Source organism: Triticum aestivum, chromosome 7B, assembly GCF_018294505.1.
Source record: "Triticum aestivum cultivar Chinese Spring chromosome 7B, IWGSC CS RefSeq v2.1, whole genome shotgun sequence".
NCBI lineage: Eukaryota > Viridiplantae > Streptophyta > Magnoliopsida > Poales > Poaceae > Triticum > Triticum aestivum.
Window position 1 is genome coordinate 461,993,110 of NC_057813.1, and position 72,089 is coordinate 462,065,198.

The window sequence follows — 72,089 nt, forward strand, 5'->3', positions numbered from 1 at the left end:
TTGTGCCTCTTGTCATTATATTGTATTGTGCCATCTTTGTCTGTTTGCCATGTTCATCTCACTTTGTTATATGTTATATGCTTTGATATGCCTCTTGTCATTTATTGCATCATGATCATCATGTGGGTTGCATTCTTCATATTGGTGTATTGTTGTGTGTGCATCAGTCCTTGTTGTCTCTTCTCTCAAGCCATGCCCATGTATCATCACCTCCTTCTTCCTTCTTATTCCTTTCATTTTGCTAGTGCCATTTCTCCCTTCTCCTTTAATGTTCATTTATTTCCTGATGATCTTACTCCATGCCTTATACCTCTTTGTCAAATATCATCCTTTTTGGAGTTGTTTTGGTTGGGTTCAAAAATGTCTCAAGTTTGAATTTAATTCAAACTTGCATTATTTTTCTACCTCTAAAAATGTCCAAAGGAATTTTATCAAATAGAGAATAATTCCATGAGCATGAGGATACTCTTATATCTGCTAAATTCATCTCCTACCTCCCTGGCCTTTTCCTTTTCTTCAGCTGTGAATTTCAAATTTACAGAATTAAGAAGAAAAGGGAAAGCCCTCCCAGTGCAGCCACTTGGGCCTTTTCCCTCACCCGCAGCCCAACCAAACTAAACAAACTATATATGTAAAATGCTTAGAATTTTATCTAGTTTCACAATATGTTGCTTTCATCCATGTTCAACAATGTATAAAATGTTGTTTCATATCATATGCATGTTTGACATGTTAAAATGGTTTATTTCATAACTAAATAACCGTAGCTCGGTTTTGATTGTTCTTTATATGTAAATGGGCTAGAAAAATGCATAGATTAACATGGTAGCATCACTTTGCATGTTTAACAACTCTAAAATTGTGTATAGGGCAGAACAGTACCAAATTCGAATATTGCTCATGAGGATTTTCCGGAATTGTTGTTTGTTACTTCCGGCCTCATTTAAACTTGCCTAGATAGGTAGTTTCATTATGCTTCACCCCTTGCCATGTTTAACAACATTTAATATTGTTGAGTATCTTATACGAGATTAAACTAAATATGTCAATGTGGTGTTTTGTCAATATGCAACTCGTTGCATATTGAGCTCCACTTAACTTGTAGTATTGTTTGTTGCACTTTGCCATGCCATGCCTCATTAAACCGGACATGCATCATACTTGATTGTGCATCATGCCATGTTTATGTGATGGTTGTTTACCATGTTGTTTGTTTCTTTCCGGTGTTGCTTCTTAGTTCCAGTAATGTTGCGATTGTGAGGATTCGTTCGACTACTCCCGTTCGTTTTCTTCATGGACTCGTTCTTCTTCCTAGCGGGATTTCAGGCAAGATGACCGTCACCTTGGATCTCACTACTATCATTGCTATGCTAGTTGCTTCGTTCTACCGCTATGCTGCGTTACCTATCATTTGCTCTTCAAGCCTCCCAAATTGCCATGAACCTCTAACCTTTGTCACCCTTCCTAGCAAACCGTTGCTTGGCTATGTTACCGCTTTGCTCAGCCCCTCTTATAGCGTTGTTAGTTGCAGGTGAAGTTGAAGATTGCTCCACGGTGGACAGGATTATGTTGGGATATCACAATATCTCTTATTTAATTAATGCATCTATATATTTGGTAAAGGGTGGAAGGCTCGGCCTTATGCCTGGTGTTTTGTTCCACTCTTGCCGCCCTAGTTTCCGTCATACCGGTGTTATGTTCCCGGATTTTGCGTTCCTTACGCGGTCGGGTGATTTATGGGACCCCCTTGACAGTTCGCTTTGAATAAAACTCCTCCAGCAAGGCCCAACATTGGTTTTACCATTTGCCTCACCATCACCTATATTTCCCTTGGGAGTAATTAACCCAAGGGTCATCTTTATTACAGCCCCCCCGGGCCAATGCTTGTCTAAGTGTTGGTCCGAACCAAAGCCACTTGCAGCGCCACCTCGGGGAAACTCGAGGTCTGGTTTTAGTTGTACGTAGTGTTCGGTGTTGCCCTGAGAACGAGATATGTGCAGCTCCTATCGGGATTGTCGGCACATCGGGCGGTCTTGCTGGTCTTGTTTTACCATTGTCGAAATGTTTTGTAAACCGGGATTCCGAGTCTGATCGGGTCTTCTTGGGAGAAGGTATATCCTTCGTTGACCGCGAGAGCTTGTCATGGGCTAAGTTGGGACACCCCTGCAGGGTATAATCTTTCGAAAGCCGTGCCTGCGGTTATAGGCAGATGGGAATTTGTTAATGTCCGGTTGTAGATAACTTGACACCAGATCCGTATTAAAACGCATCAACCGTGTGTGTAGCCGTGATGTTCTCTTTTCGGCGGAGTCCGGGAAGTGAACACGGTTTCTGGGTTATGTTTGACGTAAGTAGGAGTTCAGGATCACTTCTTGATCATTGCTAGCTTCACGACCGTTCCGCTTGCTCTCTTCTCGCTCTTATTTGCGTATGTTAGCCACCATATATGCTTAGTTGCTGCTGCAACCTCACCACTTTACCCCTTCCTTTCCCTTTAAACTTTGCTAGTCTTGAAACCCATGGTAATGGGATTACTGAGTCCTCGTGGCTCACAGATTACTACAACAACAGTTGCAGGTACAGGTTATGCGATGATCTTGACGCGAGAGCGATTGTTTGCTTGTTTGGAGTTCTACTTCTGCTTCTTCTTCGATCAGGGATAGGTTCCAGGTTGGCAGCCTGGGCTAGCAGGGTGGATGTCGTTTGAGTTTCTATTTGTGTTTCATCCGTAGTCGGATGTTGCTCTCATGTATTGTGATGTTGTATTCGTGTGGCATTGTATGCCTCTTGTATGTATCCCCATCTATTATGTAATGTTGATGTAATGATATCCACCTTGCAAAAGCGTTTCAATATGCGGTTCTATCCTTGGTGGGACCTTCGAGTCTCTTTTGGATAGGGTCGCATATTGGGCGTGACAGGTGACCCTGTTCTTGAGCTTGCATGTTAAATTTATGAGGTCCCAAGTAATTCTAATGCAAGATTGGTAGGAGTACTTGCTACCAATCTTGTTTAGTTTTATTCACTTTTATTTTGAAGTTACTAAAATTTTACAAATTTTCAGAAAATGATAAGGAGATTTTTGAGGGGCTCTTCTAGTCAGGGCTCGCAGGAAAAACAAGCTAAAGAGAAGGAAAAGGCTAAGTATAATCTTCCTCGCGTAGCGGAAGTACGCCGTGTGAATGGCCATGCGATGATTTCTTAAGAGAAACCGGTATTTATGAAGACTTTTATTCCTTGGTTGAAAATGTTGGCCTCATCGACTTCCTCCATGACCGGATCAATCAGTATCTCTTACTCACCAATACTTTCGTGCAGAACTTTTATTATTATCCTAAGAATTCACCTCCATCAGTATCATTTCATTTATATGATGAATTCAGGAAAATGTCTTTACGTAATTTTTGCGCGGTATGTAGGATACCCTTTGAGGGAAAATTAGATGAACCACATCGTAAAGATGTGGATAGCTTTGTTAACACTATCACTGTAGGGGATCCAAAGAAGGGTTCCGATGCGAGAATCTCTAACATACACTTTCCTGTTTTACGCTACTTTGTCATATTTGCTAGTTGATGCTTAATTGGTCGTGGAAACAGTGGAAACTTCAATATTCCTGATATTATTATTCTGCTCCATGCCTTGTTTGGTGACAATAGTTTTAGTATGAGTGATGTTATTGCTAAATGTCTAAGCCTGAATCGTACAAAAGGCCCCATCTTTCGAGGTATCTATGTTGCACGTCTTGCTAAACATTTTGAGATACCTATTAGGCACCATGAGAAAGAAGAGACAATATTTCCTCCTTACATTTTAGATTACAGGAGCATGGTAGCACATGAGTTTATTGTTCATAATGATGATAAGATGCTCTTGCATAACTTGAGATTTAATAAGAAACACAGTGAGACTATTATTCTGCCTACACCTTTGTTGTTTGATTTGACTGCAGTTAATTATCTTGTCACGCCGGAAGTGGTGTACGCTCATCGAGGCCAAGCATCCACTCCAGAGCCTGAGCCTGAGCTGGAACCTTCACTGGAGCCTTATCATGCATCATCTTACCAGTGGGATCCGGAGGAGATGGCCAGCCCGTGGTATCCTGATTACACCCCTCGGTACACCAGGGAGAGTAGCCATGGTCCTTGGCAGTAGGCCAACTTAGGCCAAAAGCCTAAGCTTGGGGGAGTACGTATTTCTCACCGAATTTACATTCATGTTCACACACTATTCTAGTTGTCGGTGCTCATACTCTTTCATTGTATTATCCATGCTAGTTTAATTTTCTTTTTCTCGCTTTCTTCTTGTGTGTTTGATAAACCTTAAGAAAAAACCAAAAAGATTAGTTAGTTTAATTTCCATGCTTGTAGTAGAAATTAAAATGAAAACCCAAAAAGATTTCTCGTTCTTCTTTTACTTGTTGGGAGCTTTCCCGTGTAAATAGTTTTATTTTCTTTTTCCTTTCTTTGGGGGTCGAGAGTAGAAGACCATATTGAAAATGTTTAGCGGCTCTCATATGCATGATTGTTTATTTAACTTAGAGCCCATATTACTTTGTCTTCTCTCTTGAGTTGAATGCTTGTAGATTCCATCTTAGTCCAATGCACGTGCACTATTATTATTATACACATCGTTCGGTCATGCAAGTGAAAGGCAATAATGACGATATATGATGGATTGATTGAGATGAGAGAAGCTGATATGAACTCGACCTCTCTTGTTTTTGTAAATATGATGAGTTCATCGTTCCTGATTCAGCTTGTTATGAACTAAACATATTTGCAATGACATTTAGAGATTATAGTTGCTTGTGCCATGCTTGATTAGCTATGAGTTATAATGGATTACCTTGCGTGCCAACATGCTATTAAAATGATTATGATGTGGTATGATGGGATGGTATCCTCCTTTGAATGAATTGAGTGACTCAACTTGGCACATGTTCATGCATGTAGTTGAAACAAATCAACATAGCCTTCACAATATTTATGTTCATGGTGGATTATATCCTACTCATGCTTGTACTCGGCGTGAATTAATTTTAATGCATGTTCATGACTGTTGTCGCTCTCTCAGTTGGTCGCTTCCCAGTCTTTTGCTAGCCTTCACCTGTACTAAGCGGGAATACTGCTTGTGCATCCAAACTCCTTAAACCCCAAAGTTGTTCCATATGAGTCCACCATACCTTCCTATATGCGGTATCTACCTGCCGTTCCAAGTAAATTTGTATGTGCCAAACTCCAAACCTTCAAATGAAATTCTGTTTTGTATGCTCGAGCAGCTCATGTTTCAACTAGGGCTGCCTGTATCTTCCATGCTAGGTGGGTTATTCTCAAGAGGAGTGGACTCCGCTCCTCATCCACGAGAAAGGGCCGGTAACCGGGAAGCCCAGTGACATGATCCAAAAAGATCAAAGCAAATCAATATAATTAAACAAAACTCCCCCAGGGTTGTTGTTAGTTGGAGGCACTCGTTGTTTCGAGCAAGCCATAGATTGATGCTTGTTGGTGGTGGAGGAGTATAAACTTTTACCATTCTGTTTGGGAACTGCCTATAATGCATGTAGTATGGAAGATATAGCCATCTCATAGTTGCTGCGTTGACAGTGAAAGTATGCCGCTCAAAATGTTATTCAATCTCTATTTTAAAATCGAGCTCTAGCACGTCTACAAATCCCTACTTCCCTCTGCGAAGGGGCTATCTATTTACTTTTATGTTGAGTCATCACCTTCTTATTAAAAAGAACCCGCTGGAGAGCACACTGTCATTTGCATTCATTACTATTGGTTTATATTGGGTATGACTTGACTGGATCTCTTTTACCATGAATTACAATGTTTAGTCGGTCCTTGATCTTTAAAGGTGCTCTGCATTTATGTTTTGCGGTCTCAGAAAGGACAAGCGAGATATCATCTTGTTATATCATATTATGATTGTTTTGAGAAAGTGTTGTCATCCGAGTTTTATTATTATTGCTCGCTAGCTGATTATGCCATTGATATGAGTAATTGTGAGACCTAAGTGTTATTGTGAGTATGGTTAGTTCATAATCTTTGCTGAAAACTTGAATGCTGGCTTTACATATTTACAACAACAAGAGCAAATAGAGTTTGTAAAAGTTTTTCTTTATCACTTTCAGTTTACCAACTGGATTGCTTGAGGACAAGCAAAGGTTTAAGCTTGGGGGAGTTGATACGTATCCAATGTATCTACTTTTCCAAACACTTTTGCCCTTGTTTTGGACTCTAACTTGCATGATTTGAATGAAACTAACCTGGACTGACGCTGTTTTCAGCAGAACTGCCATGATGTTGTTTATTGTGCAGAAAACAAAACTTCTCGGAATGACCTGAAAATCCACGGAGATAAGTTTTGGAAAATATAAAAAATACTGGCAAAAGATGAAGGCCAGGGGGCCCACACCCTGTCCACGAGGGTGGGGTGCGCCCTCCCCCCTAGGCGCGCCCCCCTATCTCGTGGGGCCATGAAGCTCCACCGACCTCAACTCCAACTCTATATATTCCGTTTCATGGAGAAAAAAATCAGAGAGAAAGGTTCATCGTGTTTTATGATACGGAGCCGCCACCAAGCCCTAATATCTCTCGAGAGGGCTGATTTGGAGTCTGTTCGGGGCTTCGAAGAGGGGGGTTCGTCACCGTCGTCATCATCGACCATCCTCCATCACCAATTTCATGATGCTCACCGCCGTGCATGAGTAATTCCATCGTAGGCTTGCTGGACGGTGATGGGTTGGATGAGATTTACCATGTGATCAAGTTAGTTTTGTTAGGGTTTGATCCCTAGTATCCACTATGTTCTGAGATTGATGTTGCTATGACTTTGCTATGCTTAATGCTTGTCACTAGGGCCCGAGTGCCATGATTTCAGATCTGAACCTATTATGTTTTCATGAATATATGTGAGTTCTTGATCCTATCTTGCAAGTCTATATAGTCACCTATTATGTGTTATGATCCGACAACCCCGAAGTGACAATAATCGGGATACTTCTCGGTGACGACCGTAGTTTGAGGAGTTCATGTATTCACTATGTGTTAATGCTTTGTTCCGGTTCTCTATTAAAAGGAGGCATTAATATCCCTTAGTTTCCACTAGGACCCCGCTGCCACGGGAGGGTAGGACAAAAGATGTCATGCAAGTTTTTTTCCATAAGCACGTATGACTATATTCAGAATACATGCCTACATTACATTGATGAATTGGAGCTAGTTCTGTGTCACCATATGTTATAGCTATTACATGAGGAATCACATCCGACATAATTATCCATCACTGATCCAATGCCTACGAGCTTTTCACATATTGTGCTTCGCTTATTTACTTTTCCGTTGCTACTGTTACAATTACTACAAAACTATTATCTTTACTTTTGCCACTGTTACTATTACTATCATACCACTTTGCTACTAAATACTTTGCTACAGATACTAAGTTATCCAGGTGTGGTTTAATTGACAACTCAACTGCTAATACTTAAGAATATTCTTTGGCTCCCCTTGTGTTGAATCAATAAATTTGGGTTGAATACTCTACCCTTGAAAGCTGTTGCGATCCCCTACACTTGTGGGTTATCAAGGACACATGGGAATTATTGTCAAGCTAGTTTTCATCACGCTCATATGATTCGCGTTTGATACTTTGATAATTTGATATGTGGGTGGACCGGTGCTTGGGCACTGCCCTTACTTGGACAAGCAACCCACTTATGATTAACCCCTATTGCAAGCATCCACAACTACAAAAGAAGTATTAGGGTAAACCTAACCACATCATTAGACATATGGATCCAAATCATCCCATTACGAAGCAACGCATAAACTAGGGTTTAAGCTTCTGTCACTCTAGCAACCCATCATCTACTTATTACTTCCCAATGCTTTCCTCTAGGCCCAAATAATGGTGAAGTGTCATGTAGTCGACGTTCACATAACACCACTAGAGGAAAGACAACATACATCTGAAGGAAATATGCCCTAGAGGCAATAATAAAGTTATTATTTATTTCCTCATATCATGATAAATGTTTATTATTCATGATAGAATTGTATTAACCAGAAACATGATACATGTGTGAATACATAGACAAACATATAGTCACTAGTATGCCTCTACTTGACTAGCTCATTAATCAAAGATGGTTATGTTTCCTAACCATAGACATGTGTTGTCATTTGATTAATGGGATCACATCATTAGGAGAATGATGTGATTGACATGACCCATTCCGTTAGCCTAGCACTTGATCGTTTAGTATATTGCTATTGCTTTCTTCATGACTTATACATGTTCCTGTAACTATGAGATTATGCAACTCCCGTTTACCGGAGGAACACTTTGGGTGCTACCAAACGTCACAACGTAACTGGGTGATTATAAAGGAGTACTACAGGTGTCTCCAAAGGTAGATGTTGGGTTGGCGTATTTCGAGATTAGGTTTTGTCACTCCGATTGTCGAAGAGGTATCTCTGGGCCCTCTCGGTAATGCACATCACTATAAGCCTTGCAAGCAATGTAGCTAATGAGTTAGTTACGGAATTATGCATTATGTAATGAGTAAAGAGACTTGCCAGTAACGAGATTGAACTAGGTATTGGATACCGACGATCGAATCTCGGGCAAGTAACATACCGATGACAAAGGGAACAACGTATGTTGTTATGCGGTTTGACCGATAAATATCTTCGCAGAATATGTAGGAGCCAATATGAGCATCCAGGTTCCGCTATTGGTTATTGACTGAGAATAGTTCTAGGTCATGTCTACATAGTTCTGAAACCCGTAGGGTCCGCACGCTTAACGTTACGATGACAGTCTTATTATGAGTTTATAAGTTTTGATGTACCGAAGGTTGTTCGGAGTCCCGGATGTGATCACGGACATGACGAGGAGTCTCGAAATGGTCGAGACATAAAGATTGATATATTGGAAGCCTATATTTGGATATCGGAATGGTTCCGAGTGAAATCGGGATTTTACCGGAACACCGGGGGGTTACCGGAACCCTCCCGGGGGTTAATGGGCCTTAGTGGGCCATGAGGGAGAAGAGGAGGGCAGGCCGCGCGCCCCCTCCCCCCTAGTCCGAATAGGACAAGGAGGGGGGGCCTTTCCTCTTTCCCCTCCCCCCTTTCCTTCTCCACCAAGGCAAGAGGGGGGAGTCCTACTCCCGATGGGAGTAGGACTCCTCCAGGCGCACCCCTAGGGGGCCGGCCGCACCTCCCCCCTCCCTCATTTATATACGGGGGCAGGGGGCACCCTAGAACACACAAGTTGATCTTCAAGATCGTTCCTTAGCCGTGTGCGGTGCCCCCCTCCACCATATTCCACCTCGGTCATATCGTCGCAGAGTTTAGGCGAAGCCCTGCGCCGGTAGAATATCATCATCGTCACCACGCCGTCATGCTGATGGAACTCATCCCCGACACTTTGCTGGATCGGAGTCCGGGGATCGTCATCGAGCTGAACGTGTGCTGAACTCGGAGGTGCCGTACGTTCGGTGCTTGGATCAGTCGGATCATGAAGACGTACGACTACATAAACCGCGTTGTCATAATGCTTCCGCTTACGGTCTACGAGGGTACGTGGACAACACTCTCCCCTCTCGTTGTTATGCATGACCATTTTCTTGTGTGTGCGTAGGAAAATTTTGAAATTACTACGTTCCCCAACAGTGGCATCCGAGCCAGGTTTTATGCGTAGATGTCATATGCACGAGTAGAACACAAGTGAGTTGTGGGCGATACAAGTCATACTGCTTACCAGCATGTCATACTTTGGCTCAGCAGTATTGTGAGATGAAGCGGCCCGGACCGACATTACGCGTACGCTTACGCGAGACTGGTTTCACCATTACGAGCACTCGTGCTTAAAGGTGGCTGGCGGGTGTCTGTCTCTCTCACTTTAGCTGAATCGAGTGTGGCTACGCCCGGTCCTTGCGAAGGTTAAAATAGCATTAACTTGACGAACTATCGTTGTGGTTTTGATGCGTAGGTAAGAACGGTTCTTGCTCAGCCCGTAGCAGCCACGTAAAATTTGCAACAACAAAGTAGAGGACATCTAACTTGTTTTTGCAAGGCATGTTGTGATGTGATATGGTCAAGACGTGATGCTATATTTTATTGTATGAGATGATCATGTTTTGTAACCGAAGTTATCGGCAACTGGCAGGAGCCATATGGTTGTCGCTTTATTGTATGAAATGCAAACGCCCTGTAATTGCTTTACTTTATCACTAAGCGGTAGCGACATTCGTAGAAGCAATAGATGGCGTAACAACAACGATGCTACGATGGAGATCAAGGTGTCGCGCCAGTGACAATGGTGATCACGACGGTGCTTCGAAGATGGAGATCACAAGCACAAGATGATGATGGCCATATCATATCACTTACATTGATTGCATGTGATGTTTATCCTTTATGCATCTTATCTTGATTTGATTGACGGTAGCATTTTAAGATGATCTCTCACTAAAATTATCAAGAAGTGTTCTCCCTGAGTATGCACTGTTGCGAAAGTTCTTCGTGCTGAGACACCACGTGATGATCGGGTGTGATAGGCTCTACGTTCAAATACAACGGGTGCAAAACAGTTGCACACGCGGAATACTCAGGTTAAACTTGACGAGCCTAGCATATAACAGATATGGCCTCGGAACACGGAGACCGAAAGGTCGAGCGTGAATCATATAGTAGATATGATCAACATATTGATGTTCACCGTTGAAACTACTCCATCTCACGTGACGATCGGACATGGTGTAGTTGATATGGATCACGTAATCACTTAGAAGATTAGAGGGATGTCTATCTAAGTGGGAGTTCTTAAGTAATATGATTAATTGAACTTAAATTTATCATGAACTTAGTACCTGATAGTATTTTGCTTGTCTATGTTTGTTGTAGATAGATGGCTCGTGCTGTTGTTCCGTTGAATTTTAATGCGTTCCTTGAGAAAGCAAAGTTGAAAGATGATGGTAGCAATTACACGGACTGGGTCCGTAACCTGAGGATTATCCTCATTGCTGCACAGAAGAATTATGTCCTGGAAGCACCGCTGGGTGCCAGACCTGCTGCTGATGCAACGGACGACGTTAAGAACGTCTGGCAGAGCAAAGCTGATGACTACTCGATAGTTCAGTGTGCCATGCTTTACGGCTTAGAACCGGGTCTTCAACGATGTTTTGAACGTCATGGAGCATATGAGATGTTCCAGGAGTTGAAGTTAATATTTCAAGCAAATGCCCGGATTGAGAGATATGAAGTCTCCAATAAGTTCTATAGCTGCAAGATGGAGGAGAATAGTTCTGTCAGTGAACACATACTCAAAATGTCTGGGTATAATAATCACTTGATTCAACTGGGAGTTAATCTTCCTGATGATAGTGTCATTGACAAAATTCTACAATCACTGCCACCAAGCTACAAGAGCTTCGTGATGAACTATAATATGCAAGGGATGGACAAGACTATTCCCGAGCTCTTCGCAATGCTAAAAGCCGCGGAGGTAGAAATCAAAAAGGAGCATCAAGTGTTGATGGTCAACAAAACCACCAGTTTCAAGAAAAAGGGCAAAGGGAAGAAGAAGGGGAACTTCAAGAAGAACAGCAAACAAGTTGTTGCTCAAGAGAAGAAACCCAAGTCTGGACCTAAGCCTGAGACTGAGTGCTTCTACTGCAAGCAGACTGGACATTGGAAGCGGAACTGCCCCAAGTATTTGGCGGATAAGAAGGATGGCAAAGTGAACAAAGGTATATGTGATATACATGTTATTGATGTGTACCTTACTAATGCTCGCAGTAGTACCTGGGTATTTGATACTGGTTCTGTTGCTAATATTTGCAACTCGAAACAGGGACTACGGATTAAGCGAAGATTGGCTAAGGACAAGGTGACGATGCGCGTGGGAAATGGTTCCAAAGTCGATGTGATCGTGGTCGGCACGCTACCTCTACATCTACCATCGGGATTAGTTTTAGACCTAAATAATTGTTATTTGGTGCCAGTGTTAAGCATGGACATTATATCTGGATCTTGTTTGATGCGAGACGGTTATTCATTTAAGTCAGAGAATCATGGTTGTTCTATTTATATGAGTAATATCTTTTATGGTCATGCACCCTTGAAGAGTGGTCTATTTTTATTGAATCTCGATAGTAGTGATACACATATTCATAGTGTTGAAACCAAAAGATGCAGAGTTGATAATGATAGTGCAACTTATTTGTGGCACTGCCGTTTAGGTCATATCGGTGTAAAGCGCATGAAGAAACTCCATACTGATGGGCATTTAGAATCACTTGATTATGAATCACTTGGTACTTGCGAACCGTGCCTCATGGGCAAGATGACTAAAACGCCGTTCTCCGGAACTATGGAGCGAGCAACTGATTTGTTGGAAATCATACATACTGATGTTTGTGGTCCAATGAATGTTGAGGCTCGTGGCGGGTATCATTATTTTCTCACCTTCACAGATGATTTGAGCAGATATGGGTATATCTACTTAATGAAACACAAGTCTGAAACATTTGAAAAGTTCAAAGAATTTCAGAGTGAAGTGGAAAATCATCGTAACAAGAAAATAAAATTTCTATGATCTGATCGTGGAGGAGAATATTTGAGTTACGAGTTTGGTTTACATTTGAAACAATGCGGAATAGTTTCGCAACTCACGCCACCCGGAACACCACAACAAAATGGTGTGTCCGAACGTCGTAATCATACTTTACTAGATATGGTACGATCTATGATGTCTCTTACTGATTTACCGCTATCGTTTTGGGGTTATGCTTTAGAGACGGTCGCATTCACGTTAAATAGGGCACCATCAAAATCCGTTGAGACGACACCTCATGAACTGTGGTTTGGCAAGAAACCAAAGTTGTCATTTCTTAAAGTTTGGGGCTGCAATGCTTATGTGAAGAAACTTCAACCAGATAAGCTCGAACCCAAATCGGAGAAATGTGTCTTCATAGGATACCCAAAAGAAATTGTTGGGTACACCTTCTATCACAGATCTGAGGGCAAGATTTTCGTTGCCAAATTCGGATCCTTTCTAGAGAAGGAATTTCTCTCGAAAGAAGTGAGTGGGAGGAAAGTAGAACTTGATGAGGTAACTATACCTGCTCCCTTATTGGAAAGTAGTTCATCACAAGAACCAGTTCCTGTGACAACTACACCAATTAGTGAGGAAGCTAATGATATTGATCATGAAACTTCAGATCAAGTTTCTACTGAATCTCGTAGGTCTACCAGAGTAAGATCCGCACCAGAGTGGTACGGTAATCCTATTCTGGAAGTCATGTTACTTGACCATGATGAACTACGAACTATGAGGAAGCGATGATGAGCCCAGATTCCGCAAATGGCTAGAGGCCATGAAATCTGAGATGGGATCCACAACAAAGTATGGACTTTGGTTGACTTGCCCGATGATCGGAAAGCCATTGAGAATAAATGGATTTTTAAGAAGAAGACTGACGCTGATGGTAATGTAACTGTCTATAAAGCGCAACTTGTTTCGAAAGGTTTTCGACAAGTTCAAGGGGTTGACTACGATGAGACTTTCTCACCCGTAGCGATGCTTAAGTCTGTCCGAATCATGTTAGCAAATGCTGAATTTTATGATTATGAAATTTGGCAAATGGATGTCAAAACTGCATTCTTGAATGGATTTCTGGAAGAAGAGTTGTATATGATGCAGCCAGAAGGTTTTGTTGATCCAAAAGGTGCTAACAAAGTGTGCAAGCTCCAGCGATCCATTTATGGACTGGTGCAAGCATCTCGGAGTTGGAATAAATGCTTTGATAGTGTGATCAAAGCATATGGTTTTATACAGACTTTTGGAGAAGCCTGTATTTACAAGAAAGTGAGTGGGAGCTCTGTAGCATTTCTGATATTATATGTAGATGACATATTATTAATTGGAAATGATATAGAATTTCTGGATAGCATAAGGGGATACTTGAATAAAAGTTTTTCTATGAAAGACCTCGGTGAAGCTGCTTATATATTAGGCATCAAGATTTATAGAGATAGATCAAGACGCTTAATAGGACTTTCACAAAGCACATACCTTGATAAAGTTTTGAAAAAATTCAAAATGGATCAGGCAAAGAAAGGGTTCTTGCCTGTACTACAAGGTGTGAAGTTGAGTCAGACTCAATGCCCGACCACAGTAGAAGATAGAGAGAAAATGAAAGATGTTCCATATGCTTCAGCCATAGGCTATATCATGTATGCAATGCTGTGTACCAGACCTGACGTGTGCTTAGCAATAAGCTTGGAAGGAAGGTACCAAAGTAATCCAGGAGTGGATCACTAGACAGCGGTCAAGAACATCCTGAAATACCTGAAAAGGACTAAGGATATGTTTCTCGTATATGGAGGTGACAAAGAGCTAGTCGTAAATGGTTACGTTGATGCAAGCTTTGACACTGACCTGGACGATTCTAAATCGCAAACCGGATATGTGTTTTTATTAAACGGTGGAGCTGTTAGTTGGTGCAGTTCTAAACAAAGCATTGTGGCGGGATCTACATGTGAAGTGGAGTACATAGCTGCTTCGGAAGCAGCAAATGAAGGAGTCTGGATGAAGGAGTTCATTTCCGATCTAGGTGTCATACCTAGTGCATCGGGACCAATGAAGATCTTCTGTGACAATACTGGTGCAATTGCCTTGGCAAAGGAATCCAGATTTCACAAGAGGACCAAGCACATCAAGAGACGCTTCAATTCCATCCGGGACCAAGTCCAGGTGGGAGACATAGAGATTTGCAAGATACATACGGGTCTGAATGTTGCAGACCCATTGACTAAGCCTCTTCCACGAGCAAAACATGATCAGCACCAAGACTCCATGGGTGTTAGAATCATTACTGTGTAATCTAGATTATTGACTCTAGTGCAAGTGGGAGACTGAAGGAAATATGCCCTAGAGGCAATAATAAAGTTATTATTTATTTCATCATATCATGATAAATGTTTATTATTCATGCTAGAATTGTTTTAACCGGAAACATGATACATGTGTGAATACATAGACAAACATATAATCACTAGTATGCCTCTACTTGACTAGCTCATTAATCAAAGATGGTTATGTTTCCTAACCATAGACATGTGTTGTCATTTGATTAATGGGATCACATCATTAGGAGAATGATGTGATTGACATGACCCATTCCGTTAGCCTAGCACTTGATCGTTTAGTATATTGCTATTGCTTTCTTCATGACTTATACATGTTCCTGTAACTATGAGATTATGCAACTCCCGTTTACCGGAGGAACACTTTGGGTGCTACCAAACGTCACAACGTAACTGGGTGATTATAAAGGAGTACTACAGGTGTCTCCAAAGGTAGATGTTGGGTTGGCGTATTTCGAGATTAGGTTTTGTCACTCCGATTGTCGAAGAGGTATCTCTGGGCCCTCTCGGTAATGCACATCACTATAAGCCTTGCAAGCAATGTAGCTAATGAGTTAGTTACGGAATGATGCATTATGTAACGAGTAAAGAGACTTGCCAGTAACGAGATTGAACTAGGTATTGGATACCGACGATCGAATCTCGGGCAAGTAACATACCGATGACAAAGGGAACAACGTATGTTGTTATGCGATTTGACCGATACAGATCTTCGCAGAATATGTAGGAGCCAATATGAGCATCCAGGTTCCGCTATTGGTTATTGACCGAGAATAGTTCTAGGTCATGTCTACATAGTTCTCGAACCCGTAGGGTCCGCACGCTTAACGTTACGATGAAAGTTTTATTATGAGTTTATAAGTTTTGATGTACCGAAGGTTGTTCGGAGTCCCGGATGTGATCACGGACATGACGAGGAGTCTCGAAATGGTCGAGACATAGAGATTGATATATTGGAAGCCTATATTTGAATATCGGAATGGTTCCGGGTGAAATCGGGATTTTACCGGAACACCGGGGGGTTACCGGAACCCTCCCGGGGGTTAATGGGCCTTAGTGGGCCATGAGGGAGAAGAGGAGGGCAGGCCGCGCGCCCCCTCCCCCCTAGTCCGAATAGGACAAGGAAGGGGGGGCGGCACCCCCCTTCCTCCTTCCCCTCCCCCCTTTCCTTCTCCACCAAGGCAAGAGGGGGGAGTCCTACTCCCGATGGGAGTAGGACTCCTCCAGGCGCACCCCTAGGGGGTCGGCCGCACCTCCCCCCTCCCTCCTTTATATACGGGAGTAGGGGGGCACCCTAGAACACACAAGTTGATCTTCAAGATCGTTCCTTAGCCGTGTGCGGTGCCCCCCTCCACCATATTCCACCTCGATCATATCGTCGCAGAGTTTAGGCGAAGCCCTACGCCGGTAGAATATCATCATCGTCACCACGCCATCATGCTAACGGAACTCATCCCCGACACTTTGCTGGATCGGAGTCCGGGGATCGTCATCGAGCTGAACGTGTGCTGAACTCAGAGGTGTCGTACGTTCGGTGCTTGGATCGGTCGGATCATGAAGACGTACGACTACATCAACCGTGTTGTCATAACGCTTCCGCTTACGGTCTACGAGGGTACATGCCATAATCTTGCGTGTGCATAGGAAAATTTTGAAATTACTACGTTCCCCAACAACATCTCATCAAAATATCGAACGAATGCCAAATTCACATGACTACTAATAGCAGGACTTCACCCATGTCCTGAGGAACAAACGTAACTACTCACAAAGCATATTCATGTTCATAATCAGAGGAGTAATAATATGCATTAAGGATCTGAACATATGATCTTCCACCAAATAAACCAATTAGCATCAACTACAAGGAGTAATCAACACTACTAGCAACCCACAGGTACCAATTTGTGGTTTTGGATACAAGATTGGATACAAGAGATGAACTAGGGTTTGAGAGGAGATGGTGCTGGTGAAGATGTTGATGGAGATTGACCCCCTCCCAATGAGAGGATCATTGGTGATGACGATGGTGATAATTTCCCCCTCCCAGAGGGAAGTTTCCCCGGCAGAACAGCTCTGCCGGAGCCCTAGACTGGTTCCGCCAAGGTTTCACTTTGTGGCGGCGGAGTTTCGTCCCGTAAGCTTGCCTCTGATTTTCTCCAGGGTAAAAGCCTTCATATAGCGGAAGATGGGCACCGGAGGGCCACCAGGGGGCGCGCCCAGTAGGGGTGGGCGCGCCCCCACCCTCCTGGCCAGGGTGTGGGCCCCCTCTGGTGTTTTCTTCGCTCAATAATTCTTATTAATTCCAAAACTGACTTCCATGGAGTTTCATGATTTTTGGAGCTGTGCAGAATATGTTTCCAATATTTGCTCCTTTTCCAGCCAGAATTCCAGCTGCCGGCATTCCCCCTCTTCATGGTAAACCTTGTAAAATAAGAGAGAATAGCCATAAGTATTGAGATATAATGTGTAATAACAACCCATAATGCAATAAATATTGATATAAAAGCATGATACAAAATGGACGTATCAGAGGAGGCCATCCACTTGCCTCCCGCTCCGGACATGCTTGAATGACTTTGCGGAGAAGGCGAGAGCTTGGGAGCTAGAGCTCGAGGAAGAGAGAATGGATGAGCAGAGGAAGGAGAAGGCGTGGGTGAAAAAGGGGAATCCTTATCTCTTTATAAAGGCGATAGAAACTGTGCACCTCCCCACTTGCCCTGTAAACTCGCTTATTCCCCAAGCGTCATGTTGATGGCGCGGTTGGGTTACCCACCAGTATTGATGAGAATCCCATGATAAGGGGACACGATCTCTGCTTCAACAAGACGTGCCAATAAAACCGCCTCACGATACATGCAGTAGCAGGTTGAGAAAAACGGTTCGCATAATTACCGGGCCGTGACGTGATGTCATGCTATGAAAAATTGTCAGCAGAATCGATTTGCGAAACATTGTGCTCTCTACTGTGGTATGTGGAATTTGTTTTGCAGAGCCGGACACGATTCATGTGTTCAAAATCTACCTTGGAGTATTCGGAGAAGGAACCCGCCTTGCAATGCCGAAGACAATCTACGCGCCAGACTCATCGTCATTGAAGCCTGATTCAGGGGCTACTGAGGGAGTCCTGGATTAGGGGGTCCTCGAACAGCCGGACTATATGCTTATGCCGGACTGTTGGACTATGAAGATACAAGATTGAATACTTCGTCTCATGTCCGGGTGGGACTCTCCTTTGCGTGGAAGGCAAGCTTGGCAATTCGAATATGTAGATTTCCTTCTCTGTAACCGACTCTGTGTAACCCTAGCCCCCTCCGGTGTCTATATAAATGGAGGGTTTAGTCCGTAGGACAAGCACAATCATAATCATAGGCTAGCTTCTAGGGTTTAGCCTCTACGATCTCTTGGTAGATCAACTCTTGTAATACTCATATCATCAAGATCAATCAAGCAGGAAATAGGGTATTACCTCCATAGAGAGGGACCGAACCTGGGTAAACATTGTGTCCCCGCCTCCTGTTACCATTAGCCTTAGACGCACAGTTCGGGACCCCCTACCCGAGATCCGCCGGTTTTGACACTGACAGAGGGTCTTTGACATTGCCGGTATACTCGCACATTAAGCCGGATCGGCGGCTTAAAGGCAGAATTCTCCACGCGACCCAGCATCGCACTAGGTCGATCCCAGTTAAACCATCAGCCATTAAGGCTCTGATCTTGGAAAAAACGGGCATATATTTGGCCCGCTCACCTGTGCTGATCCGTTCTGGGAGGTGGTGCCTGTTGCTAAGCCGGCTTGTACGATAACCCGACAGAGGATTCTCCCCTTCTGGAGAAGTATCTTGACAGTAAAACCAAGTTTGGTTCCAGCCCTTGGGATGACTGGGTAGTTTGGCGGCTGGGAAGGTGGCTTCTTTCCGCCTCTGAATCGAAATGCCACCTAACTCTAGGCTGGGCCCGTTTGTGAACTCAGTCTGACGGTTTAGATAATAAAACTCTCTGAATAATTCTATAGTGGGCTCCTGTTGAAGACATACCTCGCAGAACACTTGAAAGTTGCAGATATTTGAAACAGAATTGGGCCCGATATCTTGAGGATGGAGTTCGAAAAAATGCAGCACATCACGGAATTTTTTTGAGCCGGGAGGGGTAAAACCCCCGAGCAGATGATCAGTAAAGACAATCACTTCGCCCTCCTTGGGCTCAGGAGGGGTCTCTATGCTTGGGACCCTCCAGTGGATGACATCTTCTTTTGGCTAAGACGTCTATTTGGACGTATTCATTCAATGTTTCCTTAGTGAACCGGGAAACTACCCAGTTGCAGGAAGTGACAGTCTTGGCCTTAGACATTTTTTGACTACAAAGGAAAATATTGCCGGTTTAAATTGTGTCGTTAAGCCGGCCGGTGATTATAGAGTAAAATGCTACGAAGATTGACATGACTAAGCCGGAAGACAATGCCGGATCATATGGATTGTGAAAATGTATTGGCGGCTTAATAAGGGGACTAATGTTATATGGTGGGTTATGGTTTATCATATAAACCGCCCATATGGTCGCGGTATGACATATCTGAGAGTGAGTTTTTGCTAAGTAATGGGTAAACAGATTTCATAGATTGATGCTACAATTTTGGATCTATAGCAGTTCGGAAAATAAAATAAATTCTAAACCTAAGGTGGCGGCAGCAGCAGAGCTCGTGTGCTCAGATGAGATCTGTTACAAAGGGGATATCTTCTACTATTGAAAATGAATACTAAAATGATTGCCACACAAGTTTGATGCCAAGTTCAGATTTGGTTATGCAATCTAAGAAAGGAAGTAGAGGAACAATGATGAACTTCGATGAACACTGAAACCCTAAACACAGATATGATATAAGTCAAGGCGAGTACCTGGAGGTGCTAATGAAAAGCAGAGAGACGCCTCTATGCTCTGGTCTGTTCAGGTTGATGCAGCGACCGGAGTTGAGGCAGTTGACGAAGGACGACAACGGTGGAGCTCGGGCGCACGTGGGCGTTGCAAGGAGGAAGACGAAGACGAGGAGGCAAGGAAAAAAATGAAAAGGACCCATGTCCCTATTTATAAGGAGATGGATAAAAGGCATGCACGGGAATCGAGGAGGCCGGAAAATGATTATGTGGCTGCACGGATGCCTCGATTTTCAGGAAGTCCATTGAAGATGAAGATATACTGAGATGTTTTGGGCTTCGTGCGAAGTTAATGCGAGATGACGTCAAGGTGGGTTAATACAATTCTGTGAGCTGACGTCATGGCGGGTTATAAAAATTTCATAAAGATTGACGATGGAGGATTTCGCTAAGTCAAGCACTGAAGATTGATATGAACAAGTTCAAATCAACCTGGGGCCTAATGTTGGGGATATAACTACTGGGTATGACCCGCCCAAGAGGGGTCGGGGCATGCCACTGGCGGCTTAAGATGAGGAAGCCCAAGAAGATGTGAAGATGGCGGTCCATAATGTAGGCTTATTGAAGGCCCGAGACCCGAGGACGACTTGAGGCCCATGGGTATGAACCGCCATATGTTTAACTTGTATGTTAATACAAGCTTAGTTGGTCATTGAGCCGGAAACGTTGTGTATGAGCCGGCCGGGACTCTGTAAGACCTCGGACATCAACCTATGTATATAAAGGGGTGACCCGGCGGCGGGTTAAGGCAGAAAACAATAGATCGAGAACTAGGTCAAGCGTATTCGCTCCCTGGTAATCGAAATCCAAGCAATACAACCTAAATCAGGAGTAGGCTTTTACCTCGTTGAGAGGGGCCGGCCTGCGTAAATTCTCTGTGTCCCTTATCCCGTTTTAACCCCTTCAAGCTAACCTAGCAGCGATGGCTCCACACCTAAGTCCTCTTGTTAGGGCATTTGCCGTGTTAAGTCCACGACACTGCCCGACAACGAGTGGGAGAGCCCACGTAAACCCCTACTTGGAACACGACGACTTGTGTCGTGCCAGGCGAGTCTGACCGGTGACGTGTAGGCCCCATGTCAGGCTATGAGTCAGTTAGGCGAACAGACCAGGCCACCAAGTTGGCAACTCGCGCCACCGCATGAACCCATGTGGGGCCAACAGAATCGCCTGGCCAGCTAGCCCCAAGGGTGACCTCCGCTGGGGGCTGATGCAGGAACTAGGCGGCGCGAGGAAACCAACCTGACATGGGGCCGGCGGGCCTAAAAAGATGGCCCCACGCACAAGGTGGCGCTGCAAACGCGCTAGAAGACTCGACTAGCGTGAACAACCAGCCCAACAGAGACGACCCTGCGCACGAGCATGTTGAAAACGCCACGTGACATTGGCCTCGTGCCCTGCGGTCCACCTGCCATTGACCCCCGAGGCTCCTCCCGTGGGTGTGCACCGTTCAGATAGATCGGACGGCACGAAGAGCACCCAGAAGACACCTACGACACGCCACTAAGAATCGAACGGTGCGGACGGCCTCGCCCTCGCAGGCGCGTCCGACGACGCCCCATGGTGGTGGCTCTCCGTGCGAACCCACGGTCACCCATTATGGGCCTGTTGAGGCCATCAGACAGCGCAAAGAGCCCCAACGGCACACCACTCGAAAACGGACGACAGAGGGCACTCTCGCCCTCGAAGAGCCCAGGAGCCACATACTCCAGCATCCTTTATAGGAACTAATTGACTCGTTGCGCCAAATGGCGCAGAGACCCGCTAAAGCCATGTTGTCTATGAAAATAATTTCATTTTGCAGACATTGGTAGTAGAAAACCTATTTTAAACCATGTCATACTAAAAAAATGTTTATCGTTGTGAAATTTGAGTTTGAAATAAAAGTGTATTTGTATAACATATACAAACCAACAAAGGAAGCATTTTTTTAGCCGAAAATATGGTTATCATGATGAGAATTCTAAATTTTAAAAAAAACATATTAGCCGAAAATATGGTTATCATGATGAGAATTTTAAATTTTTAAAAAACATATTTGTATAATATGTAAAGACCAATTAATGATATATTCTTTTAACACCGTCTGCACCAAATTTTTATTTTCTATTTGCACAAGAAAAAGAAACCTCTTTGTAAGCATAAGCATGTGAGAGGGCCATATGCCACCCGTTGTGCCAAATGGCGCAGAGACTCGTTGAATCCATGTACAGATTGAAAAAAATCCATGATTTAATTGGTTTAATTGTGGGTGGGCACATAAGGTAACAAATTAACCCACCTTAACAAAAAGAATAGAAGGCTTGGTGTCTACGGTAAGATGTATAATAACATTACCCATTGCAGCAAATGGCGCAAAATCTCATTTCAAACCACAAGTTATTTGAAAATAAATACTTGAAAACTTTACAATAATAAGGATCCTTTTAATAATGAAAATTGAAATAAACATAGCCACAAACTATGTAATAGAGTTTTCAAAATGCGGGCATTCTATCTACACAATTTTGCTAAGTTAGCTGGAACTTAGGAATCCAAAGTCACGCTTGTCCTTGGTACGTTGTTGGTAAACTCCATGGCATTTTGTCCTTCACAACCTCTTCATAGGTCACATGCATTGTAATTTCTTAATTTTTGAAATGAGCTGACAAACAATGCCTTGCACAATGTTTGTCATCTCTTCAGTGATGGCCACTCTCTATAGCCATCTCTTCTTTTTTGAAACGCACTCAACAAATAATGCCCAGCACCATGTTTATGACATGTTGTACAATAATAGAGGGGCAAATATGAAATGAGAATATTTTTTTTGAAGAAACAAGGACATTGCTCTACTGCAATGGAAGGGCAAACCAAGATTGGTAAGTACCACACCAGGAAAAAGTTTATAATAGATATAGAATTGACAGTAAACAAGTTTTTCAAGATTTACAATGAACAATATGATTTGGCTTCTTGCCCTAAAATAGAAACAATCTGCAACACTAACTTGGTGAAAACCCCACCAATTCAACAACAATTGAAATCTCTACCCTTCACTCCTTTGTGGCTTCTAGAATCAAAGGAGAACTACCATTATTGCAGCAAAGGAAAAGAAAATAACAACAGTTCTTGCGGTTAAAGCATCTGTCAAGTGAAGGTATGCTGCTTGAATACTTCTTCTTTCAGTAACCATCTGTACACAGTGATAGTAGTGCCAAGGAAAAAAACTTATTTGAAAAGGCAGTAAAATAAGCTTTAGGACACAGTTGGGGCTGAAGCTACTTATTTGAAAACAGTGAAACAACTCATTAAATTTAACTAATTTTAAGAGATCCAGTTTTAAGAATTAATATTGTACAACTAAGAGCAGGCTACAAAATAGTCAATCAAGAAGATTCAACTGTATAAACTTGATAATTAGAGACAATGTTTTAGCCAAAATATTTTAACCAACACTTCCAGCAACCACCCCGGTGAAGTGAAATATATAATATGGTCAATCAAGCATATTAAAATTAATATGTTAGAAGTAATAAAGGTGCACTGGGAAGGCAACCATAAAGCAAGAACAACCAATGTTAAGAGCACTGACGATCACAGTAATAAGAAAAAGTAACCAGTGTCAAGAGCACTGATGATCACAATACTGAGAAAAAGTATCACATGGAAAGAACAATGGACTGACCAGACCGTCTGAAATCCCTGGAACTACATAATATCAGATCCCTAACAACACACATAATACCTACAAAGTAGTTGATGCAAAAATAAGTCCAAAAATAGTTATTTGTTTTTCTAAACCCAAATACAGTCAGGGAGACCTCGAGACAGATAGTTTACAGGTCGGTAAAAGAGGCTGGTGACAAAATTGAGACACCACAATACCTACAGATATGACAAATACATGAGAAATGGTTGACCTGGCAATGTTGTTCAGTGTTCAAACAATCCCAAAAATGATATTGAGAAATCTACCCTGGCCTAGAGACATGAGCTTAGACGGACTTTATAGAATGCTAATTCATGCACTAAACTTCTCCTAATCATGTATTGCAGATTGAGTAATTAGAGGTGTTGCGTCAAGAACTATAGAGAATTCTTGTTTGCATTAGCACAAACAATAAAATCAAAAGGCAGGCATGACTCTGTTCACAAGAGAGAAATGCCAAGTTGTTCTTATTCACCAAATTCTTCTGCTGGATTATTCCTCTTCTTTCTCAAATCTGCACACATCTGTTCAGAGAAGCCAGATATTAGGAAAGCAAATCAGAGTGACAAAGGATGGAGCACCTAACAGAGGTTTGTGAACTACCTCTTCATGCCACGCCATAAGGTGATTACTTTCAGCCAGATTGATTCCAAGTTTCTATGAATAAAACATATTGCACATGACTGGATCTTAACGTTATAGATTAGCAAGCATCTCTAGATTCAATCACCATATATATCTTACTCCTAAAGTTACAGGGTAAACGTAATCATCTACTTGCAATTTCCAAGACATTCTTTATAAATGTTATGCAACTCAAGGATCATATTCATATGGTGCCGTAATTGCATCCCACAAAAAGAAACTTATATGCCTAAGAAACAGAGTAAATATCGATAATACATCATTACCATGAAAGAATTTCTCTCCTATAAATTCATATCAAAGAGATTGTGCACAGAAGCAACCCATATAGGTCGACTCAAGATATTTAAATGAACGTATTCAAAGATGTTCCACGACCTTATTTATGGAATTTAGACAATTTTTGCTGCCAAGGTTAGAGCATTGGCGCAGTGGTAAAGCTGCTGCCTTGTGACCATGAGGTCATGGGTTCAAGTCCTGGAAACAGCCTCTTACAGAAATGTAGGGAAAGGCTGCGTACTATAGACCCAAAGTGGTCGGACCCTTCCCTGGACCCTGCGCAAGCGGGAGCTACATGCACCAGGTTGCCCTTTAAGGTTAGAGCATTGCTTAGTCTGTTTCTGGCACAAAAACAATCTTAACCCAGCCTGCAGCTGAATAACGTGAAATAAGATTTAAGAATAAGACCAATAATTAGTACGTGTTGTACAAAGAAATCTTAGCTACAGAAGGAGTTTTGTGAACAAATTAAGATAGTTAAATGAGTGATAGGACAGTACCAGATAGAACATTCAATCCTTAAAAATATATTCAATAAACTGGAAGAGAAATGCATCATGTTACAGTTGTAGCCAAGTACAGTTGTGAACTTGATATAGCTTTGTAAAGTTGAAAGTAAACAACTTCACGCAATGTAAAGCAAGTCAAATCAGAGGGGGGAGGAGGGCAGCAACATGCACCAGGAGCAAGTGGGGGCACAATCTCGTGTTGTTGCTCTATGAAACAGAGAACACTTTTATATCGCTCAACATGGTGGCTGAAGTAGTATGTTCGACTGGTGGTGACAGGGATGACCCCGGCTCCCAGCTCACTGCACACAAAAATTTGCTAACTTATTTCCAGGATCAAACAATTTGGAAGCTTTGTATTTTACAATAAGAAACCCCAAAAAAAAGTTTCATGATTGCAATCTAATTAAAGAACATGTCCTCAGTCAGAGACTCATTTAACAAAAAAAAGAGAAAGGATCAAGAGCACATCACAGGTCTACTAAGATCAGGAGCAAACAAGAACAATGGGCATTCATGTTCCATCATCAATGCCTCCTATACGTAATCTGTAAAAAATGTGAACCTAAAAATGTGGTGAAACCAAAAGAAAACACACTGTAAATAGATGAAAAAGGGACATGCTCGTTTAACTTCGCAATCCCTTCCAAGGAACTTTTTATGGAAAGAAAATTTCAAGTAAGTACAAGATGTGTCCAGTCTTCTGAACACATGTGCTGGGAATGGACTACAAAACAAGCCAGTGTTCTCAAATTAAGTTTGATACTACACAGAGCTTCTTAAATCATGAGGAAATTGGACCCTCCACAACACTGTCCAATGCACACTGCATGGGGTCCTGGAGTTTCGCAAAAAATTGGAATCAACGCCAGAATTCAGTCAGAACCAGTATATGAACATTAGAATCAAAATAAGAGAAGGAACATGTAGTACTCAAGATGTACAACAACATGCACTTGTAAGATATTATATATCTGTATGAATGTGCGAAATACACAGGGCTCTAAACTATGAATCAATTATTAAGTAATAATGTTACCTTGGCCACTTCATTGCTTCACTGTCCTTATCTCAGGACAACATGCCATGCATATTTATAAATCATGGCATCTATATCAACTGCACTAATATGGCAAACAATCAGTTAACTGAATTATCTATTATACCATGATTTAATGTGACACAAGAGGAGAAAGTGGAGACAACTTAAATGAACAATTTATCTGTCTAATACTTCCAACATAAACAAAGAAGCCGCAACCAAAGTGTGAGAATCGGAAAGGAATACTGAAGCTAACATGGGTGCAAATAAATACTGACTGAACCAGAGGAAATGAAAGCAGACACTCCAAAACAATAAGAAACCTATAGTCGTTAATGCACAAACTAAATCTCATTGAGGTGGAGATTTAGCCTAGTCTGTTTCTAGCACAAAAACAATCTCATTGAGGTGGAGATTTAGCCATGGAAGGACTATAGTAGCCATGAATCACAAGGTGGAGATTTAGCCATGGAAGGACTATAGTAGCCATGAATCACAAACTATAGTCATAATCTGTAGATGAAAAGAAGAGCTCACCTGCAGATTGGGACCCTCGATGTAGCCATGGAAGGCTAGCCATACATGGTGGTGCTTCGATGCCAAAACCCAAGGCAACAGTGGCAAGGTCCCGCCTAACAACGCCCCATTTCCTCTTACTCCACCTATTTCCCATAACTTAGATTCATAATCAAATATTCAGGTGCAATAAAAATTTCTGTCAAGTTATAAGTTAAGCCTTTAAGAAAATGATTTTATAACCAAGATTACCTAAACTAACTTTCATTTATCACAGGGATGGCAAAACAGGCCGGTACTTGCCTCACTGAGTTGGCGTACTATTCTCATTTCTCAGACTACATTCTATGGGATTATGTTAATTCACTCCAGTTTCTACATGTCCATACATGTACCCTCTTCATGTTCAGTGGAAATGGCCAATATCATAATTCCTGAAAGCTAAGATTTGTTATGTGCTGCAAAAGCTCAGAACCAACAACTATGCTTAGATAGTACTGTGCATGTTGACTAGTGATAAAAAAATCATGGTGCTTGACGCAAAGAAAATATCCAAACAAATGTGTGAAATCAAAGACTAATCAGAATCCGAGATACATCAAACCAAGGAAATCGATCTGCAAGATGCCCTTGCAGCGCAAGACAACTCCTCCCATAGCCAATCATAGACGACAGCTCACTGGTCGCTACTTGTTGGCACATTCAGACTTCTCCTTTCCCTCCATCGCAGAAAATTAACATATGAACATCAGAATCAAAATAAGAGAAGGAACATCCAGTACTCGAGATGTACAACAAGCGTGCACTTGTAAGCTATTATATGTCAGTATGAATGTGCAAAAAACATGGGGCTCTAAACTATGAATCGATTATTAAGTAATAATGTTACTTCGGCGACTTCATTGCTTCACATGTCCTTATTTCAGGACAACATGTCATGCATATTTAGAAACCATGACATCTATATCAACCACACTAATATGGCAAACAATCAGCTAACCCTGGCATATTTACCTTTTGCTTGTGGTTGTGATTTTTTTTTGCATTAATCTCCTGTATTGAATCATCCACGACCTTAATGGATCCTCTAAAGGGGCCATTAGTGGAGTCATACTTGAACATATAGGCCTACAAAAGGGAGAGGGTGTTAACTTCAGCAATGAAGGAAATAATATATTGGCAGAATTAAATTTGTCAAATTCCGATGCAGTAGAACATCCCACTGGATGATTCTTGTCGTCGCACCTAATAATAGAAAAAAGTAGGAACCTGATTCAAAGTAGTATTGAACTAACTACTGCAAAACTGAGTTCAACGCTTTAACTTCGAATTCAGTTGCAGAAGATCTCATAGCACAAAATATGCAAATCATATAGCATTATTTCCTTACCATGTAGTTAGCATCAATAAAAGGACTATTGACAGCCACAACTTCAATACAACCTTTACTGGAGCATTGATGCCTCTTTTCGAATCCTCAATGACTGAACAATCATTAATATCCTAATCCTCATAACTGAATATCTCTTGTGTCCATATGTCAGTGGACTCACTCCCTGGCCAGCACAGCAGCAACATCAGCAGGTCAGCTGCAGCAAGCAACAAAGTCAATATACAACAAAGCATAGCTTCGTAGCTGCATGGAAGATACAAACATTATACAAATATATGCAGCAAAGCATCAACATCGGGCCATCAACAGCCCAACACCCAGACAAATTACCCAGCAGCAAGCCAACAAACACGCACACACGCAACACGGCAACAAGCACGCACACATCACACATGTAATAAGCAGGGCAACAGGACCAGGAAGAGCAGGTATTCAGAGGAAGTTACCTTGCTGGGGACGGGATTCCTGGCGGCAGTGGTGGACTTGACTCGGGGCGGCGATGGAGGCCGCTCGAGGTGGCACCCCAAGGCGACTCTAGGCGGCAGCAGCGGTGTGGCCATGTAGACGCCCTCAATCCAATTCACTGTCCTGCTCTTGTCAATCGAGCGACGCATCCTCATCTCCACCCGACTGCAGCTCCTTTGATGTTGTGGTACCTACGACTGCTCTTCCATGGCGACTCCTCCCATGACGGCGGGGCAAGGTGGAGGCAGAGGTAGCGGCAGCGCTCACAGTGCAGTAGAGGTGAGGCGATCCGCCTCCTTGGCTGGCATCCCCGCTTCTCCTCCTTCTTCGGCCGGCGACGCCCGGCTGACCTCCTCCTCCTGCATCTTCCTTGCGACGAGGGTTCTCTCCTCCTCCCGCGACTTCCTCGCGACCTGGGGTGGATATGTACCTCAGGAGGCGGTGGATCTCGTCGAATGGTACGGCCGAGCTCTTGGGGCTGCGGGAAGGGGGGAGAAGGGAGGGGTGCGGCGCCTGTGTTGACGAGGAAGTAAGGAGGGAAGATTGTGGCGGCTGCAGTTTGGGGGCTAGGGTTCGTGGGGCTGTGCGCTATGGCGAAGCGCACGACACGACGCGCACGCGTCGCGCAAGCAGAGGGCGCACATGCACCTCGAAAAGGCTGACCCAACCAAGACGAATGCTCCAAGAGCCCATCCGTCATTGGGCATCCAAACTTACCACGTGGTGAAAACGACCAGTGAAACGAGCAGCGAACATCCAACGCTCCAGTCAAAGCCAAAGATTGGATTGACCTGGATCGAACGGCTGGGAATCGGCCCAATCGGGGGAGCATCCTGGAGGCAAGTTGACTAGGATCCTTATAGGTTAGAATTCTTTTTTGCTCTCAATTGCCGTGGGAATAAATCATTTTAGTCAGGTTGATTGCTCCAATGGTGAATAACAATACCAGAATTGGTTTAGCATTTTATGACTATTTTTATATACAATAAAATATAAGCAACATTACACTTTTTGACATGAAGATTTTTTTTTTGAGAGTAAGCATAAGCTTTATTACTCAACCGCTAGGCCTAAGTCGCCCATAACAGCGTCAGCTACAATAGCTGGTACATCAACATCTGATACAAGAACTTCTCCACTTGGGAGGGAAAGACCTAGTTTAGCTAGGTGATGAGCCGGCATATTAGCTTCTCTCCTACAGTGGTGTATTTCACACGATGCAAACCATAAGTTCATCTTCATCTTCATATCCTCACTTACGTGCGCCTGCCTGGAGAAATCTGGCCCTCGTTTGTTGAGTGCTTGTTCTACCAGAAGCGAGTCAGTTTCGATGATCAAATGCACCACGCCAAGCTCAGCAGCAACATCCAATGCCTGACCGACCGCGAGGAGTTCAGCACCAAAAGCATCCGCCACCTGGTTATGTTGTCCAGCCCGGGCCGCTACCACCGCCCCGTCCCTATCTCGGACCATCACCCCCCAAGCACCCAGCTGTGAGCCCGGGATGTGGGCGCCATCCACATTAAACTTAAGCACATCTGCTGGCGGCGGTGACCACCTCTGGGGGGCTGCAAGCGGTTTAGCGTTTTTGCTAAAGTAACCCTGGTATTCCTCCATCGTGCATGCAGCTCTACAAGCAAACTGATCGTGCTTCATGGGCTTCTCGCCGTGTCACGCTTTGTTCCTCTGCGTCCACCACTGCCACCACATCACGACGATCAGCATGCGCTCCTTCTCCGGGATCTGCCACAGTGTTTCCAGGGTCGCATCCACTGAATCGCAAACGGTCAGACGCTGCCTTACGTGCTCGAGATTGAGGGCAAGCCACACCTGCTTGACTTCCTGGCACTCCACGAAGAGATGCTTCCCAGACTCATTTCGCGAGTTGCACAAAAAGCACTTGTGGTCTTCGATGGTCATGCCCCTTCTGCATAGGATGTCCTTGGTCGCTAAAGTGTTATGTGCCATCCTCCAAATAAAATGTTTGATTTTCCCCGGGCAAGGCATGCGCCAAATCCTCTTCCATTTGTCCTGACCGCCCTCATTCAGGGTGCCAGGCTCAATTTGTGGCGGCCCACCTTCTCCACCTGCAGCTTCCGAGATAGCTCTTTTCAGCTTATATGCCTGTCGGACTGAGAAGAGTCCTTTGGGATCAAAATGCCAGGCCATGAAGTCCACAACACCATCCCGCAGTGGCATTTGGAGAATCAGTGCTGCATCCTCCTCCCAAAAGGTACCCGGACTAGTGCGACATCCCAATCGTCAGTAACGGGGTCTATGAGTTCTGAAACTCTTGTCAGCAAGCTTCCTCCCCTCGGTGTGATAACCTTGCGTGACCAAGCTCTTGGTATCCAAGGATCCTCCCAGATCCTTATGCTCTCCCCGTCGCCCACTCGCCAGATGGCACCTTGGTTAACCAACTCAATGCCATGGGAAATACTCCTCCACGCATAGGACATGTTTGCATGCTCCCCCGCTTCCAGAACTGAGTTGTTGGGGTAGTACTTGGCCTTCATCAGCTGCGCACAGAGGCTGTCGGGCTCTTGGACAAGTCTCCACACTTGGCGGGCAAGCATGGCAATGTTGAAGTCGTGAATATCCCGGAAACCGAGGCCTCCCCGTCCTTTGGACCGGATGAGCTTCTACCAACCCACCCAATGCATTTTGTTTTCATCATCCTGCTGGCTCCACCAATATTTGGCAATCATGGCACTGATCTCCTCACAGAGGGTTTTGGTCAAGTAGAATACCGACATGGCAAATGTAGGGATAGCCTGCGCCACTCCTTTCACCAGGATCTCCTTGCCCTGCCGAGAGAGAGTCCGCTCGTTGGAGCCTTGCATCCTGGTCCAGATAGAATCCTTGATGTAAGCAAAAGCTTTCTTCTTTGAGCGACCGATGTACACCGGTAATCCCAAATATTTCTCGTTATATGCCTCGCTGGTTATGCCAAGGATGGTCTTGACCGCATCTTTGGAATTTGTCTGACAGTTTTTGCTGAACATGATCGCCGACTTCTCGTGGTTGATACACTGTCTGGAGCAATATTCATATACTGCCAGTATCCTCTGCAGTTCCTCCGCTTCATTTGGATTTGTTTTCATAAGTAACATCGAGTCATCCGCAAAAAAGAGATGGGAAATAGCCGGCGCCCCTGGACAGATCTGAATGCTGCTGAAAACCCCCCTCCTCTGAGAGTCATTGAGCAGCGCTGATAAACCCTCGGCACATACACAAAGAGGTACGGCGATATCAGATCGCCCTGGCGAAGCCCCTGGAAGGCACAAACAGATCCGAAAATTCCTCATTCATTTTGATCCGGTACTTAACTGTTGTCACACACTTCATCACAAGCCTCACCCAACTTCTGGCAAAGCCAAGTTTGATCATCATGGCTTCTAGGAAGGACCACTCCACCTTGTCATATGCTTTGCTCATGTCGACTTTCACCGCAGCAAACTCCTCCTTGCCTCCATGTTTATTCATCAGGTAGTGTGACATCTCATAAGCCATCAAAATGTTGTCCGTAATGAGACGCCCCGGAACAAAGGCACTCTGGTTACCTGATATGATCTGTGGCAGAACAACCTTCAGGCGATTTGCAAGGACCTTTGAAATGATCTTGTACAAGACGTTACAAAGACTGATGGGCCGCAGGTCCTTGATTCGCGAAGGATTCTTGACCGTTGGTATGAGAACCACCGTGGTATCATTCCACCCTTGTGGTAGTTCGCCCCCCTCCAAGACCTTCATCACCTCCTCCTTAATGTTCCTACCCATGAGATGCTAATATTTCTTGAACACAACAACCGGCATGCCGTCCGGCCCCGGAGCTTTAAGATCCCCGATGTGATCCAGGGCCGCCTTTATCTCCATGTCAGTGAATTCAGCTGTAAGGCAATCGTTCATAGCCCGAGTAACTTTGGTTGGGACGGACCGAAGGATCTCCTCGTAGTTGTGATTGCCATTTGAGGTAAATAAGCCCTGAAAATAAGACTGAGCATACTTAGTTAGTTCACGCCCTTCCTCCAGCACCACACCATCCTTCCTCGTTAGCCTCCTGATACGGTTAGCTTTCCTTCTCGCCGAGGCATACCGAAAGAAGAACTTCGTGTTCCTATCTCCTTCCTTCAGCCACCAGACATGAGCACGCTGCCTCCATTTTATGTCCACCACTTCCTCAAGATGATCTACCAAGCAGCGTAGACGTACTTCTTCCGCAACCTTCTCTGGTGTGATATCCCTCTTCCTCCATTCCTCCAGCTCTCTCTTGGCTTCCTTTAACTTCCTTTCCGTATCACCCAGGACTGTTCTGTTCCACCGTGTTAGATCGGCCGCCACATCCTCCAACGCCTTAGTAATATCCACCGTGCCCCTCTCATGTGCTCTCCTCCACGCTTCCTCCATCACCAGGTCGCACCCCTCCTCCCTCAACCATCGTGCTTCAAACCTAAAGGCTCCCCTTCCTCCCCTCCTGTTGTTCCCCGTATCAACCGTATCCACCACCACAGGCCGATGATCCGAATGCCGCGGCAGCTCATTCCTCACGCGGAACTCCGGGAACGCCTCACACCACTCCATATTGGCCGCCGCTCTGTCCAGTCGACCACATATGTATCCGTCCGCGTTAGTACAGTTATTCCACCACGTGAAAATGTCCCCTTCGAATCCCAAATCACTCAACCTGCACCCTTCAAGCGCCTCCCGGAATGAATTCATGCATCCCTCCGCTCTATCCACTCCACCCCCCTTCTCCTCGTTACTTAATATCTCGTTAAAGTCTCCCATACAAAGCCAGGGTCTTCCCTCCTGATGTTGCTGCTGCAAAAGATGTAGTGTTCTCCAAGTTTCCTTCTTTCTGCTGGCCTGCGACTCGCCATAGACCCCGGTAAATCTCCACACCACTCCATTCTCCTTTGTGATGTCTGCGTCGATGTGCCTTCTTCCCATTGATCTCAAAGATAGATTAACTCCCCTCCTCCACAGTATTGCTAGCCCCCTACTTCTTCCTTCTGGGTTCCTAACACACATATTAACCAACCCCAACTTCCACCGATACCGCTCTAACTCCTTTTCGAACAACTTAGTCTCACACAAGAACACCACATCGGGATCCTCCGCCCTCTTGAGATCCAAGAGGCCACGAACTGCCGGGCCGTTCCCGAGTCCCCGGCAGTTCCAACTGACGATTCTCATTGCTCCCGGCGGGGCTGCACTTGCAGCCCGGCCGATACTAAGTTTGTGTTATCCACCTCCACCTGGCTTCCACCCTCCTTCTCCACCCTTCCTTTCTTCATGGCCTCATACTCCTCTCCCTTCTCATTGCCTCGCTTCTGGCCAGTTAACTTGCCAGCCCCTTCCTTCTCCACACCTCCTTGCTTCTCCTCCCTTCGAATCTTCTTATAAGTTTTCGGAACATAGCCGACCTTCCTCCCTGTCTCTCCAACATTAACACGGTTCGCGGGCTTCTCCTTATCTTCCCCGACAGTGCTGCCGCCCCCATTGTCACCTACTTCCTGCCCAGAGTCCTTCCTCGCAACTGACTGATCAACCTCGCTACCCTTCACTGCCAATACCCCGACTTCGCTACCCGTTGCGCCCCTGCCAGCCTCCCCGAACTCCAGCCTCTTCCGTTGCATCAATCCCCCTCTTGCACTGACTAGTTTACTGGGGCTATTCACCTCCTCCCCATCCTCCGATTTATCCCTGCTGGACCCTGAGTCAGTTTTATGCCAATTGAGGCTGTCGCTCCTTGATCTCCCCCCTGCCCCTCTGCTGCCAAGATTCCTTCCCCCACCAGAGCCACTCCCACTGCCATTGCCATAATAATTGCCTCTCCACATCCGCCCTTCTTCTCCCCCGCGTCTTCCCATGTCAGCCCGCAACCACTTCCCATATTGTGCCTTCTCCCCCTTCCCCAACCTCACCGAGCACCCCTTCTCCACATGTCCAAGCATCCCACACACATAGCAGAAGTCCGGGAGGAACTCATACTCAAACTTGCAGAACAGCCTTTCTTCTTCCTTCCTCTTTGCTCCCTCCCCCATCCTTTCCTCATCACTCTCCTCCTCTACATCCAGGTAGAAACCTCGCATGATTGGTTTAGATATTGGCATACGAACCTTAATGCGCAGGTACCTTCCCATCCTGGAACCATCAGCCCCCATGCCCATCTCTACAAACTTCCCCACCAAATTACCAATGTCCTTCGCCGTGTCCTCCTCCATCTTCCTTAGCGGCAGGCCAAAAACCCTAACCCAGATCGGCACCTCCTCGAACACATACTGGTCGATTCTCTTGCTAGGCACGAAATCCACCATGACCACTAGATCATTGTCAAACATCCATGGTCCTTCCTCCAACGCTTTCCTCTTCCTTGATTCCTGCTTGAAGGTGAACAGAAAGATGTTCTCCCCCAATTCCTTGCAGTCCACCCCCTTCAACGGACACCAACATCGCCCCAGCGAGAAGCTGATCGCATCCGGGTGCGCCGGCCTCTCAGACAGTACCTTGCCAATCGCCTTGATCTCCCCTTCGTTCCCCTTCGCCTTCGACGCCCACCTGATCTTCACCCCTTCCTCTCCTCCTCCGAAAGCTTCATCTGCTCCAACAGACCGGCCACCTTCTCCATTGATCTAGCACGCCTCAACGCCTCAGGGGAAACCTAGAAGTGGTGTATTACGGTCGCGTGCCCTAGGACGCACGCGAGAGGCTTATGGTGGGGGCGGGGCTCGCACCACGGCCAGGAGTACAGGAGCGACGGCTCTGCACCCGGCTGATCGGCGGCGAGATCTGATTGAGACTGGACGGGAACTACCAACGAGACCCGGGGGCGCAGTCGCCTCCGTGATCGCCGGACCTAACCTAACCGTCACCCAACGTGGGACGGACCCTCCGTGATCCCTGTCATCAATGTATTTTCAGTCTAAAGAAATTATATTTTTGGTCTAAAGAGAGCCCGAGTCTTGTGATCTACCTTTGGAAACGGCGAAACGCCACCGAGAATCCACGAGGTATAGCTGCCACGCACGCGGAGAAAACAGAGGAGAAAGAGAAGAGAAAATATCCCTCCCACATCGTCACCCCAGCTTCCTCCGCTGCCTCACCACAGCACGCCGACGAGCTCTCTCCACGCACGACGCCCCCTCCCCCTCCCCCCAGATCCGAAGCGACTGCCGCCGGCTCGCGATCTTCCCGAACCGTACAAAAACCCGGCCGTGGCGGCGGCCACGGCAGCCACGTACGGTGGCGGCGAGGGGTGTATGAGGAGCAGGAACGACTGCGGGAACGCGATTCGGAGCAGGAGCCGGTGGGGCAAGTGCGGCTGACCCGGCCTGAGCAAGGACATCCACGGCCGGTCTGTCTGTCTGGCGGGATCGTGGCAGGAGGGAAAAGAAAGAAAGAAAGGTCGATCTTGTGAAGCTTCCACCACGGGCTCCGAGATGCAGAACAGCGATTTGCGCAAGAAGGTTCGAGCTCTTGTATTCTTTGGCTTTGCCTGTTTAGATGGATGGGTGTAGTGAAAATGTTTGGGATGATGGCAATTCGAGTAAGAGGTCCAAATGGGTTTAATATTAGTTTAAGCGAATAAAACTAGGGGACATGCTATGACTTTGGGACATTTTTGTTTGCTAATGTTGTTATTCTACAAAGTAGCTGCTGTTTCTAGGGACACCTCCTTCACTCTTTGGTAGTACTTCCTCTGTAAACTAATATAAGAGCGTTTAGATCACTACTCTCTTATATTAGTTTACAGAGGGAGTAATAATTTATTTTTCCACATGCTACAAAGTAAGTGAATTGTAAATTTGCAGTGAGAGGTGTGCGTAGTTCTTGGCTCTGGAGTATGTGATTACATATCAAAGGAATATCTTTATATCTACCTGGTAGTAACAGCGGAAAACCTTTGCTCCATTCCACTGTTTGCTTGCAAGCTAGTATGTCATACTGACGCTGGATGATTAATTTGTAGGCGGAGAGGGACTTGCTCTGGTTTTGACATCAATACCACTGAACATCTGTGATTAATTTGCAGCAGTGTTTTGATTCGGAAATGTATCTTTGGCCCCTTAAACTATTGGCTGGGTGTAGATCTGGTCCCACGACCAGATATTTTTGCCCTTGAACTGTCATTTCGTGTACTTTTTGTCACTCAAGACGGGTTGACCGTTTCAAAGCGGTTTTTACTGATGCAGCGCCAGCACCATGTGTCTGCTGCATCACTAATCTCGTTCCAAAAATCCACAAACCTATTTAAAAAGCAGAGAAAGAAAACAAAAAAGGAAAATATAATAAAAAATGATATTTCATATTCTGCATTTACAAGGAATTTGAGAGAGAAAAAAGGAGCAAATCCGACATTTTTTGGTTTATTAGAAGAAAAGCAATTTAATAAACGAGTCATAATCTCCTTTTATTTGCAATTTCTTGATTTTCCTTTTGACTATTTTTTGTTTTCTTGATTTTTGAAAATATGAGTTTTTGTAAATAAAAAGAGTTTCTCGAGTTTTTTTACCCCATTATGCTGTGTATGATTTTACTCTTTTTTCCCCTTTCTGATAATTTTCTCCGTTTCTTCAAAACTGATGTCTTTTTGCTAGATGCATTGATATCTTCGTTTGAAGTATATATATATTTTGCCTTTTTATGCTTCTTAATTAAATTTTAGGAATTTCTGGGAGGAAATTGGTAAGACTGCAGATATGTGATTTGGCCTACATGTAGATGCCGCAACGATCAAAACCATTTTGGAACAGTCAAAACCACCTCGATTGAGCAAAGGTATACAGTACTGAGAGTTGAAGGGTGAAAGTACCGTTTTAGGAGTTGACGACCAGATCTACACCCAAAACAATAGTTTAGGGGTCAAAAGTACACATTTTCCTTTTGATCATAGAGTAACCAAGTGGTAGTACCATCATGGATGGTCATTGTCTTCTGTCTTTGGTAGGTTTAATGTGTAACGGTATTAGTTATCTGACTATTTTCTCTAATTCAGAGTGCAGCGGAAATTGATTTCTTTACTGAATATGGCGATACTAATCGATACAAAGTTCTGGAGGTCATAGGCAAAGGTAGTTATGGACTTGTATGTTCTGCAAATGATACACAAACAGGAGAGAAGGTTGCAATAAAGAAGATACACAACATTTTTGAGCATATATCGGATGCTGCACGCATACTCCGTGAAATCAAGCTTCTCAGGCTTCTTAGGCACCCTGATGTAGTGGAAATAAAGCATATCTTGCTCCCCCCATCCAAAAAGGATTTCAAAGATATATATGTTGTTTTCGAACTTATGGAGTCAGATCTTCATCAAGTAATAAAGGCTAATGATGATTTGACGAGGGAGCATTATCAGTTTTTCTTGTATCAGATGCTTCGAGCTTTGAAATATATGCACACAGGTATGCACTTCCTCAGTCTTCAGTTTATGAAGATCAATTCCATGCGCTTCTATTCTTATGGAACCACCATGTAGCTATTTGACTATTGTTTCTTTCTTGCACCTGTATTGTTGTATGCTAATTTGCATGCAAATTTCACTTGTAACCATTTGATGATTTGATTCATCCCTTTTCCCCCTTCCTGTTGTTTCGAACAATTACATGAGTTCTAATTAACAATCTATTGAACGGGTCTACTGATTTAAAGTTTGGTACAATTTGGTCGAGATGATAGTCGTTCTGAATGCGCGCCATGGCCTGCATCTAAGGCCTGGTTTGAAATGCAGCAATGCTGTTGTAGCATGTAGGCTTGTTATTGCAATATGCTCCTGTGTCTGTGTATACGCGATGGACCCCGACCACTGATGTTTATGGCCCCAACCTATTTGCTGTATCATTGTGTATGACAATCACCTATGTTTATGGCGTCATGTTCTGCATTTGCCCACTAATGCATGCTGATCTGAGTATCTGGGTATTGATTACTGATGCAGCATTGCACATGACAACTCAAATATTTAGTTGCACAAATAAAAGTAAAAGGTTGCTCCTTTATTTTTTGAATCCGTGTCAACTTTGACTAGTTTGGTATTTACCGAAACCATAGCATATTTGGTTCCATACTCTATTTATATTTGCATGTTTGATTTTTAATGTTGGAAATTATATAATATCATTTCAGTTGCTACATATGATCAGAATTGGCTAACTATTGTTTGTGCTTTGATACAGCAAATGTCTATCACCGAGATTTGAAGCCCAAGAATGTGCTTGCCAATGCAAATTGCAAACTCAAAATTTGTGACTTTGGTTTGGCGAGAGTTGCATTCAATGATGCACCTACGACAGTCTTCTGGACAGTAAGTAATATCTTTTGTTATTGTATCTCAATAGCATATGTTATTGGTTGACCTTGCATTACTCAAAGTTTCTGTCTTGATTGTTTTAAGTTCCGACTGCCCCTTCGATCAGCTATTTATCACAGTTCGTAATTGATTGTATTGTCATGTGACAACACATTACATGGTGCAGCTAACAAATAGCCGGTGGTGTATTTACTCCCAACATTATTCTTGTGACACCCACTGTTAGTCATATTATTAACTAACAATTGGAGATTTACTAGCACCGAATTATGCTTTGTTCCCTGTTGTCATGTTGAACTTCAGGTTGCCTCATTCGAGACGCAATGGTTCTAACAAAGGGAAAGTGAATATCTAATGATCAGTGTACTGTCAGTCTGTCACATACAAGTTGAAATAAGTTGTCATCTAGTTTTACTTTTAAGTGGGTCTTCACGAAGCCATTTCCTCATTCTTTGGTTTTAGGGTGGGATTGGGGTTGACGGTTGTGCAGCTAACCATTAATTTAGGGCTTTGGGGCTGCTCTGGAGCCTTTCATTGCTCATCCAATGTTTTCTATTCCTGTCAAATGAACTTCTAAATTAAAATAAACTTCGCTTTTCAGGATTATGTGGCAACGAGATGGTATAGAGCACCTGAACTTTGTGGGTCCTTCTATTCCAAGGTAAGCAATGTTACGAACTTATGATTAATCAGAAGTTAGAGAGCTCGACATGTATACATATAGATGATGCCAACCTAATAGGCATTATTTTTGTGTGATGGTACTGGTGCTGGTAAATGACATTGTTGGGATGTGGGTCTGGAACTTGATATCCCGTGCCTGTTGAGTCACCTCACCTTGTAGTGAGCATGAGGGAGTTGGCCATGGGGTGAGTATGAGGGAAATTACAGCAGTGAAGCAGCAAGATAAACAGTACACTGAAATTGAGTTTAAATGGTAAACAGTAAAGATACTCTTTTGCTCGCGCCATCTGGACTGTCCATTGCTTCTTGTCTTGATCAGTCTGGATCATTGGTTAACTGAAGTGCCAATAGGAATACAACACTAGTGGGTTCAGTCAGGGTCCTGACAGTCGAGTCACCTCACATTGTAGTGAGTATTGAGGGAATTGCCATGAGGCGCTTTTGACTTCTTTTTAATATTTGGATTTGTCTGTCTTATATGCCTATAGCACCCAAATAAAATTGTAATGCATCGTTTACACCTGTATGCGCAAATTTGAGCAGAAAAGTTGATGCCATCAACTCATCATATACTTGTAAATCAGCAAATGTCCCATGGCAAATTGGCAATAAAGAAGTAACACTCATGATTCATAAGCCCATATTGTATGCTGTTTAAACTTGTAACTGTGCTGTCATATGGCTGCAAACAATAGAATGATGGATAGCACTGCAAGGTTGGAACTCCATGTCTTTGCGTATATCACTAAATGTTTGTATACATATTGTATACCAAGGACCACTGCAGTTTTAGACCACATCATTACCAATTTACAGAGAGAAGGTAGATAGCAACTATCACTAACAACCTTCCGCAAGTAAATGGATCCCTTCAGCACAATTTCTTTTGCTCATGCTGCTTATTGCAAAGTTGGAAAACATATCCGTTACTTGAGCAACCGAACAGTGCATAGTATTAGTTGGGTTAAAGAAATATTCAGCTAATTACAAATCGTCTTATTTGGTATTGACCACAGTTGTGGCATTGTTTTTCTGTTATATTTCTTTTGTAAACAAGATCTTCCCCCGGTCCTGATTTTAGTTGGTATGGCCAATTGTTCGTGGCACTGAAATTTACCATCTTTTGGGTTGCAGTATACACCAGCTATTGATATATGGAGTATAGGGTGCATTTTTGCCGAGGTGTTGATTGGAAAGCCTCTATTTCCTGGTAAAAATGTTGTTCACCAGCTGGATTTGATAACTGATGTTCTGGGGACACCTTCATTAGATGCTATTTCTCAGGTATGGATATTTGGAAGTTTGCTGTCAAAGTTATAGTTCTGTCTGCTTATAAAATTTTCTGCTGTCCTACCTCTGCTAAGGTGCGGAATGACAAGGCAAGAAAATATCTGACATGCATGCGGAAGAAACAGCCTGCTTCCTTTTCGCAGAAATTTCCGAAGGCTGACCCATTAGCATTACGATTGCTTAGGAGGCTTCTAGCTTTTGATCCAAAGGATCGTCCCTCTGCTGAAGAGGTATGCGATATATATGAACTTAACTGGTCCCATGTTCTGCATCTGGCAGTACAAGATATTGTGATCTTGATATATCTGCTAATTGTAGGCATTGGCAGATCCATACTTTAATGGACTAGCAAAGGTAGAGCGAGAACCATCTTGTCAACCGATACCAAAAATTGAATTCGAATTTGAGGGTCGTAGAGTAACAAAGGAGGACATCAAGGAACTGATCTTTGAAGAAATTTTGGAGTATCATCCTCAATTACTGAAGGAGCATATCAGTGGAACAGACAGACGAAACTTTGTTCATTTAAGGTTAGATATGTTATTGCACACTTGTTTATCTTCTCTTAGTCATCATCATCCATGTCTGATATGCTTGCATCTTCTGGTATTGCAGTGCTGTTGACCAATTTAAGAAACGCTTCGCTGAACTCGAGGAAAATGGTGGCGAAAATGGATCAGCTGTTTCGTCACAGAGGAAACATTCTTCTTTGCCAAGGTAAATGTCTTATTTCCAACTCAAATCTCTTTTACTGGGAGGGGATCTCGACAGCGAATCATTTATACAAGGGATGATCCATTATGTATTGATATCACCAATGATGCAACAGGAAGAATAAAACATCCATTTTCAAACTGCTTGCACCCTTTCTTTTGGCAAAAGTCTCATCCCATTCAAGCATCTAGTCCTAACTAACAGACTTTGTTCTTTCTTCATTACTTTCTTATATTGCTGGTTCTAATATTGTAATTTTTGTAAAATGAAAGCTTTATTACCCCCGGCCTCAGCATCGTTGATACATGCATCCCTGATTATTACATTATTTATTACAAGCCATCAAAAAGCAACATAACCACACTAAACATTATAGGCCTAATGAAAAAGACAGGCCACACATATCATCACTAGAGAGTAGAGACTGAGAAGCCTCGCACTACTTCACTAGCACACCATCCAAACCAGGACATAAACTCCCTGGTAAGCCACTCTAACTTCTTGGTGCCAAGCTCTGTTGAGCTACACCTTCTGTAACAACGCCTATGATTGCAGCCAACTGATACACGATCGTAGCACCTGCCTGCAAGATTGGACATTGTTGTAAAAAAATAATACTCCCTCCAATCCAAATTAATTGAGGCCGCATTTAGATTCCTTGTAGATAAATATAGAGGTGTTTATTTTGAACCTGTATCTTACCATCTGCTCAGCAATTCTCAGCCGGAAACATAACGATGATCTGTGACCTATATTCTTTACAGGTGTGTTTGAAAAGAACACGACAATCCAAACAGGGCCTGACGCAGCCTCTATACAACATTGTATAGAGGTTGTATAGAGACCGTGTCAATTTGGATCGGAGGGAGTACTGTTTCTACAAAGCCAAATAGACCAAAAAACTGCTCCAGTCCCAACCATAATAAAGCGATTATAGTGATTTACCTACCCCCCTGCAGCCACGTCCCAAATATGTGTGAAATACTACAAGATGCAGTAATGTTAAATGCTAAATAAACAGCCTGCCATGCAATGCATGCTAACACGCAATAAAAGAATGCTGAATGGTCTCCTGTTCATAGCAAAAGCTGCATTGCGTGTCCTGCTGTCATTTACATTTAAGTATTTAACCAAATTATCTTTTGTGAGGATAACCCCCTGGCAAAGAAACGGAAGGAACACCTTTGATTGCTGGTTCTAATAGTCAGTAGAAAGTAGACATTTGCGGCACTGTTTTCCTGAATTATAAAATGTTAGGTTGATCTTGACGAAGAATCGTTGAAGGTTTCATCCAAATCAAACCATCGTGCTTGTGAACCTCGATTAATGAAAAGTAGTTGGAAAAGGTCAAATCTTTCTCCAAATTTTCTGTTACTAGTAGCTATAATGCACATTTTCCCTAGCAATGATTGACATGACTGAGGTATGTGCGTCTTTTTCTCCTTTGAAGCTATTAAATAAAATTAACATGCAGAGCGACTGTTAAGATTAAGATGATCCTAGTGAGACCCTGGAAGATTTAGTTTCTTGTGATGCCTTTCTGTCAATGTGTCTTGCTTGAAATTCTGACAATTGATGACCTATGGTCCCCCCGCCCCGGCGCCCCTGACACAAGTATAGCCCAACGGGATGCAGCTTCAGTGACGTAAAGGCACCTGCCTTTGGGTCCCTGACATGTGGGCCAGCCACCTGTCAGGCCCACATTCATAGGCACAAAGGCAGGTGCCTTAAGGCACCGAAGCGTAGTCCAGCCCAACGGTAGTGCACCCTGCTAAAATACCTTCAAAGGATCATATGCAGACGGCATCATCTAGTACAAAGCATGCAGTTGATGCATCTTGGAAAGTACAAATTCAGAGAGTATACATTGCTCAAAGAGAGTTAAACATCACGTTGTCTACATTTGTTAAGTTAACATTTTTCGTTTCACTACCATCAAAGAGAGTTAAAAATCTTCTGGATGATGTTGTGGGGTTACTAATGCCTTCCTTCTTTTGCAGGCAATCCTTCAACCCTCGTTAGACGTGTAATGTCCTGTACAGTCAAAACTCACAGGAAAGATCCAAGAAGCTTACCATCTGTACTCCCTTGGCAACCAAATATCAAGCACCGCACTCTCAGAACCCAGTATCTAGTGGGCCAGTGCTTGATGCAACAGGTCCAACTCCCAACACAATATGTGCCTGGAGGAATGTGTGTAGACTCCAGATCAGGGAACTTGTACTTCTATCTGCATCATGGTATAAGGGTTGATATACCAGGTCACAGTATCGCACAGGCAGTCTGTTCCTAATGGCTCAGTTCCGGCTGTACGTTGCAGCATGGCGTTGCCAGGGATGTTTCGAGCTGGGTTATCGGCATTGAATCATGGAGGACTGACTTTCTTATTTGTCAGTCCCCCAAATCATGGAGGTCGAACCTAGGATTCCAGCTTCATCTTGTACATGGGATGTTTCACAGCTTCTTTGCAACCGAGCCCCCCAAATGTACCAGACAGTTGGATCATAATGTGCCTCCTAGGGATTGCGTTGCAAAGCTCGTTTGTTCTGAATGATGAAACTTTTTCCATGGGAAGCTGTGAGGTGGCTAGGTCAAAGAACATGATCGTTGCGATTTACATCAACCAGTTGTTTAAGAAATACTCCTACATTTTAACGCGAGGGACCTTGCTGTGTTTAGCAGTGTGTTAACCAAAGAAACTTGAGCATATAGTCTGAATCATTTCCAATAGTTGCTGTAAAGAAATGTGCGAAAGGTCGAATGCCAGAGACCAAATTAACTGTTCTGATGAGCTGGGTAAATAAATTGTTTGTCTCCGTCGATATTGATGTTGTTGAGATTCTGTTCATACATCTTTTCTCAGATGTATGCCAATTGCTTTTATGTGGTGTATTTTGTATGATAGCATAGCATGCCCAGTAACAGCGTGACGACATTGGTTGTGTCTCCTAGCAGCTGTCCGGAGTTATTCGTAAACTTGAGAATCCGTTGAAGTGTAACTTCCACACTGAATCCATTTTCCTCGGCAAAAAAGAAAGGAAAAAACGAGTGGTAGTTTTGTCATCTGTCAAGAAAGCAACGAACAATTTCAAAATGGAACATGTCGTCAATCTTAAAGCTCTCAGTAAGAGGGCATCTCCATGGCGACCCTCGAACAGGTAGTATCTGTCCGGACGCAGCTGCTGCGTTCAGACCCCGGAAGCCATACAGAGCTGACTCCCATCCGTTCGCGGAGCAGTCCAAATCATGATTTTTCTCAAACCGAAACCAAGCGTGGGAGCTTTGCAGGAGTTCGGACATGAGACACGTCGGACTCTGACACCCCTGACCCACAGAAAAGGAAGACAGAGCCCGCGCTTTTGTAGCGGCCCGTATTGTTTCCATGCTAAAATCCCCCACTCTCTTCTTCTACCCCGCCGCTCTCTATCCAATTACCGCCCTTTTTTCCCACTCTATTCTTCCTTCCCGTCGCCGACGCATGGAACCGGAGAAGAACCTGTCGGAAATGGAGGTGGTGGAGGTGCTAGAGGATCCGAGCATCAGGCTCGCGTGAAAGATCAACTCGGCAACGCGACAAAATCGCCGCATTAAAGCGAAGGCCGCAAAGTAGGAAACGCTCAAGACGCGGAAGGTCGATGGAGGGCGTGCTGGTGGCGGACATGCTGGTCGCGAACGTGGTGGAGGTCGTAGCCTGGGCCGTGGTGACCCGATGGTGTCGCCCACCGTGCAAACACCGCCATGGACGGACCATTACAAGGCTCCGTAATACCACACCGCCAAGCAACTCGGTAGGCAGTAGTCCACGGCAACCGCCGCCGGCCAAGTGCTATACATTGTCGACGTCAACGTGGCGCAGTTGCTCTTCACAGATTGTAACAACCCGGTTCCGATAAGGATCCAAGTCTCCTGTGCTAAGTGTGCTATCCCTGGATCAATAGCTAGCACATACAATACTCGATGAAAGCAGAAAATCACATGTAAAAAGTAAACGTGAATACCGTTAATCCATACATCGGAAATATCAACATAGGTTGTGGAGTCCCACTAACACCAATGGTGAACTGAGTGTAGACATCGTAAGCCTAATGCAACACTTACTCGTCGTATAATATCATGCAACATGAAACGTTGCAGTTGTGTAGGTCAATATGTTGAATATACTGGCAAGTCACACCACAAGAGATTATGAAAGTACTACTACTACATGCAATATGGCTGGTGAAAGGTTCTAAATTTAATTTGCATAAAACTGATTTTTTCCCCTATCATTAAAATGAATATCACATTATTACTACAAAGCTTAATATATGATTGGGATGGTTCCTTGATAACCCACAAGTATAGGGGATCATTTGTAGCCTTCTTCGATAAATAAGAGTGTCGAACCTAACGTGGAGCTAAAGGTAAAACAAAATATTCCCTCAAGTTCTATCGATCACCGATACAACTTTACGCACACTTTAACTTTACTTTACGGAGAACAAGTGTAAAACTATTTTGTAAGTGTGATGCTAGAATTACTTTGCAAGAATAAAACAAGGAGTACTTTGCGGGATATAAAAGTTAGTTGTTTAGTAAAAAGGTTGTGTCAAACAAGAAAGTTATTTGTCCCTAGGCAATCGATAACTAGACCGGTAATCATACTTGCAATTTTATATGAGGGAGAGGTATGAGCTAACATACTTTCTCTACTTGGATCACATGCACTTATGATTGGAACTCTAGCAAACATCAACAACTACTAAAGATCATTAAGGCCATGAAACCCAACCATATAATTAAGTATCAAGTCCTCTTTACTCCCATACGCTATAACCTACTTATCCGTGTTTAGGCTTCTGTCACTCCCGCAACCGACAATAAGCGAATCATGAACATATTGCAACACCCTACAACGGGGACCCCTCACATTTGCGCGACATAAAGGGCACCGTAGGACAGCACCATAAATAAAATATACAATCATACCAACCAAAATCACGATTAATCCATAGGATAAAACGGATCTACTTAAACATCATAAGATAGCCACATATCATTGGGAAATATTATACGGAGTTGAGCACCATGTTTAAGTAGAGATTACATCAGAGAGAAGGGGTGTTACAACGCTGCATAGAGGGGGAGAAAGTAGGTGTTGATGGTAGGAAGATTGTTAATGTAGATCGTCGTCACGATCCTAACCCCGACGACACTCCGGCGCCACCGGGAGAGAGGGGGAGAGAGCCCCCCTCGTTCTTCTTCTTCCTTGGTCTCCCCCTAGATGGGAGGAGAGTTCCCCCTCTAGTCCATGGCTTCCATGGCGGCGGAGGGGCAGGAGCCCCTCCGAGATTGGATCTCCCTCTTTGTTCTCTTCTGTTTCGCGCCCCTGTTTTCTGGTCCTTCACCGTTTCTTAAATCCCCGGAGACCCGTAAGTCCGATTGCGCTGAAATTTTTACACGATTTTTTCCATAAATTATCATTCTTGCACTCGAAGAAGGGCCCCAACTGACTTACGGGGAGGGTACAAGAAAAATGGGCGTGCCAGGGGTGCCCGACGCATCCTGGTGGGTTGTGGAGGCCGTGGGCCTCCGTTAGCGTTGATTTCACCTCCCAAAAATCATAAATGTTGCAAAATAATTCTCCATAATTTTTTTATCGTGTTTGGACTTCGTTTGATATGGATATTCTGTGAAACAAAAAACTACAACAAACAAGAACTGACACTGGGCACTGGATCAATAGGTTAGTCCAATAAATCAGATAAAATGTTGCCAAAATTATGTGAAAATTGTATAATACTGGCATGAAAAAAACAAAAATTATAGGTACAATGAAGACGTATCAGCATCCCCAAGCTTAATTTCTGCACGTCCTCAAGTAGGTAAATGATAAAAAAGATATTTTTTCATGTGGAATGCTACCTAGCATAAAGTTGATCATATATCTAATCATGGCATGAATATTAAGACATAAGTGATTCAAAGCAATAGTCTATAATTTCACATAAATACATCAATACTCAGGCATCCCAACAAACAATCATATCTTTCAAAATATCAACGCTAAAGAAAGTTATCCCTAGCCCGTCATGCTCAATCATTGATCCATTCACGAAACACACTCGAATATTAGTTGCATCAATGCATAAGTATGATCATAGTGCTCCCTTGTTGGTGCTTTATAAGAGAAGATGGAGACTCAAATAAAAATAAAAAATTCATAAAAGTAAATAGATAGGCCCTTCGCAGAGGGAAGCAGAGGTTTGTAGAGGTGCCAGAGCTCAAATCAAAAATTGAGAGATAAAAAAAAATGAGAGGCATGCTTTTCCTGTCAACGCTACGACCGAGAGTTCCCAACATCCTCCATTTTAGACACATTATAGGTGGTTTCCAAACAGAAAATAAAATTCATTTCCTTTCCATCATTCTTTCATAATCCATGGCTAGCGGTATCCATGAGTGTCTTCCATACCAACACTTTTTAAGGAATTTTGTTGCTATTATTTTCGATTCATTATGGGACTGGGAATCCCTATTACCACCATACTCTTGTGCAATGACAAGTGAATAAACACTCATCATGAGAATAACCTGCTAATCATGGAAGACATCGGTCATCCCCTGCCGCCACATGAGTGGTACGGGCACACAAAACGGAAATTTATTTTAAAAATTAGAGTTGGCACATACAAATTTACTTAGAATGGCACGAAAATACCGCATATAGGTAGGTATGACGGACTCATATGCAAAAATTGGTTTTAAGGATTTTGCATGCACAAGTAAAATTTCTACTTAGTACAAGTTGAGGCTAGCAACAAGATTGAGAATCAACCAACCAAGAAATGAAAATTCTCATAAACAAGTATTAAGCATACTAACACCGAATAATGCACCACAAGTAGGATGTAATTTCATTGCATAACTATTGACTTTCGTGTTTGCATAGGGAATCACAAACCTTAACACCAATGTTCTTACTAACCACAGTCATTTACTAGTACATCCCCATATTATCATCTCTATATCGCAAAACTATTGCAAGGAATCAAACATATCATATTCAGTGATTCATAAGTTTTATAGATTTCATGACTAACCATGCAAATGATCAATTCCTTTTGACTCTCTAAATAGATATAGTGAAGCAGGAGAGTTTAATTCTTTCTACAAAAGATCATGCTCTAATAAATACAGGTGAAGCAAAAGAGCATCTATTTATATATAAAAAGTATTTGATAGCCTCACAAGAAAAAGAGAAATAGATTAGAAAATCCCACAATAATTAGAAACATCTAACCACTAATTAGGTGGGCCTTTTATATCCGACGGATTATAACCATTAGATATTCGTAAAAACAAGGGTGGACCCATGACCAGAACGAATTCTATATACAACCTATGCAAAACCATCGATAGCCAAAAAAAGGGTATAAAGCTTCACGTGTAAAAACAAGGGTGGACCCATGACCAGAATGAATCCTATATGCATTCGGGAACGGCTAGGCAAAACCATCGATCTCCAAAAAAAGATATAAATCTTCACGTGCATGTTCCTAACAAACAACATGTATCCACCCATGACAAGAACAAATCCTATATACGATCTGGACAAAACCACCGATCGCCAAAAAAAACGTTCCTATCAAACAACCAATATCTTCGATCTTTCCTATCCACGTGTAGTCGCCGCTGCTGCCGCTGCCATGCATGCCTGGTGGTAACCTCCCTGTGATTCCTCATGTCCTCGCCTGCATGGCCGGAGATTGCGTTCTTCAATGGTGGACAAGGAAGCGAGGCAGATTTTGATTCAACACGTCCAAGCAACGATCTCCCCCATGAGGCAAAAATCAAGGAGGTCAGCACCGTGTGTTCTATCTTTTGTGAATTAAGATCGATGCCATATATTATTGCAATTTACTAGGTTCTCCTGACTAGATGAGCGAGAAGTGTCATTCAAAAGATCAAATCGACAAAATAGCCATTAATCTGATCGGATGCAGACATGAGGAGTGAATAAACCCGTGGTCGCTTATATGTCAATAGATTGAGCACACACACGAGTTTTGATCTATTTCTAGGCCTATATCCATCCGTCAACTACAAGAGGACAGTTTCATCTTGCTATAAAGTTGCCTTCCTCTGAAAAGGTGCATGCAGGTATTAAGCGGACACACTGTTGTCGTCCAATGAACAGGCGCTTGGTCCGCGAGAAAAATCGCATCTCTAAACTAGCGTCTAATCCATAGCTGGGTAGCAATGTACTCTGGTGTTAACTCTGGAAAACAATGGCCGGGCATGCGCAGGTACTCAGGTACCGGTGGTCGATGAGCTTCTAGCTGCTTCAACATGCATCCAGAGAAGAGAACTACTACGTGCGAGTAGTTAATTTTCTTCATCATCCATCAAAAGTAGATCTTTGAGCGAGTAGAAAAGACAATTAGTACTCCGAAATCAGTACGCATCTAGGTGCATTGGTATTTAGTGGGCACCATCAATTATCTTTTCTACGCGCACCCAAGCAAACGTTCATGGACCCATTACCATCATAGGATTAAGCGTAGACGACTCAATCTGACATCCATCATTAATCTAATCACGATCTGGTGTACGCTTAGCAGTTTACCTAGGCTGACCGTACTCCACCAGGCTGAAAACCACCGCGTCCGCAACCCTGCCATATATCGAGCGAGCGAACGAACGGAACGCTCCGCCGCGCGACCAAAAAATATAGGAATAAATCGATTGGCGTGATTTGTGGCCTGCATGCAGCGGCGTTATCATGGATTGGTTTGGTCTGCATAGGTATTAATGACGAATTAAAAGGGATGATTACGTATCATGCAAAAATAGGAAAGATTAGATGGAGAGAATAGATAATGAACGCATGAGGCATGCACTGACGTATTAAAAGAAATAATTAGATTTTGAGTAGTACTAGGAAAGAGCAAGGCGATGCATGTGATGAAGGGCTGATTAGTTACGCGGACGGTATGTATCCACTTTGCTCGCTCCTATACAACAGAGTTAATTTATTTTAGGTTTCTTCTATGGTGTTGGAACCGTAGTTACAATTCTCTATCAATTTTTTATTTCATAAATTATGCAGATATATGACGTTGGTACTCTTTTCATGTCCTTCCACCATACTAAAACCTACTGTAAAATATTAGTTAGTACTCATCGGCTATCTTAAAAAAAATGTATTGTGTTTATACAGATCTCAATTTCCAATATTTCCGTAGTAACTAAGAAATCCTTTTTGGTTTTGTCGCATCACATAATTAGCTATTTTATATATTCCTTTTATATTATTGCTCTGTTTTGGATCATGGGATAACATGTTGCCTCGGGTTGATTTTGCATGTAAGAATCTGTTTCAGATCTAATTGGCTTGAAATTATATGTCAATATATAGGAGAGGGAGGGAATATTGGTTCATCCAGTATGCATGGCTTCATGTGGCGTCAGGTCCTACATTGGCTTGGATTGATGAGATTTCCTTTTATCAGAGGACTTCGTTTTAAAGTCCGAGGGAGTAGTCAAAGATGTACATCTTATAATTCATTTTCCAATATTAGAAATTAAATTTTACTGCATTTTTCAATTAGTTTGCCTTCTATAGAGAGGAAAAACTATTTCCTTTGAAAGACATGATATAATTATTATACATACATACATACATACATACATAATAAAATAATTTAAATAAAATAGTAAAAATTAAGAGGCATATTGTATATAATTAAATATGTGTGAGAAAATCAAACATACCTATGACAAAACTATGTTTGTGAAAGGTTCCTATTCGTTATTGTGATTACATTTGGTTCAACTTTTCTTTACACAAAACAAATAATGTGTTCTAACGATATAACTTCATAAAATTCTAGCCCGCACATCGGGCGGGCCACTTTGCTAGTTCTACAAATAACGGTTTTCTATGTGAAGAGAAAAAGGCAATCCAAACTTCAAATGATATAAGTGAAGCACATGAAGCATTCTATAAAGCCATACTCAAAAGATATAAGTGAAGTGCAATGAGCATTCTATAAATAAATCATGGACTATCTCATACCAGCATGGTGCATAAAAGAAAAGTGAAAAACAAACACAAAAGACGCTCCAAGATTTACACATATCACATGAACGAAACGAAGACGACAACATACCGATACTTGTTGAAGAAAGATGGGATACCTTCCGGGGCATCCCCAAGCTTAGACACTTGAGTCTCCTTGGATATTTACTTGGGGTGCCATGGGCATCCCCAAGATTGAGATCTTGCCTCTCCTCCTTCTCATATCGAAACCTCCTTGATCTTTGATCACTTCATCCACACAAAACGTAACAGAAACCTCGTGAGATCCGTTGGTATAATAATGCAATTCACTACTTTAAGTACTATTGCAAACCGATTAATATTTTGTTTTTGCATTGTAGCTACTATAATATAACTTTTCCATGGCTTATACCACTGATACAATTGAGAGTTTCATCAAAACGAGCAAAACAATGCATCAAAAACAGAATCTGTCAAAAACAGGACAGTCTGTAGTAAGCGAAACATTTACCATACTTCTATAACTCTAAAAATTCTGAAAAATTAGGACAAATAAACAATTTGTATAGAAATAATGTGCAAAAAGTCTTAGAAGCTTTTGAACATTCTAGTAAAAAAATGTAAAATCACACTATAGCCAAAGTTTATGTTTTTGCACTGCACATACCAACAAGCAATCTAATCTTGCTAAAGGCAAATCTTGGCACATTATTTTTATAATACAATGGATTTGTACAAGGGGATAATTATTTTTGTTTAAAAGTTTCTGTAATCGAGATCCACAAAGTTTCCCTGTGTTGGGAAACGTAACATGCAATTTAAAAAATTTCCTACGCTCAGGCAAGATCTATCTAGGAGATGCATAGCAATGAGAGGGGGAGGGTGTGTCCATATACCCTCGTAGACCGAAAGCGGAAGTGTTTGCTTAACGCGGTTGATATGTAGTCGAATGCCCTCTTGTTCCGATCGATCAAGTACCGAACGTACGACACCTCCGAGTTCTGCACACGTTCAACGCGATGACGTCCCTCGAGCTCTTGATCCAGCAGAGGGTTGAGGAAGTAGATGAGTTCCGTCAGCACGACGACGTGGTGACGATGATGGTGATCTGATCCGCGCAGGGCTTCGCCTAAGCACCGCGAGAATATGACGGAGGTGTAAACTGTGGAGGGGGGCGCCGCACACGGCTTGGAACAATTGATGTGTGTTCTAGGGGCGCCCCCCATATATAAAGGAGGGAGAGAGAGGAGGTCGTCCCTAGGCGCGCCCCAAGTAGGAGGAGTCCTACTTGGGGTCCCAGTAGGATTCACCCCCCTTCCTTTTACCGGAGGGGGAAAGGGGGATGGAGAAGGAGAGGGAGAAGGAAAGGAGGGCGCCACCCCCTCCCCTTGTCCAATTAGGACTCCTCCCTGGTGGGGGGCGCGCCACCTCTTTGTGGGCTAGTGTGCCTCCCTCCTATGACCCATATCTTTCCTTGGGGGTTCCGGTAACCCCTCCGGTAATCCGATATGTACCCGATACATTCTGGAACACTTTTGGTGTCCGAATACTACCTTCCAATATATCAATCTTTACCTCTCGACTATTTTGAGACTTCTCTTCATGTCCATGATCTCATCTGGGACTCAAAACAACCTTCAGTCACCAAAACACATAACTCATATAATACATATCGTCATCGAACGTTAAGCGTGCGGACCCTACGAGTTCGAGAACTATGTAGACATGACTAAGACACCTCTCAGGTCAATAACCGATAGCGGAACCTGGATGCTCATATTGGTTCCCACATATTCTACGAAGATCTTTATCGGTCGAACCGCTATGTCAACATGCGTTATTCCCTTTCTCATCAGTATGTTACTTGCCCAAGATTCGATCATCGGTATCTTCATACCTAGTTCAATCTCGTTACCGGCAAGTCTCTTTACTCGTTCCATAATGCATCATCCCGCAACTAACTCATTAGTCACATTGCTTGCAAGGATTCATATGATGTGCATTACCAAGAGGGCCCAGAGATACCTCTCTGATACTCGGAGTGACAAATCCTAATCTCGATCTATGCCAACCCAACAAACACCTTCGGAGAAACCTGTAGAGCATGTTTATAATCACCTAGTTATGTTGTGACGTTTGATAGCACACAAGGCATTCCTCCGGTGTCCGGGAGTTGCATAATCTCATAGTCGGAGGAATATGTATTTGGCATGAAGAAAGCAGTAGCAATAAAACTGAACGATCATTATGCTAAGCTAATGAAAGGGTCTTGTCCATCACATCTGTCGGCGTTCTGGGAAGGGGGGTCCCCAGACTTGCCTGCCTGCGACCTGTGGCGTGGCTCGAGTGGTGGCCCAGTACGACCCATCTTCATCACCGCAAGACTCAAGACCCTCGTGAGGGGCCAAGCCTCGCGGGGCGGAGGACTTCCTCAGGAACGACCTCGCCAGGCAGGCTCGCGAGGAGGCGGAGAGATCAAGGAAGGGTACCTCGCGAGGTGCTCATGATGTAAGCCATGACGATCGAGACCAGGCGGGCGCCAGGCGGGCGCCGGCCTGCGCAGTGTCCTTGTTTGCTCTTTGGTGCAAAGGGGGCAAGCACAGGCGTGGAGTACCGAGGCATCGTGCAAAGGTTGCCATTTCAGTGCGACGAGACCAAGACCAGCAGAGCGGCAGGATGGAGGTCACCGTGGAGCCCAGGACGCGTCACCACCAGAACCTTTGGCAGCCGAAGACCAACTTTAGTCAGGATAACTTGTACTAGATGTTACCCTTCAAAATGGCCGTTGTTGGCGCCCTTCCCGCTCAATATTTGGGAGGAGGAATAGGGCCTCTATAAATAGGACTAGCCACCACAGGGATGGAGGGAGGATCAGGTGCTCATTAGACCGAGAGGCGATCGAACTCACCCAAGCAGCTCATCGCACCAGCTCAAGAACACCTCTTGCGAGGCTGTTCACCCTTTGTACTATTCATCATCAGCCCCTGAGGCAATCCACCACACCGCACACTGGAGTAGGGTATTACACCACAACAGTGGCCCGAACTAATATAAATCTTGTGTCCCTTGTGTTGTTCATCATTTAGCTTAGCTTCTCACGAGGCGATCAGACATGGATCGGTAGGGGGAAGATCTTCATGCGCACCCCAGAGTTCGAACCTTAAGGGTCTGTCGGAACCCAACATCCGACATTTGGCGCGCTAGGTAGGGGTGCGCCGGAGCTCTCCCTGCCGTCGACCCGTTCTCCACCAACACCACGCTCCGCCCTCATGGCGGGCAACACACCGCCTGCTCTGGCTATCGACGCCAGCGCAGGGACTAGGGGCTCCGAGCCCTGGCCCCCGCCTTGCAACAGGTGCGGTGGCCGAACAAGTTCAAGCCAGACATGCCGCCGCGCTACAACGGTGCGGTCGATCCGCTGGCCTTCCCGCTAGCGTATGAAGAAGCCGTCCTCAAGGCCGGAGGCGACGACATGGTCATGGCTAACTAGCTGCCCATGGCCCTCACCGGCGTCCCGCGCATGTGGCTACTCCACTTGCCTGCGGCTTCTGTGGCCTCTTGGGAGGAATTGCGCTACCTATTCCTCACCCATCATGCAGCGCCGGCGCCCCCAGTCGCCGCGGCCCTCCTGGATGGATCGCAGGCACCACCTTCGAGCCACCACGTCAAGCCGTTCGTCCGCCAGATCAGCGCCGTCCTCAAGCACCGCAAAGCCCCGCCGGGCTGGGTGGCACCCAAGGCTGATTTGACCTTCAGCTCAGACGATCACCCCTCCAACACCGCCTGTTCGGGCGCACTCCCGATGCTATGCACCCCCATCATCTGCCAGGTGGCCGTCACCAGGACCCTCATCGACGGTGGTGCTGGCCTCAATGTGCTCTTGGTGGAGGCCTTCAGCCTCCTCCACGTGCCGCTGGAGCGACTCTGACCCAACAGGCCCTTCTCGGGCGTCGGAGGCAGTTCCACCGGCACCTTGGGGCAGATTCGCCTCCCGGTGACCTTTGGCACCCATGACAACTTCCACATGAGCTGGTCGACTTCGACATCGCTTCCATCGGCCTCCCGTATAACACCATCCTCGGCTACCCAGCCTTGGCCCAGTTCATGGCAGCAACTCACCCGGCTTACAACCTCATGAAGATGCCCGGGAGCAGCGGCGTCCTTATCGTGTCCGGGGACACGAGGGATGCGCTGCAGGCGCTCAAGCTCGCTCTCAAGACGGCCGCGGTGGCGCAGCCTGCCGGCGTAGATACCCTCGAGCCCAAGGGGGCTGCGCCGGCCAAGAAGAAGCAACTATTCTCCCAAGACAAGGCGGAGACCAAGTAAGTACCCGTCGACGAGGATGGATCCTCTGGCGCCACCTTCACCATAGGCGCCAACCTCGGTCCTGAGCAGGAGGAGGCCCTGGTGAAGTTCCTGCGTGCAAACAAGGAGGTGTTTGCGTGGGAACCTGATCAGCTAGCAGGGGTCCCAAGGGATGTGATTGAGCACCATCTCAACGTATGCCCCAACGTGCGCCCCGTGAAGCAGAAGGCAAGGCGACAGTCCACCGAGAAGCAGGCCTTCATCGTCCAAGAAACCCACAAGTTAGAGGCAGCAGGCATCATTCGCGAAGTTCACTATCCTGAATGGCTGGCCAACTCCGTTGTTGTGCCGAAAAAGGGAGGAAAGGAACGCATGTGTGTCGACTTCACCAACCTCAACAAGGCCTGCCCACAGGATCCATTCCCGCTCCCTCGCATCGACCAGATCGTTGATTCTACCACCGAGTGTGACCTGTTGTGCTTCCTGGATGCCTTCTCGGGCTATCACCAGATTAAGATGGTGGTAGAAGACGTGGAGAAAACGGCCTTCCTGACCCCGTGTGAGGTATACTGCTATACCTGCATGCCGTTCGGGTTACGCAACGCGAGCGCGACCTTTCAGCGACTGATGCACATCGCCTTGGGCCGGCAGCTCGGGAGGAACGCCGAGGCCTACATCGATGACATCGTGGTGAAGTCTTCGGAAGCGAAAACCCTGATACAGGACTTGGAAGAAACCTTCGCGAGCCTCCGTGAAGTGGATCTGCGGCTCAACCCGGAGAAGTGCGTATTCGGAGTCCCCTCGGGCAAGCTCTTGGGCTTCCTCATGTCCCACCGAGGCATCGAGGCTAACCCGGAGAAGGTCAGGGCAGTCGAAGACATGAGTCTGCCTAAGACCTCAGAGAAATGCAGAAGCTCACCGGGCGAGTAACCGCATTGGGACGCTTCATCTCCAAGCTGGGGGAGCGAGCGCTGCCCTTCTTCAAGCTGATGAAGAAGAAGGGCCCGTTCGAATGGATGGAGGAGGCCGACAAGGCATTCGAAGATCTCAAGAAGTACCATACCAGCCCTCCGGTGATGGTGGATCCGCGCCCTCACGAGCCCTTGGTGCTCTACCTTGCAGCCACGCCCTACTCTGCCAGCGCAGCCCTGGTGGCAGTTAGGGAGGAGCGCCGGGCCAAGGCCGTGCCGGCTGCGGCCCCGACCGAAGTAGAGCAAAGCTAAGAAAGCCTCGCGAAGACCGCAACCGTGGCGGATGGAGATCGACCTCCACATGGGGACGCACCTAGAGCGGGGGAGGCCCCGCCAGGTGACCAAGCGCTGGGGGCTCCGTCGCCTCAGGAGGCGCCTCGACCTCCGGAAAACGCAGGCCACGTCAGCACCCTCAACCTCGTCGAGCATCCTGTATACTTCGTTAGCACGGTGCTACGGGACGCGAGGGCACGATACCCCATGCCCCAGAAACTCCTCCTTGCGTTGCTAGTGGCCTCACGCAAGCTGTGACACTACTTTCAAGGCCATCCCATCAAGGTCGTCTCGGCATATCCCTTGGAAAGGGTACTCAGGAGCCCAAACTCAGCTGGGAGGGTCGCCGAATGGAACATCGAGTTGCAAGCATTTTAGCTGGAATTCAGCACGACCAGAGTCATCAAGGGAGCCGCACTTGCAGATTTTATGGCAGAATGGACGGAGGCACCAGGGCTCGAAGCGGGCGAGGATCGGTCGCTTTCCCCAGGAAGTGAAGCGCCGGACGGCTGGGTCATGTACTTCGACGGGGCATTCTCATGACATGGCGCGAGGGCTGGCACAGTGCTCATATCTCCCACTCAGGACAAGCTCTACTATGCTGTGCATCTCTGCTTCTAGCATGGAGAGAAGGTCTCCAACAACATAGCAGAATACGAGGGCCTGATAGCAGGCTTGAAAACTACAGCCGTAAAGCGCCTCATCATCAAGGGCAATTCACAACTCCTCGTCAACTTCTCCAACAAGGTGTACGAGCCGAAGGACAAACACATGGAAGCATATCTTGCGGAGGTCCGCAGGATGGAGAAACAGTTTTGCGGGTTGGAGTTGCAGCATGTGCCTCACGGCACCAATCAAGAGGCTGATGACATCGCCAGGAGGGCGTCCAGGCGGTTGCCTCAGGAGCCTGGCGTCTTCGAGGAGCGACTCTTCAAACCTTTAGCGGCACCATCACTATCAAGCACAGCACAGCCTCGGGAGGAGCTCCCTCAACCACCTACCTCGAGAGCCCCAGCCTGTGGCCCGACCTCGGGAGCGCGCCTGCTCCTGGCGCTGGAGCCTCAGGAGGGGTGTTGGACCGTGGAGTTCAAGGATTACCTGATGCAAGGGATTCTTCCAGAAAAGGAGGAGGATGCGGAACGCGTGGCGCGGCAGGCCATGGCTTACTGCATCCAAGACGGAGAGCTCTATCTAAAGCGGTCGAATGACGTTTCCCTGCGTTGCATCTCCAGGGAGCAAGGGAAGGAGTTATTGGCAGACATTCACGGTGGAGACTGCGGGCACCACTCGTCTTCACGAACACTCGTCGGCAAGGCGTTTCGCAGCGGGTTCTATTGGCCAACAACACTCAACGACGCAATCGAGCTGGTGAAGGCTTGTGAAGCCTGTCAGTTCCACGCCAAGCAGATCCATCAGCTGGCTCAGGGCCTTCAGACCATTCCCCTCTCATGGTCGTTAGCTGTTTGGGAACTGGACATCCTTGGCCCGTTTCCTCGGGCGCCAGGGGGCTACTGCTACCTCTACGTCGCCATCGACAAGTTCACAAAATGGGCATAGGTGGAAGTTGTCCGCACCATCCCGGCTGGCTCAGCGGTCAAGTTCATCAAGGGCCTCGTGAGCCGGTTTGGGGTGCCTAATCGCATCATCATCGACAACGGTTCGCAGTTCACCAGCAACCTCTTCAAAACATATTGTGCTAACCTTGGAACGCAGATATGCTACGCCTCGGTGGCACACCCTCGGAGCAACGGCCAAGCTGAACGCGCCAACGCGGAGGTCCTGAAGGGCCTCAAAACCCGGACCTTCAAGAAGAAGCTGGAGGCCTGCGGCAGGGGCTGGCATGACGAGCTTCAATCCGTGTTATGGTCTATCCGCATGACCGCTACCAAGTCGACCGGCGAAACCTCGTTCTTCCTTGTCTACGGTGCTGAGGCGGTCCTTCCTCACGAGGTCAGGCATCGCTCCGCGCGGGTGATAACCCACAAGTAGACGGGATAGTTGTAGCCTCTTTCGATAAGTAAGAGTATCGAACCCAACGAGGAGCTAAAGGTAGAACAGATACTCTCTCAAGTCCTATCGGCCACTGATACGACTCTACGCACGCTTGACGTTCGCTTTACCTAGAACAAGTATGAAACTAGAAGTACTTTGTAGGTGTGATAGGATAGGTTTGCAAGATAATAAAGAGTACGTAAATTTAAACTAGGGGTTGTTTAGATAAAGAAGCAATAAAGTAAATATAACGAGTTTGGAAAAGTGGTGGTAGGAGTTGTGAAAATTGTCCCTAAGCAATTGACTATGTTACTAGACCGATAGCAAGTTTTATGTGGGAGAGGCATCAGCTAACATACTTTCTCTACTTGGATCATATGCACTTATGATTGGAACTCTAGAACGCGTCCACAACTACTAAAGATTCATCAAGGTAAAACCCAACCATAGCATTAAAGTATCAAGTCCCCTTTATCCCATACGCAACAATCCCCTTACTCGGGTTTATGCTTCTATCACTCAAGCAACCCACCATAAAAGAATCATGAATGTATTGGAAGACCCTACAGCGGGAATCCCTCACGCTTGCGCGACACGGAGGGCACAATAGGACAGCAACATTACCACAAGCAAATTAAACCAATCATAGCAATTCATCAATCACCGGCAGGACATCGAAAATCTACTCAGACATCATAGGATGGCAACACATCATTGGAAAATAATATGAAGCATAAAGCACCATGTTCAAGTAGAGGGTACAACGGGTTGCGGGAGAGTGGACTGCTGGATATAGATGGGGGAAGGTGATGGAGATGTTGGTGAAGATGGCGGAGGTGTTGGTGAAGATCGCGGTGATGATGATGGCCCCCGATAGTGCTCCGGCGCCACCGGAAGCAAGGGGGAGAGAGCCCCCCCTTATTCTTCTTCTTCTTCTTCTTCCTTGACCTCCTCCCTAGATGGGAGAAGGGCTTCCCCTCTAGTCCTTGGATCCCATGGCGTGGGAGGGGCGAGAGCCCCTCCGAGATCAGATCTATCTCTCTGTTTCTGCATTCTCTGATTCTGCCCTTCACCGTTTCCTTTATATCTGGAGATCCGTAACTCCGATTGGGGTGAATCTTTCGCCCAGATCTTTCTCAGAAAATTAGCTTTCTTGTGGCAAAAGAAGAGCGTCAACCGCCTTACGGGGGGGCCAGGAGAGTCCAGGGAGTGCCTGCCTCTCTGGGGCGCGCCCCCTATCTCCTGGCCCCCTCGGGCACCGTCTCACGTTGATTTTTCCTCCCAAAATCACAAATATTCCAAAATAATTCTCCGTCCGTCTTTATCCCGTTTGGACTCTATTTGATATAGGGTTTCTGCGAAACATAAAACATGTAACAGACAGGAATTGGCATTGGGCACTGGATCAATATGTTAGTCCCAAAAATAGTATAAAAAGTTGCCAAAAGTATATGAAAGTTGAAGAATATTGGCATGGAACAATCAAAAATTATAGATACGATGGAGACGTATCAGCATCCCCAAGCTTAATTCCTGTTCGTCCTCGAGTAGGTAAATGATAAAAAAGATAATTTTGATGTGGAATGCTACCTAGCATAATCTTGATCATATGTCTAATCATGGCATGAATATTAAGACACGAGTGTTTCAAGGCAATAGTCTATCGTTTGACATAAAAACAGTAATACTTCAAGCATACCAACCAAGCAATTAAGTCTTATCGAAATCATATAGCCAAAGAAAGCTCATCCCTACAAAATCATATAGTCTGGCTATGCTCCATCTTCATCACACAAAATTTTCCCATCATGCACAACCCCGATGACGAGTCGAGCAATTGGTTCATACTTTTTAACGCGCTTCAGCTTTTTCAACTCTTACGCAATACATGAGCACAAGCCATGGACATAACACTATGGTGGTATAGGGTGGTGGTTGTGAGAACAAAAAGGGAGAAGATAGTCTCACATCAACTAGGCGTATCAACGGGCTATGGAGATGCCCATCAATAGATATCAATGTGAGTGAGTAGCGATTGTCATGCAACGGATGCACTAGAGCTATAAATATATGAAATCTCAACAAAAGAAACTAAGTGGGTGTGCATTCAACTTGCTTGCTCACGAAGACCTAGGGCATTTTGAGGAAGCCCATCATTGGAATATACAAGCCAAGTTCTATAATGAAAAATTCCCACTAGTATATGAAAGTGAAAGCATAGGAGACTCTCTCTATGAAGAACATGGTGCTACTCTGAAGCACAAGTGTGGTAAAAGGATAGTAACATTGCCCCTTCTCTCTTTTTCTCTCATTTTTTATTTTTTTTATTTTTTTTTATTTTTTTGGGGGCTTCTTTGGCCTCTTTTTTATTTGGGATTCTTTGGCCTCTTTTATTTTTCATAAAGTTCGGAGTCTCATCCCGACTTGTGGGGGAATCATAGTCTCCTTCATCCTTTCCTCACTAGGGCAATGCTCTAATAATGATGATCATCACACTTTTATTTACTTACAACTTGATACTGGAACAAAGATATGACTCTATATGAATGCTTCCGGCGGTGTACCAGGATGTGCAATGATCTAGCATAGCAATGACATAAAAAATGTACAAGCCATGAAAACATCATGGTAGCTATCTTACGATCATGCAAAGCAATATGACAATGATGGAACATGTCATAATAACAGAACGGTGGAAAGTTGCATGGCAATATATCTCAGAATGGCTATGGAAATGCCATAATAGGTAGGTATGGTGGCTGTTTTGAGGAAGGTAATTAATGGGTTCATGATACCGGCGAAAGTTGCGCGGCACAATAGAGGCTAGCAAAGTGGAAGGGTGAGTGTGCGTATATCCATGGACTCACATTAGTCATAAAGAACTCATATACTTATTGCAAAAGTCTACTTAGCCCTCTAAGCAAAGTACTACTACGCATGCCCCTAGGGGGATAGATTGGTAGGAAAAGACCATCGTTCGTCCCCGACTGCCAGTCATAAGGAAGACAATCAAAAAACACTTGATGCTCCAACTTCGTTACATAACGGTTCACCATACGTGCATGCTACGGGACTTGCAAACCTCAACACAAGTATTTCTCAATTTCATAATTACTCAACTAGCACGACTCTAATATCACCACCTTTATATCGCAAAACTATTGCAAGGAATCAACATATCATATTCAGCGATCTACAAGTTTATATAGGATTTTATGACTAACCATGTGAATGACCAATTCCTGTCATCTCTCTAAATAGTTATAAGTGAAGCAAGAGAGTTTAATTCTTTTTACAAAAGATATGCCCACACTCTAATAAATATAAGTGAATCAAAAGAGTATTCTACAAATGACGGTTTTCTATGTGAAGAGAAACAGGCAATCCAGACTTCAAATGATATAAGTGAAGCACATGAAGCATTCTATAAAGTCATACTCAAAATATTTAAGTGAAGTGCAATGAGAATTCTATAAATCAACCAAGGACTATCTCATACCAGCATGGTGCATAAAAGAAAAATGAAAACTAAATGCAAAAGATGCTCCAAGACTTGCACATATCGCATGAACGAAACGAATACGAAAACATACTGATACTTGTTGAAGAAAGAGGGGATGCCTTCCGGGGCATCCCCAAGCTTAGACGCTTGAGTCTCCTTGAATATTTACTTGGGGTGCCTTGGCATCCCCAAGCTTGAGCTCTTGCCTCTCTTCCTTTTCCTCATATCGAAACCTCCTTGATTAGACACTTCATCCACACAAAACTTCAACAGAAAACTCGGTAGGATCCGTTAGTATAAGAAAGCAAATCACTACTCTAAGTACTGTAGCAAACCAATTCATATTTTGTATTTGCATTGTGTCTACTATATCATAGCTTTTCCATGGCTTAATCCACTGATATAAATTGATAGATTCATCAAAACAAGCAAATTATGCATCAAAAACAGAATCTGTCAAAAGCAGAACAGTCTGTAGCAATCTGAATATTCACCATACTTCTGGTACCCCAAAAATTCTACCAAAATTAGGAAAAATAAAAAAGTTGTACAGAAAAACAGTGCAAAAGGAATCAGAACCGTTTGACTTTCGAGTAAAATATGTAAAATCGCGCACTACAGCCAAAGTTTATGTCCTGCACCGTACAAACCAACAAGCATCGTAAACATCCTAAAGGCAAACCTTGGCACATTATTTTTATAATACATTGGAATTGTACAAGGGGATAATTATTTTTGTTAAAAAATTTCTGTAATCAAGATTCACAAAGTTTCCGTGAGCATGAACAAGGTTCAAGGAGCTCCCCCACTTCAACAATGCTTGTCTTTCTTACTTTCACTTTCCTTTTTGAAAAGTTTTTAGGTTCCCCTATTTATTTTTTTGTTTTTAAACTATATGAAAGCACTCAACAGAAATAAATGACTCTCTAAAAGTTCCGGGTTGTCTCCCTGGCAGCGCTTTCTTTAAAGCCATTAAGCTAGGCATATAGTGCTCAAGTAATGGATCCACCCGGATCCAAGGTATATCAAAGCCAATTTTAATTAACAATGATTTGTAATTTAGTAGCGAGCACAAAGTAACATATATCATGCAACAACGAAGTCTAACTCTCTTCCTATGCATCGGCATGTCATAAAAGAACAATTCATGCACACAAAGTAAAGGCCAATGCATAGTATAAGCGGTTTCTTACAATTTTATCATATTGGAAACATAGAGAGGCGAAGATATAGTTACTCTCTCATAATAATTGCAAGTAGGAGCAGCAAGCACATGCATATTATATTCATCAGAATCATCATGTGCAACGGTAAAAGGCAGCACATCAATATAATCCTTAATAAGCACAAACTTCTCCGATATAGTGTAGTTTGGAGAATTCAAAAAGATAATGGGACTATCATGCGTGGGTGCAATAGCAACAATTTCATGTTTAACATAAGGAACTATAGCAAGTTCATCTCCATAAGCATAATTTATATTGGCATCTTGGACACAAGCATAGCAAGTATCATCAAAAAGGGATATTTCAAGAGAATCAACGGGATCATAACAATTATCATAGCAATCATCCTTCGGTAAGCATGAAGGGGAATTAAACAATGTATGAGTTGAAGAGTTACTCTCATTAGAAGGTGGGCACGGGTGATCAATCCGCTCTTCCTCCTTTTGTTCTTCGCTCTCCTCATCATCTTTTTCATCCAATGAGCTCACAGTTTCATCAATTTCTTCTTCCATAGCTTCCTGCAAAATATTAATCTCTTCTTGGACAGCGGAGAATTTCTCAATATAAAGTTTAACATAGGCATTAGAAGCATAATTATCATAACAATATTCAAGTATGGCAAATTTTTCAGATTTGTAAAGAGTAGCATCATACTTTTCAATCAAAGAAGCAATTTCATAAGCACCCTTGAAAGCAACAAATTCTTCAATTTGTTGAACATCATAGTAATTATAAACACCCTTAGCATACGAAGATACAATTCCATTATCAATAAACTCACATTGGTAGGGAAGGTGTTTCTTAGGGTTTTCAGAACAACAAGTAACATCATATATTTCACATAAATTCCAAGCATAGCATTGCAAACATTGAATTTGATCCCATAATAGTTTCCCTTTTCCAGATATACGGTGTTGCACATAACAAGCATGCTCATCTAAAGATTTGCCCTCAACTAAGCTAGTTGGGGTTTCAGCACAAGCACAAAGGGATCGAAGATGATCCAAGTAAAAAGCTTTAGGAGTGTGATAGATTTTGGGTGGTTCTTCAACCATTGGTGTAGTAGGTACAACTAATTTTTTTTGTATTTTGCGTTTCCTACCCATAACTAAAGATATAAAACAACTAAGAACAGCAAATAAAAATTACTTAGTGATAAAGCGAACAAGCACACACGAGAATATTCACCCCACGCTATTGCTCCCCGGCAACGGCGCCAGAAAAAGGTCTTGATAACCCGCAAGTATACGGGATAGTTGTAGCCTCTTTCGTTAAGTAAGAGTGTCGAACCCAACGAGGAGCTAAAGGTAGAACAAATACTCTCTCAAGTCATATCGGCCACTGATACGACTCTACGCACGCTTGACGTTCGCTTTACCTAGAACAAGTATGAAACTAGAAGTACTTTGTAGGTGTGATAGGATAGGTTTGCAAGATAATAAAGAGTATGTAAATATAAACTAGGGGCTGTTTAGATAAAGAAGCAATAAAGTAAATATAACGAGTGTGGAAAAGTGGTGGTAGGAGTTGTGAAAATTGTCCCTAAGCAATTGATTATGTTACTAGACCGATAGCAAGTTTTATGTGGGAGAGGCATAAGCTAACATACTTTCTCTACTTGGATCATATGCACTTATGATTGGAACTCTAGAAAGCGTCCGCAACTACTAAAGATTCATTAAGGTAAAACCCAACCATAGCATTAAAGTATCAAGTCCCCTTTATCCCATACACAACAATCCCCTTACTCTGGTTTATGCTTCTGTCACTCAAGCAACCCGCCATAAAAGAATCATGAACGTATTGCAACACCCTACAGCGGGAATCCCTCACGCTTACGTGACACAGAGGGCACATTAGGACAGCAACATTACCACAAGCAAATTAAACCAATCATAGCAATTCATCAATCACCGGCAGGACAACGAAAATCTACTCAGACATCATAGGATGGCAACACATCATCGGAAAATAATATGAAGCATAAAGCACCATGTTCAAGTAGAGAGTACAGCGGGTTGCGGGGGAGTGGACTGCTGGATATAGATGGGGGAAGGTGATGGAGATGTTGGTGAAGATGGCGGAGGTGTTGGTGAAGATCGCGGTGATGATGATGGCCCCGGGTAGCGCTCCGGCGCCACCGGAAGCAAGGGGGAGAGAGCCCCCCTTCTTCTTCTTCTTCCTTGACCTCCTCCCTAGATGGGAGAAGGGTTTCCCCTCTGGTCCTTGGCTCCCATGGCGTGGGAGGGACGAGAGCCCCTCCGAGATTGGATCTATCTCTCTGTTTCCGTGTTCTCTGATTCTGCCCTTCACCGTTTCCTTTATATCTAGAGATCCGTAACTCCGATTGGGGTGAATCTTTCGCCCAGATCTTTCTCATAAAATTAGCTTTCTTGCAGCAAAAGAAGAGCGTCAACCGCCTTACGGGGGGCCCAGGAGAGTCCAGGGCGTGCTTGCCTCCCTGGGGCGCGCCCCCTATCTCCTGGCCCCCTCGGGCACCGTCTCGCGTTGATTTTTCCTCCCAAAAATCACAAATATTCCAAAATAATTCTCCGCCCGTTTTTATCCCGTTTGGACTCCGTTTGATATGGGGTTTCTGCGTAACATAAAACATGCAACAGACAAGAACTGGCACTGGGCACTGGATCAATATGTTAGTCCCAAAAATAGTATAAAAAGTTGCCAAAAGTATATGAAAGTTGAAGAATATTGGCATGGAACAATCAAAAATTATAGATACGACGGAGACGTATCAACGGGTCCTAGCTTTCGACAAAGCGCAGCAGGACGCCATGCGGGGGGTGGACCTCATGCTGGGAGAGGAACGCCATCGGGAGGCTGCGCTTCGGGCTGCAAGATACCAATAGGCGCTGCGGTGGTACCAGTGCCGCAACATCCACCCCAGGACCCTCAAGGTAGGTGACCTCGTGCTCAGACGGGTGCTCTCCAGGGAGGGGCTGCACAAGCTCTCTCCCATGTGGGAGGGCCCGTTCAAGGTTGTTCATGTCTCCAGGCCCGATGCCGCACGCTTGGAGACTCAGGAGGGGATGCCCATCCCGAACGCCTGGAACATCCAGCACCTCCGGAAGTTCTACCCTTAAAGAAAGGCCCAACGTCTATAAAGAAGGCCCGACGCCTGTGAAGCTAAACGAACCGAGAAAGGCCCGGTGCCTGTGAAGAAGGCCAACACCTGTGAAGCTCATCGCCCCGAGAAAGGCCCGGAGCCTGTGAAGAAGGCCAATGCGTGTGAAGCTCGCCGCCCGTGACACTCTCACGTAATAATGAGTTGGGGCTGTACATGCCCCGGAGTCTCCGGAGAGCCACCCTCGGGCATCGGGGGCTCCCGCCCATGCCCAGTGGCAGCACTTAGCTCCGTGCTAGTGAGAAGACGTCGAAGACTAGATTAGGTGCCGGACGCGGCTTTTTCATTTGCTTTATGCAGTTGGCTTGTTCGTCCCTATTTGAAGTTTGATTGGAGTTGCTTCTAGTGTTGTTGCCATCCCCGACCTGTGACTCTTTGTATTTGTCGCCTACTTGACTCGCTTTCTCTCTTGCAAGTCTCGCAAGGGGGCTGCGCGGGTGCCCTCGCGAGTGTTTTCCGACCCAGTCCCGTGAGGATTTCCTACCCACGTCCATTGCGAGAGCACTCCTCCCGGTCCGTGCCCCACGGGCATCGCGACGCAAACACGGGGCCTGAGTTAGTTGCCCTCACAACAGAGACCGGAAGTTACCTCTCCTAACTAATTCATGCAGGCCACCGAGCACACAACGAGGCCTCAGCCTCGAGAAGCGAAGACTGCGGCAAGCCCCCCCTGAGCTGAGTAATTCCTACCCGCGAGCACGTGGCGCCGAACACAGCACAGGAATAACGAAAATAGCATAATAGTTAACGGCAACAGTCCAGCACGCCCCTGCGGGCCCCTACACTACTCTCTCTTTGCGCAGGAAAGGGAGGAAAACAAAATAAACACGGCTTGCCCAGCACCGACTCATGGCGAGGGCTCGTACTGCCTCCGGAGCTCAGTCAGACCCCTCCTCACGCTTCACCGAAGCGCGACGGCGGGCTGACCCACTACCTCCCTCAAGGTGAACGCGGCGGCGCGGAGGCTGGTCGCGGCCACCGCTGGAGGATCTGCCGTCTGAGGGAGAGCCGTCGAGGCTTGGCGAGCTGCGAACGTCGCCGGCCATGCGCCCGCCTTCATCTTCATCTCGACCATCGCCAGGGCTGGGCACCCGGCCGCCGTCATCATCTTCGGGGCAGCACCCAACGCGGAGGCCATCTTCTCCGAACGTCCTCATGTAGAGGGTGGCATCGCCGTCGAACTTGAAATGCAGGGTGCACCGCCGGCTCAGGCCACGCGCACGGGCAAACGTCTGCCAGCCGCGGGTCAGGGCCAGCTTCCTGGCGACGGAGATCTCCAGTGAAGCCCAGGAGTCCCTGCTGCAGCAACCGTCCGCTTGAAGCGCCGGCCGGGAGTTCACCTGCAAAAAAGCGAGGAAGCTGGAGCCAGCTGCCGGTTGGGTCTACTGACCACACGACGAACTCCGGCAGCACCTCCGCCGAGTGGAAGCACGGCCTGGGAGGCCGCGCAGCCACGACACGCCTTCCCTCATCCACCAGGCGGCCATCGTCGCGCGGGGGATCGCAGCCGCGACCGCGGGGAGCCGCTGCAGGAGACGCATGATGCTTGCGGGGACGACCCCGGCCACGCTTGGGTGGGGGAGAGTCAGGCCCATCCCGACGAGCCTTCCCCTTCTCCGCGACCGAGAACCTCTTCGGCGGCGCCGTAGGAGATGGCGAGCAGCTGAGATGGGGAGAAAGAAGGAAGCAGGGCGGAAGATGTATAGCGGGGGCTAGTGCTCTCCCGCCTTTATAGACGGTGGAGGCTAACCGTCGGCCTCCACGATCACAGGTAATCATGACCCGTTTTTGCATGCAGGGACTTGTCAAGTCGAGCAGTTGCCGAGGTGGCGTGGGGAAGCGAAGGCGCCCTCGTCCAATCAACATCCACGTGGCGCCCAAGGCCGTAGGCTGATGGGGCCAGTGGCGCTTCACACTTGCCCCCTCGCTTCTCCGCTAAGCCAAGTCTGAGCGCGCCTTGGGCCCGGGGGCTACTATCGGCGTTCTGGGAATGGGGGTCCCCAGCCTTGCCTGCCTGCGGCCTGTGGCATGGCTCGAGTGGTGGCCCAGTGCGGCCCATCTTCATCAGCGCAGGACTCAAGACCCTCGCGAGGGGCCAAGCCTCGCGGGGCGGAGGACTTCCTCAGGAATGGCCTCGCCAGGTAGGCTCGCGAGGAGGCGGAGAGATCAAGGCAGGGTACCTCGCGAGGTGCTCATGACGTCATGACGATCGAGACCAGGTGGGCGCCAGGCGGGCGCCGGCCTGCGCAGTGTCCTTGTTTGCTCTTTGGTGCAAAGGGGGCAAGCACATGCATGGAGTACCGAGGCATGAGGGAAAGGTTGCCATTTCAGTGCAACAAGACCAAGACCAGCAAAGCAGCAGGATGGAGGTCACCGTGGAGCCCAGGACGGCATCACCACCAGAGCCTTTGGCAGCCGAAGGCCAACTTTAGTCAGGATAACTTGTACTAGATGTTCCCCTTCAAAATGGCCGTTGTCGGTGTCAAAACCGGCGGATCTCGGGTAGGGGGTCCCGAACTGTGCGTCTAGGCGGATGGTAACAGGAGGCAAGGGACACGATGTTTTTACCCAGGTTCGGGCCCTCTCGATGGAGGTAAAACCCTACTCCTGCTTGATTAATATTTATGATATGGGTAGTACAAGAGTAGATCTACCACGAGATCAGAGAGGCTAAACCCTAGAAGCTAGCCTATGGTATGATTGTTGTTGGTCCTACGGACTAAAACTCTCCGGTTTATATAGACACCGGAGAGGGGTAAGGTTACACAGAGTCAGTTACAATGGGAGGAGATCTACATATCGTATCGCCAAGCATGCCTTCCACGCCAAGGAAAGTCCCGTTCGGACACGGGACGAAGTCTTCAATCTTGTATCTTCATAGTCTGGGAGTCCGGCTAAAGGTCATAGTCCGGCCATCCGGACACCCCCTAATCTAGGACTTCCTCAGTAGCCCCTGAACCAGGCTTCAATGACGACGAGTCCGGCACGCAAATTGTCTTCGGCATTGCAAGGCGGGTTCCCCCTCCGAATACTTCATAGAAGATGTTGAACACAAGGATAGTGTCCAGCTCTGCAAAATAATTTCCACATACCACCATAGAGAGAATAATATTCGTGCAAATCTAATCTGTTGACGTATTACGTAGCGTGACATCATGTCACGACCAAGACTTTATTCGAATCATTTTACTGTCCCACCTCAGCGTGTTTAGCAAGGCGGTTTCCTTGGCACGTCTTGTCGAAGCAGAGATCGTGTCCCCTTATTCTGGGATTCTCATCAATACGGGCGTGGGTAACCCAACCGCGCCATTAATCGCGGCGCTTGGGAGATAAGCAAGTTTTACTAGGCTGGTGGGGGCACATAGTTTCGGCCGGCCATATAAGGGGATAAGAATCCACCCTTTCCATCTACGCCTTCCTGCTCCTTCGCTTATCCATTCCTGCGCACTCGAGCTCCAGTGCCCAAGTCCGCACTTCCCACCTCAACCTTCTCCAATCATGTCCGGAGCGGGAGGCAAGTGGATGGCCTCCTCCGTTACGGAGGGGCAAATCAAAAAGCTGAGGAAAGCCGGATACTTGTCCAACGACATCGCGCACCGGCTCCCAGATGAGGGACAACTCATCCCCACCCCCAGGCCCCATGAGAGGGTCGTGTTTCTCCCCCATTTCCTCCGCGGACTGGGTTTTCCTCTTCACCCATTTGTCCGGGGGATCATGTTCTACTACGGCCTGGATTTCCACGACCTGGCCCTGAACTTCATCCTCAACATCTCGGCGTTTATCGTCGTGTGCGAGGTCTTCCTCTGCATCCAGCCCCACTTCGGCTTATGGCTGAAGACCTTCAATGTCAAGCCGAAGGTTGTGGGCGGCCGACAAGCGGAGTGCGGAGGCGCCATGGTGGGCAAGATGGCCAACGTCACATGGCTCGAGGGCTCCTTTGTGGAAACCATCAAAGTGTGGCAATCGGGGTGGTTCTACATCACCGAGCCGCGTGACCCTGAATGGGCAGTGGCCCTCGAGTTCCGATCTGGCATCCCCACGCGGCTCACCTCATGGAAAGAGACGGGCCTGTCATGGGGTAATCCGGAAGAGGCGACCGGACTCCAAACCTGCGTCCAGAACCTGATGGACAAGAAGGTCAAACTCGTCAACGTAGTCCAGGTCATGCTCTTCCGCCGGATCCTCCCGTGTCAATGGCGGGCTTTTAATCTGTGGGAATTCGACCCGGCCCAGCACCAAACTCTGTCCAGGCTCTTTGACACAACACACGAAGATGCTTGGAAGGTGCTTTTCAAGAGCTCCGAGGTTCACCCTCCCACTACCGAGGATCGCGGATTCTGCGCGAAGCGCCAAGCCAGCGCGGTAAGCTTAGTTTACCCATTATAGGGTATTTGTTTTTCATAGTTTGACTCTATGCGGGATCTAAACTCCCATTCCTTTAACAGGACTGGCAGAATAAGGCCGGACAGATCGACTATCCGGCTCCTTTGCCCGAAGACCCAGCAGACACCCGTTTGGCAAAGCTGCTGGTTCCGGCACCTCACGTGGTACCGGAGAAGAAGGCCAAGAAGATGGCCACGGGAACTCGAAGGAGCTCCCGACGACTGGTGGTGTCGGACTCATCGCCCGACGACCCCAAAGCACACTCCTCCTCCGAAGACGAGGAGGAGGAAGAAGAAGCCTCTCCCCCTCCAGCGGGAGGAGGCACGAAAAGGAAGGCCGCCCCGACTGGGGAGGCCGGAGGGTCCAAGAAGGGGAAGACCCTTCTCCCAGACTACGCCTCCGATGCCGAAGACGGCGGAGAGGAGTGGCCAACCAGGGCCAAGCCCCTGGCAACATCGTATCCGGATACCAGAATAACTCATGGCGTTCCGTTAGTGCACAACACCTTCTGACGCCGAATATAATTATGCAGTCCGCCCAAGGCTCAGCTCGACGATTCGTCGAGTGGCTCCCTGGACTCATCGGATATGAATAGTCTTTCACTCCCGACGGCTTCCTCCCCCCACCCTACGGACGAAGCCGAGGTGGAGTCCCAAAAGGGGCTGAGCCAGGAGGAGGCGGTCCTGGAGGCGCAGCAAGGCGACCTCCCGGACTCCAGGCCCAAAGGGGATAAAACCCCGGAGGGGTCTAAGTCCGGCCCTGGGCCGGACACCGCACCGGAACCTTCAGTGGTTCCGGAGTCCGGCAGGCGGCCCCCTCGCAAGAAGGGCA

At 45.4% G+C, this 72,089-nt stretch overlaps 1 protein-coding gene and 1 long non-coding RNA gene across 14 annotated transcripts; one reads left to right on the top strand and one right to left on the bottom strand.

Moving 5' to 3' along the window:
* Positions 1-22,745: 22,745 nt before the first annotated feature.
* On the bottom strand, positions 22,746-29,077 carry LOC123156419 (uncharacterized). Of its 12 annotated transcripts, none has more exons than XR_006478068.1 (5): positions 28,401-29,073; positions 27,952-28,150; positions 26,583-27,689; positions 26,043-26,127; positions 22,746-25,305 (listed from the first exon to the last, which is right to left on the bottom strand). It is a non-coding gene; the product is annotated as an uncharacterized lncRNA (long non-coding RNA). The 12 variants fall into 12 exon arrangements; XR_006478071.1 differs by having other exon boundaries at positions 22,746-25,841; XR_006478062.1 differs by having other exon boundaries at positions 26,043-26,122; positions 28,401-29,072.
* Positions 29,078-35,435: 6,358 nt separating this feature from the next.
* LOC123155839 (mitogen-activated protein kinase 11) lies at positions 35,436-44,269 on the top strand. 2 transcript variants are annotated; one of them, XM_044573983.1, is made up of 9 exons: positions 35,436-35,888; positions 37,418-37,826; positions 38,598-38,725; positions 39,333-39,392; positions 40,550-40,699; positions 40,780-40,935; positions 41,024-41,235; positions 41,321-41,422; positions 43,420-44,269. In XM_044573983.1, exons 1-9 carry the CDS (start codon positions 35,862-35,864, stop codon positions 43,439-43,441), a joined length of 1,266 nt encoding a protein of 421 aa, XP_044429918.1. In that variant the 5' UTR covers positions 35,436-35,861; the 3' UTR covers positions 43,442-44,269. The 2 variants fall into 2 exon arrangements, with proteins under 2 accessions (XP_044429918.1, XP_044429919.1); XM_044573984.1 differs by lacking the exon at positions 35,436-35,888 and adding an exon at positions 37,082-37,200.
* The last annotated feature ends 27,820 nt before the right edge of the window (positions 44,270-72,089 follow it).

What these genes read in the sequence shown, in the direction of transcription:
- LOC123155839 (XM_044573983.1), top strand. Translation starts at nt 35,862, where the DNA reads ATGCAGAACAGCGATTTGCGCAAGAAG. An exon ending in TTTGAAATATATGCACACAG is followed by an intron (nt 37,827 to 38,597) that starts GTATGCACTTCC and finishes GCTTTGATACAG; the next exon opens with CAAATGTCTATCACCGAGAT. An exon ending in AAACATTCTTCTTTGCCAAG is followed by an intron (nt 41,423 to 43,419) that starts GTAAATGTCTTA and finishes CTTCTTTTGCAG; the next exon opens with GCAATCCTTCAACCCTCGTT.